We start from the raw sequence: 69,634 nt of genomic DNA, 5'->3' as shown, positions 1-69,634 counted from the left end.
AAAAGAAGAAAAAGTTTCCAAATCCTCAAACAGTCAACTGGGGATCAACCTCAACCCTAGCAACTCCCTTTCTAGCCTCAGCAACCTTGGCCACCTCCACCTCCCCCACAACCAACCCCGCCACGTCGCTGTCCTCTCCCCTCAGAATCGTCTCCTCCTCCTTCTCCTCGTTCACATAGTTCGGGTCCTTCTCGTCGATCGCCGGCGGCACCCCCAAGAGCTCGGTCTTCACCAGGTCGTCGGGACCCTCCCACGTGAACTTCCCGCCGTGTCCGGACTTCGGCGGGGGCTTGCCGATGCCCCCCAAGCCGTCGACTGGGTGGCGGTCCATGCGGTGCACGCCCTTGTCCATGAGCTTCTTCTCTTGGTACTTGAGGGTTATCTTGTGGGTGTTCCCCTCCTTCTTCTCCACCTTCTTCTTCCTGCCTTCCTTGTCGCGGCTCACCGCTCGGAACGTCACCGTTTCCTCCTTGTCGTCAATGCGCTTCATTTCTTTGAGCTCGGTCGAAAATTCTTTGCTTACAACAGCTGTTAATTGATGGAGTATTGATGGGTTTGATTGTTTTATATCACGTAGAGGGACAGAACTGGATACTAGATCCTACATACTAGAATGTTTTATAATAATTAAAAAAAAAAAAAAAACTGGATACTAGAATGTGCTAGAAAAGAAGACATGGGAGAGGTGGGGCTAGAAGGTTCTGCCACGTGCTGGTATACCCAAGTCGGCGCGCCACGTCTATTCTGATTTTTCTAGTACTAAATTAAAAAATATTTTGAATACAGATAAACAAAACACTTAAATTAAATTAAGACGACTAAATTCCTTTGTAATCAAATCAACTAAGGGGTTGTTTGGCAAAGATAGGTACAGAACAGAGTAATGGGGTTATTAATTTTAAAATTAATAAGAAATAATGATGTGATATAAAGTAAAAAGAATTTGTATAGAAAAGTAAAAAAAAATTTGTATTTTAGTGAATTTTTTATTTGAATAGTAATAAAAAAATTATTGATGTGATATAAAAAGTGAAAAAAGTGGGAATGTTTTGATGTGAATTGTTGTTGGAAAAAATGAAAAAGTGAGAAAAAGTGTAGTGAATAGTGCCAAGCACTATCCTGTACTGTAACGAGGCTTAACAAACAGGGCCTAAATCTCATCAAGGATTTTGGGTAATTACCTTTTCCCCTCATCAACTACCAGCCATTGTCAACATGCCCTCATGAACTGACACCTCGACCTTGAAAAACTTCCGTTAAGGAATTCCGTTAACTTAGACGGAATATTCCATTTTTGGGCGTTAATTTTGGTTTAAAGACCAAAATGCCCTCCAACAGTAATTAATAAAAAAAATATTAAAATTAATATGTTTAAAAAAATTGAGGGCATTTATGTCTTTTTACGAATTAAACTGACGGAAGGGGGCAAAATGTGTAAAGTTGGTAGTTGGATGCTCTCTTTTGGTCGAGGTGTCAGTTCATGAGGGCATGTTGACAATGGCTAGTAGTTGATGGGGAAAAAAGGTAATTACCCCAAAAAATTTCTATCATTATCAAAAGTGTGTTGTATAATATTTCTCACTAAACGTAGTTGTCCTCAATTTGAAGTAAAATAAATATAAGTTATTTGATTGTTAAAATTAGATTTTACAGTATTTAACGGCATAAATAATTCATCTCTATTTTGCTTGAATTTAAGAGATCGATCATGTTCCACCAAAGATATCCGCAATCGGGTTTATGATTCACCAGTTTTAATTTTGTGAAAGTTGGTAAGTCATTATAAAGGGTATAGAAAAAGTTTTGTCTCAAACTGAGTTGAATAAATTTCTTTGAACTAAATCTATTAAATTGTCATGTATTTGTATCTTTTGAAATTTGTTTAAAATTGTGTTAAAGAGATTAAAAAAATGCTTTTAACATATAAAAAGTCATGCCAAACAAAAATAGCTATGTTTAGTTAAAAAAAAACTTAAATTAAAAACACTTTTTTGGTTTAAAAAAAGTTTAAAACCGCGTTTTGCAAAAAGTTTGGAAATGAAACTTTTTTAAAAAAACTCTTTTTGACTTTTTCAATATACAAAAGTTTTATTTTTTAATAACATATGATAAGCACGTACCCTTTTAATAGTTTTTATTAAAAAAAATATATATTTTTTCACATATTCAAAGAATATGGAACAATTTTATAAACTAATTTAGAACAATTTTTTCCCACCTAATTTAAAGAAGAAACTGTGTCCGAAATGGTAAATTGGTACGGCTCATTCCAACATTTTGTTTGAAGCTAAACATTTGCTTCAATATCTATATATCTATATATCTATCTATATATATATATATATATATATATATATATATATATATATATATATATATATATTATGCATTTTGTGAATTTCGAAAAGCAAAATAGATAATAGATATCATAAATCTAGACTGTTCACTTAGCAACTTCCATTGTGACGAGGACAGGCATCGTTTTAACATGTTTTTCTTTGTTTGAACCAAATTTTCCCGAAACTACTTAATTAATTACCACATTAATTAACCACTACGCGATGGAACATTACTTCCAGGGTAGAATCACCAAACGAAGTGTAATCTCACTTCCTATATACCTAATTCCTAACCTTGAAAAACTATCCGTTTTAAAATCATTAGCAGCAGATATCTATTTTTTTTTAAAAGAAATTAAAAAAAAATAAAATTACTTTTACTTTCCTATTTAATAACATTTCACAATAACTTTACTTAATTTTTCCTTAAACCATTAAAAATATTATTTTTTTTACTTTTACTTTTTTTTTTCGTTCATTTTAAGAGAGGTGAGAGAAATGCTTAATATACCCATCTACTAAATGAGGTAAATTATAAAATTTATTAAACTTTACTCTTCTACAAAAAGCATCTTAAAGGAAGAGGTTTGCTCAAGATTTATAAAGCCCACAATTCATGCATACTTTGACAATGTGAGACTCTTAAATGTAAATGAAAAGAACATGGTTCAAACTCAAAAATAAATAAATTACGAGAAATAATCTCTATACTCATTTCTCACAACAGCCCCACAACAAGTTGATGTGGCTAGTAATATTTTATTATTTTTTTACAAAAAGAAAAGAAAACAAAACAAAAAAAAATAATAAAATATTACCAGTCACGTCAACTTGTTGTGGGGCTGTTGTGAGAGATGAGTGTAAGAATAATTTCTCATAAATTATTACTTATCTCAAAAATTTAAACCGATTAAAATAAATAAACTTAATCTTTTAATTAATGGTTTAACAACTATGCCACAGGATTCGCGGTCGTGAAAGGCCCGGTGATCATAGATTTCGCAAGCCCGATGCTGCCTATGGAAGCTTTTATGGTTCAAACTCGCCTTTACGTTAAGGTATAATTATTCTTCTGTCTTTAACTCTTTCAGTTAAACATTCATCAAAAGCTCTTCAAAAGTTGGCAACTCCTCCTCATTTTGCAATTCATAAATCATAATTTAAAGTTGGCTCTTCTTATGGTGTATATAAATTAATATTGACACGTCTTTTAAAAAATTTAGATAATATGAAATCATATATACCACTAAAGTGTCCCACATCGCTAAATTTTTTTTACCTGGACACTTTATAAACCATAGTATCTCCTCATCTTTTAACACGTCTTTAGAGTGTCAATGGACTCATAGACTTTTCACATGATATTAGAACCACAGATTTCTTGCGATAATGAACATTTTCCTCCCATTGTCGTCCACATGTTTGACCATTAGTTACCACATGTGAGCGGACGTATTAAACTATCTCATATCACTAAAATTTCTCACTTAAACATTTTATAAGTCATTGTGTCTCATTCTATCGAGACGTCTTTTAAAAATATCAATCGGTCATAAACTTTTCAAATATACCATTAGAAATGCATAACTTTAAAGGGCTATTGGGTGAGTGTTGATCAATGCCCCTCGCTTTTATTTCATCGAAAGGATCAAGTGCTTGCTATGGCTATGCGACAGGAACACCGTCGGAACTACTCCAGCACTCCCAAGATTTCGCAATCCTGATGGGTCCTATGGAAGCTTTTTTTGGTACAAATTAATTCTTCTCTACTTGTCTTTCGTTTCTTTATCTTTTCAACAATTGCAGTTTGACTATTTAATTAATTGAATAATTGTACCATTGGTCTCTAAGATTGGCTTAAATTATAAATCACTCCCTGTGGTATAAAAAGTTCATGGAAGGTCTCTATGGTAAATTATAATTACGAATCACTCTCTGAACTCATTTTCGTCCACTAAGTTAACAGATTCTATTAGCTTGCCACGTCATACATACCCAATAAAAAATCGACACGGGTTCATTACAATAAAAATATATATATATATAAATAAATAAACTGAAAAATTATTTTATTTTTTTTAAAAAAGTAGAAAATAGAAAATTAGTGGTTGCCGGGGGTGACCCGGCCACGTGTGGGGGGGTGACGCACAGCCTTCCTTAGGCCTTGGGTAGCCACGTGTCGATTTCCTATTAGGTATGACATGACAAACTAATGGAATCTGTTAACTTGGTTGACAGAAAACGGGTTCAGGGAGTGATTCGTAATTATAGTTTACTACGAGAACCCTCCATGAACTTTTTGTACCACATGGAGTGATTTGTATTTTAAGCCAACCCCAAGGACCAGTGATACAATTATCCTTTAATTCATATCCAAGCCTTTGAACTAGAAAGAAACTTCCCTTTTTTTTTTTTGCCTCGGAGGCTTGCTATGCCACAGGGCACACCGTTAGTGATGGCTCCAGCTAAGGCTGTAATCAAGTCGAGCTTTAAGATTGGCTCATTTATAGGGATAAAAAGGCGATTGCGATTATTAGCCAAAACCACTAATTGCAACCGCCTAGACGGTTATCGAAAACCGCCAACCACCTCTGACAACCGCCGATTGGCGGTTATAAATTGGCAACCGGCCATGGACATGTACATGGAAATTAAGCTTTCAATCATTAAAGACGAAGATGAAGATTTCGTCTCTACATATCAGGTTTCGCTACCGGACATGCTGTTGACAATCTACCAAAAATTAACATCATTCAACAATGGGTATATTTCTGTTCTGTAGCAAGAAAAAGAGTGGGAAAAAAAAATCAAAACAAAATCTAAAAGAGAGAGGGAGAGTAACAAAAAAGAGAGTATATGAAGCACATAAACAAAATCTGTAGAGGGAGAGATTAACAAAATCTGTAGCATGAACAATGACTCAAAGGAAAAATAACAGGGGTCACCGGCCATGGACTAGAATCGATGACAGTCAAAGGAAAAAGCAATATACCTTCAGATAAATCAAGAGCGAGAGAGTACGAGGCTTCGATGACAGTCCTATAGAGAGAGATTGGCGAGCGGCGTGTTGAGAGAATGCAGATGAGATGAGTCGAGAAGTTTTTATTTTTTTGTTCTTTAGGTTTAGGGTGAAACAAATGAAAACAACAAAACAAGTAAACAACGCAGTTTCATATATAAAAATATATATAATAATAAAGACGGTTAGCAGTTATAACCGTTAACTACCTTTGTAAAAACAGTTAACTGCCCCAATATGACGGTTTGTGATTGGCGATTTTTAAAGCGTTTTTTACGGTTTTACGGTTAGCGGTTAGCAAACGGTTATTAAAGGGCAATTATTTCACCCCTACTCATATATGAGTCGAGCTCGAACTCTAGCCGATCTATGAAATGTGTGTTCAAGCTTAGCTCGTTTAAAACTCGAGCGGGCTCGAGCTCAAGCTCGTTGAGAATGTCATTCTAACCGAGCTGAATTACTTGGCAAGCTCGGCTCAACTAGAGCTCGAGTTAGGTTATTAAATTTTTCAATGTGTAATCAAAGCGGACTTCAAGTCCGAATTTGTAAACAATCTCTATACATTTATTATTTATTAACACACAAGAGATATGAACGAGTTAACGAATCGGACTAATGAGCTGAGCGAGCAATCTAGTTGAATTTTAAACAAGCTGAGCTCGCGAACCCCTAGCTATCGAGCTTTGTCAAGCAAGTCGGGTATGTATCACTTACTAATCGAGCGGGTTTCTACAATAACGAATGATTTTTTACAGTATCGAATTCGGGTTTAAATTGGGCTAAACCGAATGGATATCGAGCAAATTGTTGAATGGACGGATTTATTTAGATCCCTAAGCCTCCAGCACTCCAGGATTTCGATCGCAATCCTGATGGGTCCTATGGAAGCTTTTTAGGTTCAAATTCTTATCTAGTTGTCTTTCGTTCCTTTATCTTTTCAACAATTGCAATGCGATTCTTTAATTCATATCCAAGCACCAAGCAACAAGCAACGCCGACAGATAAGAAAACGGATGCAACATTCTGAAAGATTTGGAAAGAAGCTCTGATTTTGGTTGCATACCAAGAGCAGAGTTCTTTGTTCTATTTATAACCGGTTAGGATTTACAAAGTATGCTCGGTGAGCGTAAGGACAAAACTATTGCAGAAACCTACGTGGAAACATAAGACAAACTATAACAGAGTTCTACGAGGGAAACATTTGACTATGTGCTGAGTTTGAGGAGAAGGCAGCAGGAAACATTGGTAGCAGGAATCGAGGAAACGGGGCTGCTTGTAGCTGCTGTTGGTCAGTGCTAGAGGCTGCTGCAGTGTGGTTGTAACGCTGCTTGCTTGTCTGTGCTATAGGCTGCTGCAGTGTAGCTATGACACGGGGAAGGTGCATCCGGAAAACATGGAGCACAAGATTCAGCAGGAATCCAGGAGAGATTGTGAGCTTAGCCTGCAGTGTAGCTGGTGCTGTAAGGGGACTGGTCAGCAGGAAATGTGGAAGTCTCTTGCTTGCTGAGTTTCATGCTGGAGGAGAGGTGAGCTACTGATTTATCCTCTAACACCCCCCCGCAAACTGATGGGAGGAACTTCCATCAGTTTGACTTTTATTCTCATCATCATTTTTTTTTTTTTTTTTTTTTTCTTGGGATTGGCTTGGGTCTTTAAACTGTGCCTCAAAAGCCAAACGTAGGGCCAACTATAGGCCAAGAAAAGAGCCACTAAAGGGCTAAAAGGAAAGAAAAGCCTGGGTATTTTAACTGTACTACAAGCTAAGGTTGAGCCAACTATGGGCCAAAAGAAATTAAAAATGGGCTTGGTTTTTTTTTTTATTTATTTTTTTATTTATTTTTTTATTTATTTTTTTTTTTTAACAGTACCTCAAGCAAGAAATTTGGGCCAAAGAGAAAAATAGCCAATAAAGGGCTTAAATGAGCTTAGACCTTTGAACATTTGCCTTAAGCTTGAAATTTGACCAACAATGGGCCAAAGAGACAATAAAGAGCTTAAAAGAGCTTAGGCCTTTGAATATTTGCCTTAAGCTTGAAATTGGGCCAACAATGGGCCAAGGAGAAGAGGGCCAACTATGGGCAAGAGAATTTTTTTTTTTTTTTTTTTTTTTTTTTGTAAATAAAAGGCTTGGGTTTTGGAACAATACCTTAAAGCCAAAATATAGAAAAGAAAGGCCTGGGCATTTTAACGGTACCACAAGGCCAAGATTGGGCCAACTATGGGCCAAAATAAAAATAAGCTTGGGTTTTTGAACATTACTTCAAGCAAGAAATTTGGGCCAACAATGGGCCAACTAGATACCTCTTTGATTTTTTTTTTTTATTTATTATTTTTTTTTTTTCAATAAAAGAGAAAATGAGAAGAAATTAAAAGAAAACAGCAAAATCAGCCAAATGGCTTTTAAAAATAAGCTTGGGTATTAGAACATGACCACAAAGTCAAAAATTGGGCCAAAAGAAAATAGGGCTTAAAAAGGGCTTGGGTTTTTCAACATTACCTCAAGCAAGAAATTTGGGCCAACAATGGGCAACTAGATACCTCTTTGATTTTTTTTTTTTTTTTTTTTTTTTTTTTTTTTTTCAATAAAAAATAAAAGGCAGCAGACAGATACGCTACAGGACACCAAAGCAGACAGTATCACGTAGGACACATGATGGTAGACAGTATACGCTAAAAATGACGGTAGACAGGAAACAAAACAAAAGAAGAAAGGAAACTGCAATTTTGACAAAGGCAGTGGGAGACGAGGTAGTTGTCCTCCTTAAAGGAAGGAGAGTGAAGCGTGGCGGCCTCCATCAGCGTGGTCACGAAGCTTTTCTTGTACGGCTTCGGCGACGCCTCTGGGAGGTCTTGCAGTGAGCTCTTCTGGATGGAGATGGGCGATGAGGTTTCCACTAATGGGTATTTCGAGTGAGAGCAAGAAGTGGTGCTCTGATTGCAGGTGTACGTGGTTCCCAGAGCAAAAGGGCAAGGACCAAGTTGAAGCAAACGGAGGTGGACCAAGCTGGACGTGTGGGTCTTAGGGGCTGTGGGTAAGGTGTTTGACAAAAGGACGTTGAGAAGCTTCAGGAAGAAAAGAGAAGATTTGTTGATAGAGTTAGCTGTTGAGGACATGGTGGGAGAAGCAAGGCTGTGGTTAATGGAAAGGGTCGGCTGAACAGAAAATATGGGAGCCTCCTTGGTTGAAGAGGAGAGAAATCTGTCTATGTGGTGTTGGGTATAAAAGGTTGGGCAGAGGATTATGTTATGGTTTCTGTGTGGGTGGAGAAACAGAGGGGAAGGTGATGGATTGTTTCTGGCTGAGCTAAAAAAAGACGTTGCAGACATAATGGATGTGGTAGAGAAACGATGTTTGCACGGTTGCTAAGTCTAAAAGAGAGTAGAGAGTAAGAAAAGCTCTTGTAGAGCTTCCTCAAGGCACTGCCCGTGTGAGCTGTGTGAGCATAGCTCACACGGGCTGTGCTGCAGCCAAAGGAAGAACAACAACAAGATCGTAGGGCGTTAGCCAAAGTGCTCTGATACCATGAAAGATTTGGAAAGAAGCTCTGATTTTGGTTGCATACCAAGAGCAGAGTTCTTTGTTCTATTTATAACCGGTTAGGATTTACAAAGTATGCTCGGTGAGCGTAAGGACAAAACTATTGCAGAAACCTACGTTGAAACATAAGACAAACTATAACAGAGTTCTACGAGGGAAACATTTGACTATGTGCTGAGTTTGAGGAGAAGGCAGCAGGAAACATTGGTAGCAGGAATCGAGGAAACGGGGCTGCTTGTAGCTGCTGTTGGTCAGTGCTAGAGGCTGCTGCAGTGTGGTTGTAACGCTGCTTGCTTGTCTGTGCTATAGGCTGCTGCAGTGTAGCTATGACACGGGGAAGGTGCATCCGGAAAACATGGAGCACAAGATTCAGCAGGAATCCAGGAGAGATTGTGAGCTTAGCCTGCAGTGTAGCTGGTGCTGTAAGGGGACTGGTCAGCAGGAAATGTGGAAGTCTCTTGCTTGCTGAGTTTCATGCTGGAGGAGAGGTGAGCTACTGATTTATCCTCTAACACATTCCAGTCATGTGGGCAAAGCTAGAATAATTAGGCTCTTAGCATTCATAATTTGCTCATCAATGTGTACTCTCTATTTTCTATTTTAATTATTCAATTTTTTAAAGCACCTATATTCAGCTTTCTATTTTCCACATCAACTTTTATTATTCAATTTAAATATTATTTCTCCAATCCGTTGAGTTGGATGCAGCCTATTATTTTGGTCTCATTTTAACCTTTCTACTAACTCAAATACTTTGTTTATTTTCGCTAGTGGGATGAGAATGCTTAAACCTATTTAGCAATTGGCTAGTAAAGTACTGTGATGAGGTAAACAAAACCAAATTATTGTTAAAAAAATAAAAATAAAGAGAGAGAGAGAGAGAGAGAGAGAGAAAACGAGAGTAATATCCTATAGGTATATTAATTGGTCTGTAACTCTTTTAATGAAAAAAAATTTATTAACATCTTCCAGTACTCTTACGTTGAAACATGTAGCAAATTGTAAAAGAAATATATATACCAATTAATAATGTAGGGCTAATATTTTTTAAACATCGGCTAAACAGAATTAAGAGCTAAGAAGCATAATGGACAAAGGCTAGGGGTTAACGGTAAAATAACCATAAAAACTGAAGTGCCAATCAAGTGACATTCCTTTACCACTAACCCATGCCCCATGGGCAGCATTTTGGAGAGTATATGTTGTGATGGAAGTTTCACTTTCCTTAGCTGCCGTGATTTCCAACCTTAACACACGCGATTCCTGGTATGTAATATGGGCTGTCCAAATTCTCCTTTTTCCTGCGTTTTATTTTGAAATCATCTTAATTAATTCTAGATCTTCTTCATAGATCGCACTAGATTTTAATACACCCTAATTCGGATTTTGTGTTTTCCATCTGCAAAACGCCATTTCTATTCTCGTTTTAGCAAAGATGTCATGGTATGACTACAGCGATGATGAATGTCATTACTACGACTCTAGCGATGATGAATGGTATCAGTACTCTAGCGATGATGAAAAAGAGTGTGGGCTTTCAGTAGAGAAGTTGAACCTTGGTCCTAGAAAGAAACTTCTTGTTCTGAACCTAGGAGGCTTGCTCTGCCACAGGATTCGCCGTCGTGAAAGGCCCAGCGATCATAGATTTCGCAAGCCTGATGGTGGCTATGGAGGCTTTTATGGTGCAATTAAACTCTTGTCTTTATGTTAATTAGGTATAATTATTCTTCTGTGTTAACTCTTTCAGCTAATCATTCATCAAAACTTCTTCGTCCATCAGTTTACAAGAGGCCCCATTATGAAGATTTCCTGAAATTTTGCTTAGAAAATTTTGAAGTGGGAATATGGTCTTCTTCAAAGGAGTGAGTAGATATATATAAGCCACAGACTCTTGCTTTGTTTTTCATTCAAGTTTCTTATATTTAGCATTTTTGCTGATGTGCTTGTTTTAAGTATTCTGTATTGGTATGTAGATATCATCTGACCAACACCTTGGACTGCATAATGGAACGGTCGTTGAAAAGCAAGCTTTTATTTGTTTGGGTAATTATAGATAATTTAGCATGTGTTTTAATGAATTAAACAGCTGGGTGCTTCTCTCTCTGTTTTTAACATCTTGATATTACTTTGTTAAATTTGATTTTCTAGGGCCAAGAAAAATGCACTGATTCTGGTTTTATGGCCTTGGAGAACAAGGAAAAGCCAATCTTTTTGAAAGAGTTGAAGAAGCTAGAGAATCCCAGAATTCAATATTCTGAATCAAAGACGTTGCTGATAGATGCTAATCCATATAAGGCCTTGCTAAACCCTGTAATATATAATTAACCACTTTCTTCGAAAGGTTTTAATTAGAGTTTTCTATAACTTGATCAGTATCTTATTTGATTTTTTATTTTTGATTGCAGCCCCATACAGCAATATTTCCCAACGAGTACAAGGCTGAACAAGCTGGTGATGCGGCTTTGGGTGAGAGAACATAAAACGACCATTCTTTTATTGATATTCTAAGAATTTTATTTTAAATATCAGTATAATTAATGTTATATCATTCATTAGGTCCTGGAGGCGACTTGCGGCTGTACTTGGAAGGACTGGTTGATGCAGATGATGTTCCATCTTATGTGAAAGATCATCCATTTGGGCAGCCTACAATAACCCCTACACATTCTGATTGGGAGTTTTATTCGAATATTATTAGCCGTTTTCAGAAGGAGTGAGCTACCGAAAAGATCATAAGCAAATAAATTGCAGACTTTTTACCTTATGCTATCTTGTCTTCATGAAGAAATCCTTCTTTTTTTAATCTGCTTTTGTTTTAAAATCACTATGAATTTTATGTGTGGAATTTAATGTATTGCAAAAAGTCTGTTTGGAACTTTTTTTAAGTAAAAAAAAAATATTTTTTACCGAATAAACCAGCTTTTTGTTTGACTACCTACCACATAGATCATCGGCCTCATCATATGACTGATTTTAATATCGTCTGCATAGTTCTTAAGAGATAGGTCAATCAGCTGTGAACTACGTCTTATGAAGCGGAGGTCACTAATTCAAATCTCATCTTCCCTCTTCTGTGGACATGTAAAAAAAAAAAGAGTTAAAAATTAATAAATAAATAAATCGGTTTAAAGAAAAAAGAAAAAAAAAAAAAAAAAAAAAAAAAAAAAAAAGAAGCTAAATTGCCCACCTCTAAGCCTTTGTTGGCCATTTGTTTGGTCATGTTTGTCAAATTATTGACCGAGACCCATATTTTAGCTTTGTGGTATTGTTGAAAACTTAGGCTCATTTCAGTTTACAGTTGACTCTTATTTTGTCTCATAATTTGCCCATTATTTGTTTGACCTTCGTGGTATTGTTTAGCCATTTGTTGGCCCGTATTTTGGCTCATAGTTGGTTATGTTTTGAAGATTCCTGACTTATTGTTGTTAAAGGCCCAAACTCCATCTGCCGCAATCGTTGTCAACTTATTTCAAATTCAAGCTTCCAAAATCTTTCACATTGAATTTGATGAGGATATTAGAGAATACATTTTCTATATTGATATGATATTGTATGTTACTTATATTTTATATGATTGATTGTAGGTTTGATGATAATCAAATGTGATTGATTGAATTTTATTTTTTATTTTTATTTTTTTAAAAAAAAGTTGTGATTGATTGCACATGCTCTACTTTAATTTTTTTTTTTTAGAAACATGAATAGTGAATAGGCACATCTGCCTGTGAACAGGTGCCTATTCACTATTCACATATCTACTTTTTTTTCTTTTTTTTTTTTTTTTTTTCCTCTCTCCCCTCTTTCTCTCACTCCTCTCTCTCACCCATCGTAGAAGACGAGACCAAGATCTGCCTCCTATCTCGGCGGCGAGAACCCCTCCTATCTCGGCGGTCTCCTCTCTCTGAGCCGACGCCGAGGTCCGACCAAGCCTCCCAAAGTTCCGGCGCCGAAATGAGGCCGTCCTTGACAACCCAGATGTCGATGTCGTCTACGTGCCACTGCCCACTAGCCTCCACGTACGCTGGGTCATTCTCGCCGCCTAAAAGAAGCAGCACCTGCTGCTCGAGAAGCCACCATCGATCGTACCGGTTCTGGATATTGGGTGTGGGTGGGCAAGGCTGGTTTGGTTGGGGATGGGGATGGGGATGGAAGAAAAAAAAAAAAAGAAAAAAAAAAGATTAAAAAAAGATTAAAAAATAATATTTAAAGAAAATAAATAGTAGAATAGAGAATATTGTCGAAGGGTTTTTAAAAAAATGAGTAACTAAGGTAGATATTAATACTTTTTCACTAACTATTTTAACCACAACTGCTAGAGATGTTCTTATTTGTATCGATTCTCCTATAAATAGGATTTTTTTGTATTATAAAATGGTTGAGGAATAAGAACAAAACATAGCCTTTTGGACTTTATTCTGTAAACGTAAATTATAGATCGAACCACGTCAAATTCTTTGAGCCTATTTTATTATTTCGCTTTATTTTATTTTAGTTTTATGCTTTCTTTCAAAATCCTATCACAATACCCATTTTGAGCCAAACAGAAAACCAACAACCGAAAATCACAAGAAAAACCTACAACAATTAGAACCCAAAATCAACATATTCACAACACACTGAAAATTTTCAAACAAAAACACCCCATCCTACCATTCGGTCAAAGCCAAAAAAACCAACCTAGAACAGGGGGAGGGGAGGTTTCTGTTTTTTGGGGGAGGAATTGGAACCCCCAAGCTGCCAGCCTCTCCGATCCACTTCTGAGTTCTCTCTCTCTCTTTGCGTGAACCCAGAACAGGGGAGGGGAGGGGAGATTTCTGTTTTTTAGCTTTGTTCGTAGGGTCTTTCTCCTTAAACGGCATCAGAAAGAAAACTAACGAAACATCTGCTTCCATAATATTTGGTAAAAAAAAGACAACGTTTGAGTTTGTTTAACTTTAGTTAAATCTAGGCCCTTAAATTGTTTAAGGGCAGATGTACTGTAATTTTAACTACATCACATAAGCGGGATCCGTGATTTTTCTAGTAAGTGTGAGAAAGAATTTTACTTCAAATTTAGTAGTGATTAATTTTTTTTAACCCAATCTATTAAATTGTCATATATATTTTAGTATGTAATAAATACGTGTTTTTTTAATAGCATAAGATAAATATACACTATTTTAATAGCTTTTTAGTAAAAAAATAAAAAAGGTGCTTTTACACACACAAAGAACATATAACAATTTTATAATTTAATTTAGAAGAATCTTCTCCGATTCAATTTCTGACTGTTCGCTTAAGATATCATTAATTTTGAAGCAAAGTTATTCGAGGTACACAACTTCGATTGTGGCGAGGACATGCATGTATGTATCGATCATTTTAACATGTTTTTCTTTGTTTAAATTAAAGTTCGCAATTTTTTATACAAACACGACACGAAGTTATAGTGTTTGTGTTTAGACTATAATTCATTTATGACCCGTCAACCAATTTATGACACATTTATGATCATATTAGTTAAACGGGTTAATCGGCCGACCTTAGTTTGAACCAAATTTTCCCGAAACTACTTAATTAATTAATTACCACATTAACCAAATACGCGTTGGAACTACTACTTCCAAGGGAGAATCACCAAACGAATTAACGAAGTGTAAAAGCTGCCAAAAGGCGCCTCACTTTCAATGTACGTGAACCTTGGAAAACCATGCGTTGTAGTTAATGTCAGAAGCCCAAAAGTTGTTAAACTTCAGCTATATAACCCATCTGCGAAACTGCTATTTCTTATTCCATTCAAACCTTTTCTGTTCTCGTATCAGCAAATATGGCAGAAAAGATTTCAGACTTGAAAAACGTAAGTGTATGCAAAGACTCTAGCGATGATGAACAAAACGACGACGCAGGAGATGATTGTGGGCTATCACTAGAGAAGTTGAACCTTGGTCCTCGAAAGAAACTTCTTATTCTGGGCCTAGGAGGCTTGCTCTGCCACAGGGTACACCGTCGTGACTGGTCAAGGGCAAGATATGGCAATCATGATTCTTCCTACGGAAGCATTTTTGGTAGAAATTCTTCTCTTTATCTTAATGTATAATTATTCCTCTACTGTATCTGCTAATCATTTTTCAAAGCTTCTTCCTCCTTCAGTTTACAAAAGGCCCCATTGTGAAGAATTCATTAAATTTTGCCTTGCAAAGTTTGAAGTGGGAATATGGTCTTCTGCAACGGAGTGAGTGGAAATAAACCACATGCTCTGCCTTTTTTATTATTATTTATATATTCAAGTTTCATATATTTAGCTTAGTTTAAGTAATCTGTATTGGTAAGTAGATGGTATCTGGACAGCGCCTTGGACTGCATAATGAAGGGATTGAAAAGCAAACTTTTATTTGCTTGGGTAAGTATAAATAATATAAGAACGTGTTTTTATGAATTAAACAGCAACGTACTTCTCTCTTTTCTTTTAATATCTTATTTTGTTAAATTGGATTTTCTAGGACCAAAAACAATGCACTGATTCTGGGTTTATGGCCTTGGAGAACAAGAAAAAGCCCATATTTTTGAAAGAGTTTAAGAAGCTTGAGAGTCGCAGGATTGAATATTCTGCATCAAAAACGTTGCTGATAGATGATAATCCATACAAGGCCTTGCTGAATCCTGTAATATAATAACCAATATCTTCGAAAGGTTTTAGATTTTACTAGTACTTAGTATATCTTATTTAATTTTATTTTTTTTCTGCAGCCTCATACAGCAATATTTCCCAATGAGTATAAGACTGACCAAGTTGCTGATTCGGCTTTAGGTGAGAGTATATAAAAACGACCATTCTTAATTGAAATCATATGAAATTAATTTGTATATAATTTAATTTTCATATATTAATGCACATTAGGTCCTAGAGGTGAGCTGCGGCTGTACTTGGAGGAACTGGCGGATGCAGATGATGTTCCTTCTTATGTGAAAGATCATCCATTTGGGCAGCCTGCAATCACCCCTACACATTCTGATTGGGAGTTCTATTCGAAGGTTATTCGCCGTTTTCAGAAGGAATGAGCAACGGAAAGACTATAAGCAAATAAATTTCAGAGACTTTTCACCTTATGCTATCTGGTTTTCATGAGAGAATCTGTTTTTTTTTTTTTTTTTTTTAATATTGAAAGTAAGCGAGCAGTTTCTGCTACTTTATGTTAAAACCTTCATATTCAATGCTTTGCATTTTGTTCCACATGTGGATTTTAATGTTAGGCACGTTTCAGATGTGCTAATTACCAGTATTAATTTTAATATTGCTCATTTCTGTGGTTGGTTCAATAGAGGTTCCAATCTGAAACTTTCTGCGGTTGACATTTTCATTAATTCAAACTAAATTTATGAATACAAAATTATGTTATCGGTGCCTTTCTTTGAAAGCATTCAAGCATGTCTTATAAATAACTCGAAGTACAGTGCTCAAACAGTCAAAAGACACAATATTAAGAATATACACAAGGGGGTGTTTCTTCAAGAACATGTTCTTCATTTGCAAATGTACTTCAAAACATATTTGTTTTAATACTTAACAATATCAGACTCTAATTTACTTGTAGGCTATTTCAATTGCACCCAATCCCGTGTGTATATCCTCATCTTCCTTTTCCCTTTTAATCGGAAGCGTTTTTGGTATGACAAGACGATCCCTTCTCCCCTTTCTCCTGCTCAGGGAAGAAGTAGTTGTGAAGCCAAAGGAGTTTAAAATAGCCAATGGTTTAAAGGGAATTTAATTAAATTTATTCACTAATTGGGTTATTTAATTTAGTAAGCCATTATATGGTTATTCAAACGGACTTATTCTAGGCTTGTTATAGCAAAGTCTTGAATTCGAACTTGTTCAATCATTTATTTCTTATTTTAATTAAATATTTTATATATTGAACCTTATTTATTATAAAAATGTTCGTTTGAATTTACACATGTAGAGCCGTAGAGGAATATTAAACTATTAATTAAATAATTAAATTCATTATTTTCTAATTAATGATTTTGTTATTTGATTTAGTAAGCCATTATATTAATTGGAACAAACTTATTCTAAGTTTGTTATTAAGCTTACCTGTGTACAGAAATATTAAACTATTAATTAAATATTCTCTCATCTCTCTCCCTCATTCCTCACCAACTTAAATATACTAAATCAATCAAAAACTAAATTATACCAAATCAATCAAAAACTAAATTTTTGTTAAATAAAATAATATTTAAAGGGTTTGATTATTGGTGCTCTTGAAAAGTGCATAGTTAAAATGGTAAAAATATAATTTTTAGATAAAATTTAGCTAAACTATGAAGAGCTCAATGCTCTTAAGGCAAGCCTTCTTGGAAATCCAAGCAAGTGAATCCTCAATGACGGATGGAGAACCACATTTAAATGCCCAAAAGTGATTTTTAGCTAAATTTTGGAGAACCTCTCTTTATTAAGATCGGCAGTTCTCTCCCCAATTTAGCTTCTGTCAGTAGCTTTTTTGTGAAAAAGTTTAATTTTTTTTTTTTTTTTTTGCCATTGATGTAAGAAATTCCATATGAATGATTCATGTGAATCTATTAAGATATTATTGTGATTGTAATCTTTGATTGAAGGAATAAAAATAAAAAATCAAAAATCAAAAATCAACAATCAATTTAACTAATATTGATTGAGGGTCCCTAACCTACCTATATATAAGAGTCATGTACAACCATCTATTGGCATTGGTAAGCGTAAGTCAAAAGAAAATCTCTAAATTTCTGTTTTTCAAATTCTCTATTGTTATAGAAAAGTTTTTCTTTATTTCGCTTGAGCAAAGAAACAGCCGGAAGTATTTATATAATTAATTATTCAGCTGCTTATTTACATTGTTAATTAGCATTTAATTATATATCACTAACAATTGATTGATGGGCATAGGTTTGAGACTGTGTTTGGATGCTGGGAAAATGCAGGTCAAAGAAAATGCAAGTGAATTGTGATTGGCTTTGATCATCCTCTCTTTATTTTGAAGTCAGAAATATTTAGAGAGTGATTAGTTTTCATCGGGAGGACAAATTAAGCGAACAATTTCCTGGGATATTCTCGAAGATAAAGAGGGAAAGGCCTGACATTAATCTCAAAAATAGAATTGATGGGCAAGAGAATTCGTTTTAGTACTCTTTCTGATACAAGGGTCTGCAGTTGAGAAAATTAAATGTAATAAAGAAACCATTAAACGCAAACAAAACAAAAACTCAGATAATAAGACACAGCAACATCAAAAACCAAATTAATGTAACATTTTTTTGGTAGCAGATCCACAGAAATGCAAAATCACAGCAAGTCTACAAGCATTTAAGTTTCCAAAAGAAGGTATTTACATAGAGCTGGATAACATGACTATAAAAATCATCCAAACAAAAATTGAGGGTTAATTTTGAATGTCAATTTATAACAGTTGTATGATATCTTCACCGGCGATATTCAAAACACAACAAAACAAAAACAAGAACAAATCAAACATGTTGTGGCAAGATTTAATCAATGTACGTCTCATGGCAATTCCGAAGTGGTAAAGGCAGCGACGCTGCTCCACAAGGCAATGGAATATGAGACCACCCGTCAACGGAGGAAATCCCAAAACAATTGGGAGGACCGTCAACGTTGACAGGAATTTCTTTGTGACATTAACTTAGGAATTTGCAACACAACACAGTTTGCTCCTTATCAAGTAAGGGATTGGATCAATAATCCCCTGTCGCGTATATTCGCACAAATCCAAAACAACATGAGACAAGAATTTCAAAAGACAGTTCTAAGATACAAATATCTAAGACAAAGAACAGAGGAAGACCTAGAAGACGGCCAGGAGAAGGGAGAAACCTAAGCCCCAAATTGTATTCGTTTGGGGTTCATGAGGGTTATTTATATGGTTAATAATAATGGGTTTGATCCACGTCGTTGGACGTGATCGGACGGACAGGTGAGAATGACGAATTGTTTTAGATGGGCTACTTACGTGGTCGCCGCCGAGGTAAATTAGGGTTTTATTTTTAAGGTTACACGTCATCAACTTGGCTAATGGGCGCCAGCCCATAAAGTGTCCATCTTCGAAGGAGGCCCAAAGTCTTGGAGCCATGTATGGACCTCAACGGGACCAAAACCTTATCATAATATCTTTTCCATTTAAGAAAATAAAAATAAAAATAATGGTTAATATCAGACGGCAGTCAAATCTATTTTAAATGACACGACAATAGCTACTGTGTTAGATATAAAAAACCTTGATTATAAAATGATTCTTTTCTTTTCCGTTCAAGCAAAGATAAACGCAACAAAAAATACCTATTCTCTTATCTATTTTTGTCCTTCCTATCTTCCTTTCTTTGATGAGAAGTAATTTCATCAAAGTTGGCAACCTTCAGGCTTCAGCTATATAAATTATAATCCAACTACTGAACGGCTTTTTTCTTATTCCGATCAAACCTTTTCCATTCTCATATTGGAAGAGATGGCAGAAAAGATCACGGACTTGAAAAACAAATGTGTATGTTCTGACTACTGCGATGATAAACAAGACGCAGGAGATGATTGCAGCCTTTCAATAGAGAAACTTAACCTTCTTCCTAGAAAGAAACTTCTTGTTCTTGACGTAGGAGGCTTGCTGTGCCAGAGGGTACACAACAAGTCCAGAATTCGACCATTTCGCAATCCTGATGCTTCCCATGGAAGCATTTTAGGTACAAATTCTTGTCTTTATTTGAAGGTATAATTATGCCTCTATATATGTTCTGTTGCAGTCATTCATCAAAATCTCTTTTTGTTCAGTTTACAAGAGGCCTTATTATGAAGAATTCATTAATTTTTGCTTCGAAAAATTTGAAGTGGGAATATGGTCTTCTGCAACGGGGTGAGTAGAGAACTAAGCCACAACCCTGCATTTTTTTTTTTTTCTAATCAAGTTTCTTATATTTTTCATTTTAGTGATGTACTTATATTAAGTCTGCATCTGTATTGGTAAGCAGATTGAATCTGAACAGCGCCTTGGATTGTATAATGGAAGGATTGAAAAGCAAGCTTTTATTTATTTGGGTATGTATTAAATAATTTAAGCATGTGTTTTTTCTTTTATTTTTTTTAATGTAAATATCTTCGTAATTAATTAATTTGGACATTTTAGGACCAAGGTCAATGCACTGATTCTGGGTTCAAGACCCTGGAGAAGAAGGACAAGCCCATCTTTTTTAAAGAGTTAAAGAAAATTTGGGATTTCTATGAACACTATTCAGAATCAAACACATTGCTGATAGATGATACTCCATATAAGACCTTGCTGAACCCTGTAATATAATCCCACTTTCTTCCAAATTAAGCTTTTTGAGTTTACTGTAATTAATTTGTGCTTCTTATTTTCAGTTTCTTCTTTTGAATTTTTCTGCAGCCTCATACAGCAATATTTCCGGAAGAATACAAGGCCGACCAAGATGGGGATACTGCTTTGGGTAAGAACATAAAACCGCTATATATATATACCTCCATGGATTCTTAAAGGAAACTTATATCTAATCTCTGCTCCACTAGGTCCTAGCGGTGATCTGCGTCTGTACTTGGAAGGACTAGTTGATGCAGATGATGTTCCTTCTTATGTGAAAGAACATCCATTTGGGAAGCCTGCAATATCGTCCTCTACTCATTCTGATTGGGAGTTCTATTCCAAGATTATCAGCCATTTTCGGAATGAATGAGCTAATTACTACTGAAACGATCACAGGGATTTGAAACTTCTAAGATATTTTGTTTCTTGTGCTTTCTGGGCTACAAATGAATTCTGCTTATTTGATGAAAGTGAGCGAGTCGCCTCTGCTAGTCTAAATTAACTATATCATAGCTTGTTCTTGTGATTGCTTTGTTTCATCAAACACTTTCGCTATGTTTTCAATGTTAGCCATTTTGTTTCAATATAGTGGTATTTTTAAAATACACAAATATTAAAGGGCCCGTTTAAATGTGCAATTTTTTTGAAAAATATTTAAAATTGCAAATACTGAGAGTTTGTTTATTGAAATCATGTTTGGATGATTTAGAAAACCTGATCACACAAAATTAGAAAAAATTGAATGATATCTCAGTAAAATTTAAATTCTAAAATACATTATTTGAAAAACATAAATCACTCAAACATGCCCTAATTTTCCCACGTTCAAAAACACCACTATTTCTTTAAGTTTAGCAACATGTTTGTGAAAAATTCAAAATCAAACTGCGTGATTAAACTAATTTGCAAAAAAAAAAAAGAAAAAAAAAAAAGGTTTTTAGAGCTCATTGTTATGCAAAAATAACATAAAGGTTCCGTCTAATTTCTTTTAAAAATACTATCAAATTTAATGTAAGAACCAATGTCATTATTACACGTTTTACCCATAATTTAAAACTATTAAAAATATTCTTTAAAAAAAAACTAGAACAGGGAGTATAGCGGGGTCATTAAGGCACCACCTATGACCACATAACCACCCCTATAGTCGCATGTATTTAGGTGTGGTTGATCAACCACCCCTTTGGCCATTTGCTATTTTTGCATGTGACAATGATTTTTGAAAATATTTTTTTAAGAAAAAAATATAATTTAACTTCATAAAGTATCATCATTTCTTCATATGACCAAAACTTGCATTCTAGCCTCTCAAATTACCAAAACTTTTTTAAAAAAAAACTCATTTTGACGAAATATTTTCAAATTATTCCTACCACATGTCATTTTTCAATTAAAAATAAAATTGAATTTTTTTTATTTTTTGTTTATAAAATAAAAAACTAAAAAAAAATATTGCAATCGACCGGAGGACATACTGCTTCTTTCCAGCATCGTCGTTGGGCACGATGCACGCCTGCAGCTCAGCGAACTCATCCCCACCTCTCCAAACGTGGACAAAGCTAATTTTCTATCCTTCTATGTCTATAATATTGATCTTTCGAAGGTTATGAATGATTCCAATCTGAATTTTGTTTTGTTACAAACGACGAGCAAGTCTATCATAGTTGTGGAAGACCTCGATCAGTTTCTAACGGAGAAATGGACAGTGACCGGAGGGGTATCGGGAAGATCGGGTCGCAGTTAGGATATAATGCCACCCAAAACACTCATCTTATTTAAAAAATAAGAAATAAAATTTTAGTTTAATTTTTTTGAATTTTTTTGATTGTTTTTTTTTTATTATTTTTTTAATTGAAAAATGACACGTGACAGGGGTATTATGGAGATATTTCGTCAAAAGAGGTATTTTCAAAGGTTTTGATAGTTTTGAGGTCAAAGTGCAAGCCTTGGTAGTTTTGGAGGCTATCCGAAGAAAATGTGATAGTTTGGAGAGCTAAATTATATTTTTTTCTTTTTTTAATTTAATGAGTTTTTTGCAAATCGATCTAATCATAGAAACTGATTTTACGTACAATTTTTTTTCAATTCATTTTTTTAACGATCCATGCCACCTTTATTGTTGTAAACTTTAGCGGTGTATATATATGAGTAATGCTACATGTCATACCCATGTCCCTTTTGTGTCCCTCTAAAAATGAGGTGGCTTTTAAAATCACCATTGAACTTGTGATTGATCAAAATTGAATTTTGATCATATGGTGATTTTAAAAGTCACCTCATTTTTAGAGGGACACAAGATGGACATGAGTATGACGTTTAGAATTACTCGTGTATATATATATATATATATATATATATATATATATATATATATATATATATATGTTGCTAATTAACTCAAAACATTAGAGGTTGTGGCTAAAAACAGTAAAAATCAGTTATGTTCCACATCATTGGCACCTGTACTCGGTTTTGAATGAAAGGAATGAAGTGAAAAACGACGTGGACTTACGGGGGTTAAAATGTGATTTTAAAAAGCCAAGCAATAAATTAAAATGGATTCCTTCCCAACTCTTCTCCTTCTCCCTTGATCAGCTGATGAAACTTTTGTATCAAAATTTTTTAAAAAATTAAAAATTAAAAAAATCCTTGGCGAATAATCAGGCATTAATTGTAACCGGATATTTTTGTTGTAGAGATAGTGTCATAAGGTGATCCCTTCCACATCAGCAAGTAGCAGGTATATATATATATATGATTGTTAAATTTATTCTTTATTTGTTGACCTTTTTATCTCCCCATATAGCTTTCAAGTGACCAATATTTAATTTGTACATATAATTTGAAGCAAAAGCATCACATGCATGTCAAAAAAAAAAAAAAAAAGAAAAGAAGTATCACTTATTTTTCTTCCCAGTTTTTTCGCGATAGAATCATTGTATTTTCTAAGTGTACGTAGGTGTTAATCCTCAAATGGTTATTTTGATCAAAGACTTTAAGGTTTGATTGTACCAAATTTTGATCTCAATGTTTGCCCTGAAGCCACGTACTCATGACCACATTAACCAATACGCGAAGGAACTACGTACTACTTCCAAGGTAGAATAATCACCAAACGAAGTGTAAAAGCCAATACCTGAACCTTGGAAAACTATCCGTCGTTGTACGTAGTTAATGACAGAAGCCCAAACGTTGGCAACCTTCAGCTATACATATAACTCATCTACTAATTAAACGCCTATTTCTTATTCCAATCAAACCTTTTCTATTCTCGTATTAGCAAAGATGCCAGAAAGTTGGTATGGCTCTAGCGACGAGTTCGATGATGATTGTATTGCATGGTATGACTGTAGCGACAATGAACAAGACGCGGGGGATGTTTTTGGTTCATGGTTTGGCTATTGCTTTGATGAAACTATCGCAGGAGATGACTGTTGTTCATGGTATGATTATTTCGTTGATGATCGAGACTTGGAAGATGATTGTTTTGATCATGAACTAGACTTTGGAGATGATTTTGGTCTATGGGATGACTTTTTCAACTTTGGTCTTTGAGATGATTAGCAAGGCGCATTTTGCATTTTTTTTTTTTCTATCGCAAGTTTCTTATGGTCCGCATTTTTGCTGATATACATGTACTTGTTTTAAGTTAATAAAGGAGAGAGATCTGTACGTATTATTGGTAATTTGATAGAATCGATCTGAAAAGTGCCTTGGACTGTTTAATGAAAGGATTGAATAGATGATCATTTAAGCATGCAATTAAACTGACATGGCTTGTTTTGTTCTTTCTCGTTCTTTTTTCGACCAAGATGAATGTAGTGTAGTTTTTATATATGTATTCTATTGATCATCAGAATCGAACGTGTTGCTGATAGATTATCAAAAGCCATATAAGGCCTTGATGAACTATGTAATAGAACCCCCACTTTCTTCAAAAGCTTTGAAAGTTTACTGTAGTTTGAGCTTCTTGTTTAGGACCAAAAGGTTGGCGATACGGCTTAATTTAGTCATGAACATATATTAAAAGGTTCAGTTGAATTTCTAAAATAAAATTTCTTTTTAATCTCCTCCGCTAGGTTTTTTATATGTTGAGCATTTTGTTTCACATGCATTTCAGATAAAGTCATAAAGGAATTTGTGCCACCGAACAAAAAAGGCCATTTACTTGTCAAACAACTAGAGAAAAAAATCAAAAAGAATCAAGAACTATGTAGAAAGTTTGAGACTAAATTATTTATAAATTATAATAGTCATTACTCACTCCTAGATGAATATCTAGAAACTAGAAATTTATGAATGGAGACAAATAAAATATTTTTCTTTTATATTTTCTCTATAGCTAAGGTTGCAATTAATGGCATTAATATTGTTCTTATTCCATCAAACCATTTCTATTCTCGTATTAGCAAATTAAGGTTGCAAAAAAGATTACGTACTAATTTGAAAAACAAATGTGTATGTAATGACTCTAGCGATGATGAACAAAACGACGACGCAGGCTAGGAGATGATTGTGGATTTATGGGCTATCACTAGAGATGTTGAACCTTGGCGATCCTAGAAAGAAACTTCCTTAAATATTATTCTTGGCGTAGGAGGCTTGCTCTGCCACAGGGCACAGGGTACACCGGCGAGTAACTGCTCCAGCACTACAAGATTTCGGAATCCCTGTTGGCTGGGTCCTGTATATCGAAGCTTTTTAGGTACAAATTCTTATCTAGTTGTCTTTCGTTCCTTTATCTTTTCAACAATTGCATGCAGTACGATTCTTTAATTCATATCCAAGCTAGCAACAAGCAACGCCGACAGTCGACAGATAAGAAAACGGATGCAACATTCCTGCCCTTAGAATAATTAGGCTCTTAGCATTCATAATATCCTTCCTGGGTATAATTGGTCGATCTGTAACTCTTTTAATGAAAAAAAAAATTATTAACATCTTCCTGTACTCTTACGTCGAAACATGTAGCAAATTGTGAAAGAAATATATATACCAATTGATAATGTCGGGCTAATATTTTTTAAACATCGATTAAACAGAATTAAGAGCTAATTAAGAAGCATAATGGACAAAGGCTAGGGGTACTCAACGGTAAAATAACCATAAAAACTGAAGTGCGCGCGTGCCAATCAAGTAACATTCCTTTACCCCTAAGTTTGAGTTCTCTTTAACCCACGGGCAGCTTTTTGGAGAGTATATATATATATATATATATATATATATGTTGTGATGGAAGTTTCACTTTCCTAAGCTAGCGCTGCCGTGATTTCCAGCCTTAACACACGCGATTCATGGTATGTAATATATATGGGCTGTCCAAATTCTCCTTTTTCCTGCGTTTTATTTTGATATTTTAATTCTAGATCTTGATTGATCGCACTAGCTAGATTTTGATATTTCAGATTGTGTTTTACACTTCCATATATAAATCAATCAATCAATCAATCAATCCCATGGACATGTCTGAAATTGACCTTATCTTTTAGATTAGTGCCTAAACCATACAGAAGTAACATTCCTTTTTTTTTTTCTAAAAAAAAAATTAAATTAAATTAAGCGATCGATTAAGGTGAAAACATTAAAATGAAAATCCTAACCTCATATCTTTGTAAATTCTAATGCTATCGACTTCTAGCAAAAAAAAATATATATTTATTTGAGATAAACTATTTATTTAAAATTGTTTCTGCCGTGAATTGTTTGACATAAACTGTTAGATACACACGTAAATTTACGTTACAATCAATCGTCGATTGACACGTGGCAAAGATGGCGAAAAGGATCACCGACTTGAAAAACAAAGGGGTATGTTCCGACCAGAGTGATGTTGAAGAAGTGGCAGGAAACAATATGCACATGGCACTAGAGAAGTTGAACCTTGTTGGTCCTAGAAAGAAACTGCTTGTACTTGGCCTAGGAGGGCTGCTTTGCCATAGGGTTTGCAAACGCAACGTGTCCGACATTCCAAGATCACGCTACCCTGACGCATTCTATGGAAGCATTTTAGGTGAGATTAATCATTAATCCTTGTCTTTATATGTGTTAAGGCATTAATCATGCCGTTATGTTGAACTGTCGTTGCATTTGCACGAGCTAATCACTTTCTCTCGCAGTTTACAAGAGGCCTTATTGTGAAGAATTCATGAAATTTTGCCTTGAAAATTTTGAAGTGGGAATATGGTCTTCAGCAAAGGAGTGAGTAGAATCAAGTCCAGCCACAAATGCTTCTGTTTTTTTTTTTTTTTTTTCAAATAAAACTTCAACCTAGTCTATTAAACTAACATGTGTCAAAAATATCACTTGCATTTTTAATAGAACATGTTAGAATTACATGTATCTTGGACGTACGTATGTCAGTGTAATAAAATGGGTTGAAAATTTTTTGAAGGAAATTTTTTTTTTTTTTTTGAAAACTTCACCTAATTAAGGATACCAAACTTTCACCCATTTTGAAAGAAGTTACCTAAACTTCAAAACGTCTCCATTTAGGGTATTTATTTTTCAAAAAGTTTTAATCAGGGATCTCCCGTTAGGATTTTTCATTAAATCCTATCAAAATTCACAAAATACCCTTGTGCTTATTTAAAAAAATATTTCAAAAATATTTCAAAAATTTAGGCTTAGGTATTTTTGTAAATTCCGTTAAATTCTAACCAACACCTAAATCCTAACAATTTTTTTCTTTTTTTTTTACAAAAAAAATATGGGTATTTTGAGAATTTTGACAGGATTTAACAAAAAATTCTAACAGAAGACTCCTAATTAAAACTTTCTGAAAAATGAATACCCTAAATTGAGACGTTTTGAAGTTCAGGTATCTTTTTTCAAAAATTGTGAAAATTTGGTACCCTTAAATGAAGTTCTCTCTTCTTTTTTTTATTCTTTTTTATTTCTAGCCGTCCAAGTTTCTTATATTTTGCATTTTTGATAAATGTACGTAGATGGTATCTGGACAGCGCCTTGGACTGCATAATGAAAGGATTGAAAAGCAAGGTTTTGTTTGCTTGGGTAAGTCTAAATAATTAATTAAACAGCTTGCTAATGCTACTTATCTCTCTGTTTGTGTGTAAAATCTTTTCATATTTTGTTAAATTGGATTTCGTAGGACCAAGTTGAATGCACTGATTCTGGGTTCAAATCCTTGGAGAACAAGAAGAAGCCTATCTTTTTCAAGGAGTTTAAAAAGCTGCAGAAGTTCAGCATTCAATATTCTGCATCAAACACGCTGCTTATAGATGACAATCCATACAAGGCCTTGCTCAACCCTGTAAATATATTACCACTGTCTTCCAAATTCCAATAGTTTTAGAGTTTACTATAACTTTGTTTCTTATTTTCATATTTTTTCTGCAGCCCTATTCAGCAATATTTCCCAATGAGTACAAGACTGACCAAGTTCGTGATGCGGCTTTAGGTGAGAGAACATAAAATAAATTTTTATACGACCCGCAAACTTAACATGAAATTAGCAGGTTGAAGTTTGAAAATTCGACTCGTTTAACTAAATGGATCACATTAAGATCTGCCTATATAATTTTATACTCATACTTCGACACTAAATTAAAAAAGACCGTGCTTTATTGGTATCTCAACTGAATTTCTGAATTAAAAATTCATTATAATATTGTCCATTAGGTCCTGGAGGTGACCTGCGACTGTACTTGGAAGGACTGGCGGATGCAGATGATGTTCCTTCTTACGTGAAAGAACATCCATTTGGGCAGCCTGCAATAACCCCATTACATTCTGATTGGGTGTTCTATTCGGGGGTTATTCGCCATTTTCAGAAGGAATGAGCCAAATGAAAGATCATAAGCAAATAAATTTTAGAGACTTTTCACCTTGTGCTATCTTTATGTTTGTTAACGTGTTTTGGAAGCTTTTTTCTTTGAAAATTTGTTGTGATATTATATAGATGTGAAAACTAATGTGTTTTTAAGAGTGTTTTCTATTTTAAGTTTGGCTAATTACCAATAAAAATTTTAATAAGCACATTGCTGTGATTAGTCCAACAGAGAAAACTAAATAGAGATGACAACAATTTTACTGTTTCAGATCGTTAACAATTTGAACAATAAATACAAGTCTCTATTGAGCCTATCTCTTCAAGCATATTTCCGACCTACTCATTCGGGCAAATGAGCTCTATAAAGACTTATATTTATTGTCGGTTGTTGGGAATCCAAATCCGAGAAAATTATACCTGACCCTTGAGGTACTATTGAATGGATTACGACACTCTCAATCAAACTAAATTTATGAAAAGAAAATTACGTCAAGAGGGCCTAATGTTTGTACCAAGCAAAAGGACGTCAACACAAATTTGTTTCAATCTTCAGCAATATCAAGCCCTAATTCACTTGGCAGACTATTTTCAATTGCATACAAACCCATCAACGAACATAACAAGAGCAAATGATAACATATCTAAGGAACAAGTAAATGATCTTACAAACTATTAGTATTTTCCTAATCAAATGCTTCAATAGCATTTCAGATAAATTTCTGCCGCTGCAATGGTTACTGATTCTTGATCTTTATGATGAAATTGTCGAACATGTTGAATTAATTTGTAACAACAGTAATTACTCAAATTAATTAGTCTTATCACTTCAGCCTCCAAGTCTCTTAGATACATCTGAAATGAAAATAATCCACTAATTTGCAAAAATTACATTTGGAAGACAACAAATAGCATCAGTAGTAAGCCTACCTATGATTCTATTCACCACATGCGGAGACATTGATGTCAGGATATGGTCTCTGCTCTGGAGTTGGCTCTGAGACATTCCAACCAGCACCGTTCGAGGTGGCGATTGTGTTCAGTTTATCGCTCGTGCCGTTATCCGGTTCTGCATGGTTTCCACCTTGTAATGGTGTAGGGTTAGAAAAGGTCTCACCATCAGGTTTTGATTGTGAGATGGGTCTTGCAGCTGTTAGCATGTCAGGAGCACCTGAGATTGGGGACATCACGGTATGTTCTCGATGGTGCTTCCTTTTATGTGTCTTGTAACCATTTGGCATGAAGCTTCCAACGACAATCTGGCAAATCAAGCAAAACAAATATAGTTGTCAGTATAAGTGATCACTTCAATAGCAATTAAACTAGTAGAATATTTATTGTCTTTATAAATATTACAATAAACTGCATATCTCATTTTGGACTTGGGCGTCAGAAGTACATCATTGTTCGCATCTGTTTTTCTTAAACGAATCAAATAGTCTCATACAGCATATTTCCAACCACAGACATGACGGAAACATAGTTGAGGTTTAATATCTTGTTCATACACCCTAGGAGACAGTTTCGAGTACAACCCATAGCAGATCGAGTGCAGTAATTTATGCTTCATATTGCCAAGATCTGGGATCTAGATACTTAGAATGTTCTTGTAAATAGTTTTCTATCAGTTTGTTCTCAAAAATAGTTTTTGACAATCCCGCTCTCTAATTGCAACCATATTTGGAGGCAACACTTCCTTCATAAAATACGATAACCTCACAGCTACTAAACATATGTTGATTCACTATTAAGTTATATATCATATGATGAAATCATACTAAGAAACATGGTCAATGCGTAAGAATCTTACACTCATGAATTGTTTTAACAATTAAAATGAAATTTAAAGAAACGCCTTACTTGGATAGGGCCAGCAGCCATTAGTAAACCAGCAATGCCACCACCTATTACACGACCATCAGGCCCAGCCAATGAGACACTTAATCCGCCAGTCCTACTTCTTACACCACCAGTAACAGTGACTGAAAATGACCCAGATAAAGACAATATTTCAAACCGGCCCTGCAAGAAGCTTTTGGAATTAAATATTTGAAGGATGTTGGAAAACCAAGTCCATGATGATATATACATCAATAAGCCGTATAAAATCATCAATGGGCAAACATTTTCATAGAGCAGAAACCAAAAATTATGTTGTTTTCAGACAGAACAAAATAGGCCTATATCACAACATGGTATTCCACTAGAGATTGGTGCCATCACGCTTTTCTTCAGGCTCCATAAAATCAACTCCAGAAGAAAAACATGCAACAAACCCCAGTATTTTGCACTGCAACAGCAATATAAACAGGCTCCTTTCAAACTGATAAAAAGACGAGAAAAACAACACCCACCACAATCTGGGCAGTTTTTCAAATATAGACAGTTTACTTTTTTCTTTTTTCTTTTTTTTTTTTTAAAAAAAAAGAAAGAAAAGAAAAGAAAAAGAAAAAAGAAGAGAAGAAGAAGAAGAAGTTATTCAACCAGAAAATTCTTCCTTACAGTCAAAGTCTACTGTTTATCCACCATAGAATAGACTATATTCAGCTTGTAAGATGAAGCATCCAGCTAAAACATGAGTTCTGTATAACAATTATCATCAGTGCAATCATATAAAATGAGTCCTAGGGCTGTAAATGAATTGAGTTGTTCATGAACAGCTCGAGCTCGGCTCGTTTAATAAAAGAGTCTAGCTTGAAAACAAATTTTGGCTCGGATATTAAACGAGTCAAACTCGGGTAAGCTTGGCTTGGTTCGGTTGAGGCTCGTGAACTAAGCTCGCATAATCTCAACTCGAATTATTTGAGCTCGTGTATGTGTGTGTGTGTGTGTGTGTGTGTGTGTGTGTGTGTGTGTGTGTGTGTATATAACATAATATTGTTCTGATTTATTTCCTAAAATAATGTCATTTATACCATGTAATGTCACATTAGTAGAACAATTGCTATTTATTTTTAAAATAAAAAATTATACCAAAAAAAAAAAAAAAATCAAGAGGTGAGATATCTAAGATAATTTTTCAAATGTTTCATTTAAAAAAAATTCTCCATTTACAATAATAATAATCCCTCCAATTTTTAATTTTATAGGCCCAAGAAAATATTGAATGATGTTGTCTTTGTTCTAGATCTGTTTCTTAATTAAATGATGAAATGATGTTGTTAGCTTTTAGCCCTACTTCTAACTCTCTTTTTTTCAACAGGAGCTCAAACTTGCTCGAGCTTGAACTCAACTCGTTTGGTTTACTGGAATCAGGCTTGAGCCAAGTTCAAACTTGGCTGATCTTAGCCAAGCTGAGCTCGAACAGTCTTCTAAAGCTCAACTCGAGCACAAGCCTATTTATATTTTTATCAAGCCAAGTCCAAATAGGCAACACTCTGTTCGATTACAGCACTACAGACGACCAGCTTTCTTACTAATAATAAGTTTATTCTTATCCTCTCTCATTTTTGGTTGTTTGGAAATGGAGTTAGACATTATAATTTATAAACATGGGTCTCAAAATTGTACGTTCAGTCAATTAAGCCCAAAATATTTGAAAACTAGAACACACACAGATCTGGAAGTGTTTTGACTGAAATAATACATGCCTTGAGTGTGTTTACTTGCAAGTTTGGGGAAGAATAGCTTCTCTAGCTCTGAACTAACGGGTTATTTCTACTTATCAAAAAAAAAAAAAAACTAACGGGTTATTTCTGGTAATGCATTCTTAAGAAACAATTTTCTCAAGCACTAAGAAAGTAGATGGTAGAGTAGTGGGAAAAGATGCATAGTTTTGACCCCAGCTATTCCTCCTCCTCACAGGACGGAGCAGAAAACCTTGCTCAGAAATACAATATGGAATAGGTGGTCATGAATGCATGCAAAGAAGAAACTCTAGAACCAACATCGCTCTTGATATGGCTGTGCACAAAGGGATACTAAGACCATAAATCAAAATCTGGTTTATTCTTATAACAGAGAAGCACACGTTCCAATTTACGAGCAACAATTCAACAAAAATGCAAGAGAAAATGACATAAAAAAGCACAAATCAGAGAACATGCCTCGTATGTCAAGATTCCACCAGAAGAGCCCGGTTGGCGAATTGTAACATTTGAAACAGCTCCATTGGCAGAGAGAACACATATTCCTCGAGGACCCTTCTGAGCAAAGGAAAGAATTTTTCCTGCAACATCCTGCAAGCCGCAAAGCAGAGACTCTATTAGGTAAACAAAAGACAATCAGGATTGGCACAAAGATCCTCAAGTAGTATTATTATCACCATTTTATCTAATACATTACCTCCCCAGTGTTGACAGTAACCACATGCGGTGTGAAGTCCCCTCCTGCTGTGTTCGCAAACAATTCACCTTCACAGATCAAAAGTCCACATGTAAGATAAATTAAGCTAAAACAAAATGTAATAGTGATCATGTATGCCTATATTGAAAAATTAAGCGCCATCCAATCTATTAGACAAAAAATCACGTTTACAATGTCAGGCCATAAGATTCACGAATTTTTCATGTTTCCTTCGTTCCTAATGTTATAAACGTATATTAGACAACAAAATACTTCATACAAACCAGAACCCTAATTTTCATGTCCAGAAATAAAGCCCCATCTATTTCCCCTCAAACAAACCAAAACCAGCCTCGTTAAGTAGGTAAGTTGCTAGTCTAGTTTTATGTCAAATTAAAATTCAGATCCCAAACAGACCACTAAATAAACCAATTTTCCAATTCCCTTAATGAAACTTAGTTAAAGAGAATTAAATAACATGAAAGCCTTAAAATTAGTCTTTATGTTTCATTGTGCTAAGTTTCCATAAACCAAAAACAGAAAAAATAAAACATTTAAAGAGATAAAAGATAAATCTTTTTTGGGTGGGTATGTCGATCTTTGTTGACCAACAAAAGGAAGGTGCAAAATAAATGCCATCAACCACAAAATCTTAGTAAATCTCTCTTTATTTTCCTACATTTTCTCAGCAACCAAACAGTACACACCACTGACCCCATCACCACAAACCCAGCTGTACGTTCCTCAAACTCACCTAAAGAAGCAAGAAGCTGCCAGTTTCCAGAGCCAGGAGGCCTGCCTCGTCCCCTTTTGGAAGAGTATTCAGAAGAATGAGGAGAAGAAGGCGACAAAGCAAACCCTGGCGGCGGTGGCACCGTATACGACAGCCTCAGGTTCCCATCTGCGTCGTACTTCCTTGGCCTCCCTCTCTTCTTCTTCCCAAACAACTCACCACTCCCTGTTGTCGTATTTGTTGCCATATTCATAGTTGTTGTTGTGGTTGTCGTTGTTGTTACACCAAGGCTCGTGTCCACCGCCATGTTCACCACCACCTGGGGTGGCGCCACGTGGCTCAACGGGGCTGGGGGTGAGTCCGTGTCCGAGTTTCCGGTTGACCCAGAAAACGTGCTCTCCTTCTCTTCCATTAAACTATGTTTGAACAGGAGAAATGGGTGTTGTTTTCTCTTGTTTTGTCTTTGTTTTCTAGAAGAAGTTAAGGAAAGACGAAGAGAAGTTTGAACAAAGTGGGTGTTCTGCAAATGGCGCCACAAGTGGGTGCATGGAAGGGCTTGCTGTAGCTTTTTTTAACTTTGGTGGGAGATTTCATAAAAACTTCCCTCCATTCATGGTTGGAAGAGAAGAAAATGACTGAGAAACAGGTGCCATTTTCTTGTCTGGACTTTACAGTAGTCTGTCTATAAGCACAATTACCACAACACCTATCTTTTTTTGAGATGCCCAAACTACCCCTCTAAATGGGGAAAAAAAAAATGACAGTTTTTTATTTGCTGTCAAAATATTAATAACTTTTTCATAATATTGTGAAAGCATAACATTTAAGTATTTAATTAAATATACGGATCTTTTGTTAAAAAAAAATTATATATATATATATAATGATTGGGTTATACTTTCACAATAATATTGACTTTAAAGCAATGTTTGTTTATATGGCAATGATAAAGAAAAGATATCTACATATTTATTTTAAGAGATTCAAATTTCTGAATATTTTTGAAGGATCAATTTAAATATAAATAATGATATTTTCAATTTTTCATTTTTTCTAAAAGAGTTAAATAGATTGACTCGTTTTTTTTTTTTTTTTTTTATAAAATTGCAATAAGAACAAATATTAAACTATCAAAAATTAATTAAAAAGACCAATCATAAGTGAAATAAATATAAAATTTTCAAGTTTTATTTTTCTCTCTTCTTTTTTTTTTTTTTTGTTCCATTTTGATTACAATATCAATTAAAATATATTATACATATTGCCAAGAAATGAGAAAATAAGAACTATTTCACGAATGGATGAAAGGAAAGAGATAATTTATGAGATGTATTTGGTGTCTTTAATTTATACCGTTAAAGTCTAAATAAGTAAAAATGATTTTCTCTCAGGTTTTTATAAAAATAAAAAATAAAAAATAAAAAATAAAATGATGGGCAATCTTTGATAGCATAAAAATGTTTGGACTGGTACAAGTGTCAATTACGTTAATACGACGAAATCTAATTACTCTGTTCCAAATGCAGCTAATATAGATTTAGTCCAATTAAGATAAGATTACAATATAAAATTAATTTAAAAAGTCAAAACCGACGGTTCAATTCATAATCAATTGTTAGGAGAAAAAAAAATAAAAAATTGGATATATTCAATCAATTAATTATTCATCGTAAGTGACAACAAAAAATTATTGTAATTCTTTTGACCCAAACAAAAAAATTTAACAAACAAGTAGTGAAAATATTAAAATTAAACACGAAAATTAAACAATTGATTTATTAAACTTGATGTGTTCTTAGAATATGAAAAGTCCCCTTCAAAAAAAAAAGGAATATGAAAAGTCCATTAATTGGCATTTGGCAATTTGAGTTGCTTATTAGTTGATTATTTGTGAAGCCCGTCAGTTATTAAATCTCATTTTATATTGGTAATTTTGAAAAAAGTAATGTTACTTTTTATATTTATTTTATATTGACTGATGTGACATGTTTTAAGTGATAAACATAAAAAATTACTTAAAACACATCATATTAACGAGCGTGAACTTAGTGTAATAAATGGATGTGAAACGTTACCCTTTTAAAAAATAACAATTTTACTCTGCACACTTAGTTTTACATAAATTGACGTAACGTTTTAAGCGACTTCTTATATAAGTCACTTAAAACAAGCCACGTAAGCTAATGTAAAGAATAGCATTACTCATACAATAAACTATAATTTTATCTCATTCTAATAACGTTTAACATGAGAGTGTCATCCACTCCTATATATTATAATGCAGTTTACCCATACATAATCATGCATTCCTGCTAAATACACTACTTCTACATTGCAAAGTAAACACTCTCATTTCTCCCCTCTCTTCCATTATTGTTGCGCCCGTCGGTGATGTCAACCTCTTAAAAAATAATCTTTTCCGTATCTAATAAAATATCATAATTTAAAATTAATGTATTTAATAATGTATATAAAATTAATATTGACACGACATTTTTTTAAAAATTAAATAATATAAAATTATGTACACTATTAGATTTGTTAATTTTAAATTATGATTATAAAATAAATAGTATTAATTTCATTTGAAATTGATATAATTTTATTTAAAAAAAAAAAAAAAAAAAAGGGAGGGGGGCAACGAGGACCTCGATGCAATTGAAGGGCAATTGTGTAATAGCCGATAGAAGTCGTATCTTGGGCTGTGTGTATAAAAAAGAAGAGAGTAATTATATAAGGTGGCTTTATGGAAGTCTCCAAAACAGGATTAAATATGCAGTCAAACTGAACTGGTGCTGTGCTGTAAAAGCTATAAACCCGCCATAAAATAATGCTTTTTTTTATTATATTAACCTATATACAAAATAAAGTTCAAATCCTCAACTCTAATTTGTTTTATTTCAGAATAATATTAATTATTATTTGTTTCCACTGAATTTTTATTTCCAAACAGCTATATGATACGGGGCACCTTTTGATTTTCATAAATGAAGCAGCCCTCTTTTATATAATAAAATGTTTCTTCCAAAATTATTAGACAAAGTTTTTTCAATTTAAATTAACATATATTTTTAAAATACGTGAAAATACATATAAAAATCACGGCTCTAAAATTAGATGTTAATTTATATTAAAAATACATTTAAGAATCATATGTTTTAAAAACAAATATCATATTAATAAAGGAGTTGAAAGCAATTTGGTTTGAAGAGAATTTTGTTTAAAAAAATGGCCCTTTTAATTAACAAAAGAAAAAGATCTCTTTTTTTGGCAAGTAGATAAACGAAGCAAGGCACCAAGGAAAAAAGGGCATCTAGCTCATTCTTTCCTTCTCTCCTTTCTCTTTTTTTTTTTTTCTTATTATTTATGCTCTCATGTCACATCTCATTTTAAATTGAGATGATCTAGGATGAGATTTTAGTGAGTATTGGTAAACATAAGTACTTATATTTATAAATAGAGAAATGCTAAATATTATAAAAATCTTATAAGTAAATGCTTTTTTAATTATCAATATTAAGCTCAAAGATTAAATCATTCATGGATATGGATAAATTTTACAAGAACATCAATAAATAAAAATATCAACAAATTATCAATAATTTGAACAATCGAATTGTCATTCTAACTCGGATTATCATTTTGGAGACTTCAGTTATAATCAGGCATATGAGTGCTTTACGATCGACTTCTTTAATGGGAGAAACAAAAATTAAGGTGAGGAGGTAAAACTTAAAAATAAAAAATTAAATTACAAAAAATTAATTTTGAACAGTTTGTCATAAAAAAAAGTATAAAACTTATAGATAAATTTAAAGAATTTGGAGGCAACGGCCCTCTCAAGTGTGTGAGTAATATCGCTTCTATGAGAGTCAAAACCTAACTCATGTTTTTGGATTTGGCTTAGATGTTATAAAAAAAAATAAAAAATAAATAAATTTATAGCACACCTTCTATAGTTTTTTTTTTTTTTTCACTTGTCTATATTTAATTCTAACTTTTTTATGAAAAAAATAGGAAAAAAATATTAAATCTAGACCATTTGAAAAAAAAAAAAAAAAAAAAACTATAGAAAATGTGTTACAATTTTTTTTTTTTTTTACTGCACCTAAACCAAATCTCATGTTTCTTACCGGATGAACAATCACTTAATGAATTTTGTTTCATAGTGATACGAAGATTCAATATTAAAAGATCAAAAAACGACATGAATGTGAACACTTGCCAACCACATATCAATTATCCTTGAAATAACTTTTATAACACCTCTAATTTTAAATTATTAGTTCGTATTTGTACAGAAAATTAAAAGAAACGAATTTCTAACATTTTATTTCACACGGGATTTATGTTCTTGTTGAGCTCGATATTGGAAACTACGATATCCTTTGAATGGATCAGTTGCCCCTAGAAAGATTGTGTATATATATTTACATATATTGAGTGCTTTTAGGCTACAATTCTTACCATATAAGTTTTTGGGTTAAATGTTATTTTGGTATATGTGCTTTGGACCTACTTTAAGGGTAAGATCCCACCCGCATGAAGGATCTCTCTCCCATGGGTTGCAGGTCGGTTGCAAGGGAGATTTACCCCACGACCCACTGAGGGGGATATCCCATATTCGAGGTTCTCTAACACCCATTGAGAGTGGAATCTCCCCTTGCCGATGGTAGGCAAAAGTGAATTTTCATGAGTGTTTTTTTTTTTTTTTTTTAATAAAAAAATATTGGATGAAACATGAATGGAAAGATTAACTCTTTTAATTAGACAACCCCAGGTACAATGTGATGATTTTTGACACCGATGTAGTTAATTGATAATGGTCAAAAGTATAAGTACCCTTAAGTTTTCTTATAAACTTGGCATGATAATTTATAATTAGTGAAATAATTAAGCAAAAAATTTGATTCGTTAATTTGCTAACTAGTAATTGACTTTTCAACCATATGCCGTTATTTATTTAGTTGATTATGAATTATCACGTTAATTTGTAAAAATTACAGTACATCGAATATTTTCCTTTTTTTTTTCTTTCTATCTTATAATTTTAAAAGTATTTTTTCCTTTACTAAACAAAGTCGGAAAACCAAAGAATAAAAAACTGGGCGCCCCTATAATTTCTCCCTTTTATTTTTTGGTTTGCTTTAAAAAATGACAAGAAAATTAAATAAAGGGGAAAGAAAACAAAGGCAGGCAGAAAAATCCAATTCTAACACTGCAAAAAGCAAAGCTGTCGGCAAGACCGTTGACGAACCGAACTAAACACGCAATCCTTTATAACGTAAACAAAAGAGTTACTATACCCTGCGCCTTCCCTATTGCTCCAATCTATGAGTTAATCGTTGGCATCCGTCCGATTGGAACTTCAGCGCTCATTTGCGGTAGATATTTAAGGAAGTGTGTTTGTATCCAGCGTCTTGTATGTGGTCCACGTGGACCTTGAAAATGACAAAATGTAATTGCCAATTTATTTTATTTTTATCATTTCAAATAAATTAACGTTAAAAATTATATTTTTATTCGACAATTATGTTATAAACTTAACAAGATAATTTTATTTTTCAATTTTTACAAATGTCCTTAGGGCATATAATTTTCGCGCATACATTTTTAATTCAAATGGACTTATGTCACCTTTAAAATGTATGATAAAATCACTTACTAAAAGGACATATATCAATTTAATATATTGAATTAAATAAATTTATATCAACCAAATTTATAAAAAAAACTTTATCTAATGTACAACATTTTAATATAAGTAATGTTATATATTATATTTTAATCTCACAAATATCTTACAATACTAAGGTATGAGGTATAGTCTTAACTAGTCATTGGATTTTTTATTTTATTTTTTAATAAAAACTTGGGTTGAAAATGCTATATTAATACTGTAAGATAAAATTATAATTTCTAATATTACTAGTAAAATATAACTTTAAAGTTTAAAGTCCTACAGAGACCCCATACAAGTCAAGATTTGCTAAACCATCAAAATCTTCTTCAAAGTCCAAATTGAATGATTATGAGGCACACTCAAAATACACCATGTAGACTAATTCCTAACGCACGAAATAGTTGAAGGTTTCCTATCTAGATGGTGCCAATAAATTATCAATTTCCTATTTTTAAAGTTGTTAAATTAGAGACGTATTTGATGAGCCCTAAATCCATTATTTTTATTGAGACGTTTTTTATTATCCCGGGTTGAATCTAGTCATCTTTCTTTTTTGGCTAGATGGACGTCATCATTAATATAAAAGGATCAACGATATAATTAATCAAAATTATATGATAATATTGTATAGAACAAGAGAGATGTTGATGCAAAAACCCACTACATCCATGTGTATTAATCAAAATAAATAATGATATGGAGACAAATAGTCAAGAGCCTTACTCCAAATAGAGAGCTGAGCTTAAGGCTATACACGAACAATTATTGCACGACTACATGCCCCCCAGGTGGCAAACAAATACGCAACACCCATCAAGGACCAGACAAGGATCTTCAATACTCAATACATGTGAGAGAGCCCACATAAGATTTACCTGTCTGAGTAAGTGGTCTAATAGCTCAAAATTTATTTGGACATGTACATATGGGTTTTCTCATTAATGTACCGCCCAAAACTCACTAACAAATTTCAATTCTTAACAACCATATATAAGGAGCCTTACATTAAAAGAATCATCATTTCATAAAACAGGTAATGCTTTTAGGGTTGGAAATTTTTGACACGACCCGCGAATCCGATACGAACCAACACAAAGTTATAGAGTTTAAGTTTAGACTAAATGAGTTCGGGTCAGACGGGTCATTCCACAAGTTGACTTGTTAACCTATCAACTCGTTTATAACATGTTTATGACCCTTATAAATGTATTGTATTCAAGTTTCGTGTCTCAACCCGTTTAGTTAATTTGTCGGGTTCGGTTTGGCCAAAACGGGTTGGGCCAAATCCGACACAATAACCCATTTTACCATCCCTAAATGCTCTTTTCACCATAAACTCTCTCTATCCTATTTTTTATGTGAATGCTCTACTTACTTAAACATCAAAAGCTTTTCAATTTCCATGGCCGGCGTTTTCCGGTGACCTTGGTCCTGTTTTATAGGAACCCATCGCCGTTCCAGCCGTGCAGAAATTGACATCATAAAATAATAAATCACGAACGACAAAAGTTAAAGCACATGTGTTATATTTATCAAAAGATCAACTTTGTCAATGAGTGGGCACCATTCAAGCCTGTTTTTACTTCCAAAAACTAACATGGATAAAGAAAGCTCTCCTTCCAACTTGACTATAGTAGCCGTAACTTTATTGGACTAATAAATGAGAAACTGCTAATTTGCTTGAGATGAAAGTTAGACATATATATATGTATCTTGCTTAAAAGAGAAGAAACAGTTCCTTTTTTATGGTTTGTGGTTGCTCAGCCAATTTGAAATGGTATTTATTATACCACTTTGGTAACCAATTCCACCTAACACAGAATGCTTAAACCATGTATTACCTAAAACATAATAAATAAATAAATAAATAAATAAAGTAATGGAAAAAGAAAGAGAAAAAGAAAATAAAATAAAATAAAATAAAAAAGAAAGAAGTGAGGGGGAGGCATTTTGGTCAACAATATTGGTGAAGCTAACAACTAAAAAGAAAACTGTTTTGCAGCACATGTTATGCTTATGGAGTATAATAAAACTCAGTGAAAAAGGAATCTCATGTGTTCTTGCCAAAAGCATATATAAATATGTTTTTGGCACTAATCTAATTAATTAAGCGATGATACTTCCCAAAAATAACTCTCGCCCTAAGAATTCCTAAAGGTGGAGACTTTAAAAAAAGCCAGTTTAAACAAGGACAAAATCAGAATTTCTCATTGAGAGATCAAACCTAATTTTGATAAAACATAACCTAATGTTTAGTCCAAACTATATATAAATATTTAAAAAAAAAAAAATTTCAAAACCATCATCCACTTGGTTCTCACAAATTCAAAGTTTTATCACAGTCATGTTCATATTCAGTTTTCTTTCTCTTATAGTTTTCTTTCTACTTTTCCACTTAGCGGGCGCACATTAAATGATTAAATGCATATTTTATGGCTTAAATGTAAGAAGAAAAGCACTAAATAAAAAAGGAGAGATTCCCCAGTGATGACCGATGAGCATGTGGGGTTAAGGAGTTTCAAGGCTACACACATTAATTTATCACAAATTCATTTTCCAAGCTGTGACAATTCAAAGATATATAGGAATTTTTAGCAATTTGTTGTCCAATGTTAATAATTTAAGCAGTATATATCACAAGTTGCAATGAATTTAGACAACAAATTGCCTAAAATCCCAATGCAATGATTCAAGTGGGCTACATTTTATTATTATGTAAAGTAATATAATATAAAGATTTTTTTTTTTTTTTAATATAGCATTTTTCTAAAAAGAAATGCAACTAAATTAAACAATTGGGGGCTTTCCAATAAGTGCGTTGGTAAAAGCAGTGCCTCAAATATATACTTATGACCCTTTTGAAGAGTCCCAACAAAAAGAATAACAAAAGAAAATAAAAAATAAAAAAAAAATAAAATCTCTTGAGGAAGATAAGTTTAAAAAAGAAATTATGCTATTTAGACTTGACTGTTTGTTGTGACTTGAGAATTGGGGGAAGGAGGGGAGGGTCGGGTCGTGTCGGGGACCACTGTGCACATTTTTAATTCCTCTTTTTTAATGAATAAGCATGAAAAAATAAAGCTGCAGTGTTATAATTAAAGCGATATACACAGAATCCAAATCCTTTTCGGCTTCTCCTGCATGTGCGTTGATCATGCTAATAATCTCTCGTAGGCATGCGTCGTTAATAAAACTCCATATTTTTTCCTCAATTCCCCCACCCTTTCTCCTTAATTTATTGTATGAATTAAAGGTGGACCGTGGAGATAATTAAGTGTCCGTTTGGTTTGACAGTTTCAAAACGTGCGAACGATAATAATTTCAAATGTTTAATGAAAACACAACTTGAAAATATATCATTTTACTGTTGCATTAAAAGTGCTCACAAACGAAACACTTTCTACAAATTTGTTTAAAAACGAGCATTTGACTTGTAAAATCACGAGACCAAATGCAATTTAAGACCTATTAAATCAACATTCATACTGAGGTCCTCCCAAACTCAAGAAAATACTGACTTTTATTAGTGAGTTTGGATGAGAGATGGGGCAAGACGTAAGGGCTACTGGTGTACCCAGTCCTCCCTGGGCAATGTGGGCTAGCTGTTGAGATTTATAGGATAGGACTCGTTTATGAGATTTAGGCTGGTTTGGCCGGCCCATTTCAGTCAAAAGATATTTTCACAAAACTAATCTATATGAGATTGAATTAAAGTTTAATTAATACTTTTTGATATTAAAATAATTGAAGAAAAGGCAACAAAGATCCATAGTTTGAACTAATAACTATAAAACTAATCATAATCACCAACTCATCACTTGATGTTACCTGTACTCTGTCTCTGATGAGAACCGGCCAGGGAGTAAAACAAAACACATGTCGTTTGGCTCCATTTGAAGACGGAGGTCTTCATGTTTTCCCAGTAGTTGTCCCATGCACCTATCTTGTTTCAACAACCAAATCCCATTCATATGCATATATAGTTTAGTTTTTGGCATAAAAATTTATTTAACATAATAAAGACCCATGACTTTGATTTTTTTTTTTTTTTTTTTTTTTCATTTCATTTACCTCTCTTTTCAATTAAACGATGAGTGGAGTGTTAGAATATTAATTACAGAGTAAGAGGCACGCTACTTAATACATCATGACTTGGGTTCTTCTTCCATCCTCTAATTTTGAAAATTAATTATTAGATCTGTAGGATTCACACAAAATCAAAATCATATGTGGATCATACAAATCCAATTATTGATTTTTAAATGGGAGGATATGAAAATACAAAAAGCATTTCTCAAAGAGTAATGCTAGAAATCACGTGTTTATCTTGCATCTATTCAATTATGCTGATCTAGCACTACCAATCTATTATTGATTTTTTTATTTTATTTTATTTTTTTTTAACAATAATGGTGGATTAGCGGTATCACGTTAATATGGTAAGATAGTTGTGGATAAAAATATAATTTTTAACATTACTCGTAATTAAATTATTAAATTCACTAATTTCTATATGTTAAACTTTTAAAATAAATAACAATTTAACGACCAAAATATGAATCCTACTGAAACTAGTTGAGCTGAGGACAGTTGTAAGTAAGCATATCCTCCTTGTTTGCCCATTCGCCCTAGCTTCCATGTTCCAAAGGCCCAAACTCTGAAACTCCCAATGCTGGACAAGAAATCCTCTTACAAACGAACAAAAAATAAATAGTTAATTAATCAAATACACGAATAATTCCGCACACAGGCCACAGCACATCCATCCCACCAAGACAAAAACACTTTAGTAAACAAAATAAATTAGATAGCTTTGCATAAATGATGAATAAAAATAGATACATAAAGAAAGGAAAATGGGTAGGGGGTAATACAACTTTATTATAATTTTCTTATAAATAGACATGATAATTCACGTGACATTTATCATAACAATTACAATTAAATTTATTTTTATTTATTGTTGATATAATAAGTTACAAATAAACTTATAAACTAATGTCATAATTTACTCGACACTATTATATTAACTACAATTAAAATTAATTATTTAACGACTAATATGATAATGAGAACTTTTACGTCAATCTATAAAAAATTATAATACGTTTAACCGTATTCAAAAGAAAATTCAAGCCACCAAAACAAAAGTACTAAACACTGGATAAGAGCATTCACATCCGGTTAGCCAAATATTATTTTGGCTAATCATAATGTAAATCTGGGTGAAAATTTGTGAGTTGCTACGATACTTACCAAACGTTAAAAGATTTGAAGAAGAAATAACTCCTGATGGATATGCAAGTGACTTTGAAATATAAGTACTTTAAAAAAGAAAAAAAATATTTAAATAAAATAGTGAAAATTAATAGCTAAAATAAATAATGAGATGTATGTGTTATGAAAAAGTGAGTAATCAAATTAGAGGGGGCAAAAAAAAGGAAAAACAAAAATAAAAGAAGAAATTTGCGATCGACCCGAAACGACAAAGCCAAACGACCCGGATAAACAAAGGTTGCAACTTTTACAACACAAGACTACAAAGCCGATCGACCCGGATAAGCAAAGGCTGCAACTTTTACAACACAAAACTACAAAGCCGATCGACCCGAAACGACAATTCTGCGCTAGTATTATAATCACCGTAATATGCGAAAGCATAAACCCGAAATAATCCGATCTCCTTACCTCGGTTTGACAGATTTTCTACACTCCATGACTTGTCCTTTTGCTATCCTTTATCCGTATAACAAATCTGCGCTCCCACCTGCCCCCACCCTCTTCTTCTTTTTTTTCTTCTTGATGTCAATGTCGCTTCAGATAGTTGTTTGTACGCACATCTCAGTGTTCTTTCATCTCAACGGTAAGTTACTCTTTGTCTCACTCACACATGGTGCTTTGACTTCACTTGTATTTTGTTATTCTTCGTGGGTTTTAAAAATAGGTGATTTTGACTGAGATTTGGCGTGGTGATTCGTTTGTTAGCTGAGAATATGTATCAAGATTACCAAGAAAATAAATGAAATTTGGGTATTTGAAATGTATGGGACCTAAGCATCTAAGTGAGCTTAACTCAACTGGGTTAGATAATTTCGTCTTCTTTTTCATCTGTTTTCTGGGAAACCAAACGAGGGTTATGTTTAGCATAATGGGTTTTTTCTCGGCGCTCATTTTTAGTTTTTGTATTAAATTATGCTGCTGAGTATTGGGTCAGTTTAGCATAAATTTTCTCACTTTACATTCTCCTTTCTGATCCTAGATGCAATTGACTTTCTCACTTTAGCATAAATTCCTAAATCCTAACATTTTGACTTTCTAATTTTTTTTTTTATGTGCTTGATTTACAGGAATTGAGGTATCTTTTTGAACTTTTGGATTGGTTAGGTTTGAGGTGTATGCATTCTGATGGGGGGTGAGAGTGGGGCTGAGTCGTGGTTTGGTAGTATGAAGTGGATTCCATGGAAGGGTGTGTCAGACGCTGACAAGGGGGTGGTTGAAATTTTGGCGTTTGAAGTTGCTAGCTTGATGTTGAAGGTGGTTAATTTATGGCAATGCTTGAGTGATAAGGAGTTTCCTAGGTTGAGGAAAGAGATTGTGAATTCGATCGGGCTTAAGAAGCTTGTATCCGAGGATGATGATTATCTGATGGAACTTGCCTTGAATGAAATAGTTGAGAATTTCGTATTTCTGGCGAGGTCTGTGGCCAGGCTTGGGAAGCGGTGCAAAGACCCTTTGTATCACCGTTTTGAACAATTTGTTAATGACCCTATTCAGAATGGCTTTCAATGGGCTGGGTGGGAATATAGATGGAAGAAGATGGAGCGGAAGATGAAGAAAATGGAGAGATTTGTTGCCTCTATGACACAATTTTCACAAGAGCTGGAAGTGCTGGCTGAGCTTGAACAAACTCTTAGGAGAATGCAAAATACTGAGTTAAACCGGGTAAAAGTGCTTGAGTTTCAGAAGAAGGTAATCTGGCAGCGTCAGGAAGTGAGAAATCTGAGAGAGATGTCCCCATGGAATAGAACTTATGATTATGTTGTCCGGCTTCTGGTGCGATCACTTTTTACAATACTAGAGAGGATGAAGCATGTCTTTGGAACTTATCAATTGCCTTCTGTAGAGCGAATGATTGATTCTCAGCTTATGAATATTGAATGTTTTCCTCGTAGCCATTCCTTTTCTGCTCTTCTGCATTCTTCTGTTTATCCATCTGAGAATAATCTACCTGGGTTCTATTCAGGACCTATCGAGAAGTCGGTTTCAATGCGAGGAAATGGTGACATGAGTCGGCGAAAGGAGAAGCAGCGACATGAACGTCATATGTCATCGACCATACATGGAAACCACCTAAAAGTGGAAGCAAATCAATCAGCTCATGTCGGATCTTTCAAAGGGTGGTGCATGAATGCTGCAAGCGAATCTCCTGTTATGCTGAGCTGTAAGCCAACAGGCAGTAGTTCTATGAGGTTGACTGGTGTTCGTATGAAAAGTATTGACAAAACCAATAACACAAATATTGAATCTTTATCTTGCAGTGACAGGATCTATTCTAAATTGTTGTTCTTCAATAAGTTTAGGTTGTTGACTGCACCCCCATTCACTCTTGGTGATGCTGCTTTAGCTCTCCATTACGCAAATGTGATTTTATTGATTGAGGATCTGGCTTCATCACCTCACTTAATTGGCCTTGACAAGAGAGATGTCCTGTACAATATGTTACCCACAACTATAAGAACTGCTCTGAGGGCGCGGCTAAAGTCATATGCCAGAAACATGGCTTCATCTGTCTACAATGCTGCCCTAGTAGCAGAGTGGCATCAGGCGCTTGGGCAGATATTGGAATGGCTGTGTCCACTTGCTCTAAACATGGTAAGGTGGCATTCTGACCGGAATTTTGAGAAGCAGGATGCAGTTTCTGGAACAAATGTGCTGCTGGTCCAGACCCTTTACTTTGCAAATCAACCAAAAACTGAAGCGGCAATTACCGAGCTTCTCGTAGGTCTGAACTATATCTGCAGAACCGGTGGACATCGTCTTGAGAAAGATTTTCAGGAGCCTGATGGCAGCAGAGTTTGTAATGATTATATGTTCAATAGGGATGGCATTGCTGAATGCTGATGATGTTTTATAAATTACGAGAGATTTCTCCTAGGTGTCGTAAAATGTACATTATCAATATAGAGAAATGTTCCTATCAAATGGGATTGGGTTCAGAACATGGAAGGCATTCCTTCAATTATTAAGGTATTGTTCTGAGCTTCCAGCCTTCCAGTTAACTTTTTGCAGGGATTTGGTCCATTTGGAGATTCTTTTATTTGTTTCTGCAGTGGAAGAATTTGCCATTTCATGTATAGCATATTTCATATTGTAACATGAAGCTCCCTGTGCTCTCATGGAAGGCATATTTAAATCACTGTTTTAACATATGAGTAATTTCAACACATCATCTTCTCTTTTCCTTATCTCTCTCTTGTGTTGCTAGCCCTCATTTTGGATTTGATGTGGCTGCACAGCCTTACGTTGCCTGACGTGCTGTTTTCCAAAACCTTGTGATTTGTGAAGCCATAGATCAACTCAACCTGCGGCCCTGATTGGTGTTCCCCAGATCTGATTGACGAAAGGCAATGGTTCGTCCCTAGAATTCAGGTCCTTTCCAAATGATTATGTGTTCCTGAACTGGTGTGTTTCTGGTCTGGGGATTCGCTTCCCCGTGGAGTTGTTGTCGTTTAAAGATTGGGATTCCCCGGAATTTTTTGCCTAAATTTCAGGGAATGAGAGGGTCCAAGGTGCTGAGCAGGTGGGCCTCACACCTCGGGCTGCCTGAGACCTGTCCAGGCAGCTCATTCCCGGGATTCTCTCTTTCATTTTTTGCCCAAATTTCAGGGAGGGAATTCCAGGAATTGGGATCCGGCTTATATTGCGATTTGTGGAAGCAGCGATAGAAAAGCAGGATATAACCGTGTGGCTGGCAGCTTCTCCTCTCATAATTACTGTCTGATCAAGCTCTTCTCTAACCTTTCTCACTGACTCTGTACTGAGGTCCAGCTATGCCGTGGACCATATACATTGCTGCTTGTAGCTTGTCTTTGAATGAAGAATTGACATATTCACTCTGATTCCGAATGCATCACAAATCAAAATACTCCTACTTTGCTGGACGGCAATATTTGCTCATCATGATAACGACAAACTGAGCGAGTGGCATAAAATTGTTGTCACGATTTCCATGTTATCAATTATGGGTTCTTCTGGGGGCAAAAAGGAAGAGGAAAAGAATGGCTCTTCTAATTCAAAAAATTGGAATACTTGAATTCCCAGATAGCCTGTGACTTCACCTAGCAATGGCCCATGACTTCACCTAGCTGGGCAGAGCGAATCTGGATTAGTAGGCTGGGCCGAGTGGGCTATTTGTGTCGGATCGGGTCATCGGATCCGATAAACCCGTGTGAAGTGCGTGTGTGTGTGTGTGAAGCATAAGCAATGGCACGTGTGGCGCATGAAAGCATGTGGACAAAAATACACGGTGGCGTGTGGGGAGAGATGGAGCATGTGAGGAAGCCTTCTAGCACGGGACGAGATCACAAAGACACATGGCAGTGCGTGAGGACGTGTGGGGAGGCCATTCTAGTTAAAATTTTCATAGGTTAATCGATCAGCTAATTGTGAACCCTTTTTTTGGTATTGGTTTTTCAAAGATACATTCGGTGAAGGCTTGGGAAGGACTGACAACGGTAGGAGAAGGCGCGTGCGTTTGTAAAGGAACTCCGTTCGCCTAGTACAAGCAAGGTAGGTATCAAGGAGATTGTTAGAGTACTGTATGAGCTAAGGAAACACCGACCAACGCAATGATTTGATTCTCTTGCAAGGAAGCGTGAGGAGTAGCTAAAGGCCGTAAGAAGTGGATTTGATATCATGTTAAATCATCATTTATTTGAAAAGCTTAAAACGATTGAAAATAGTAAATTTAATCATTTAGTTACTATTTTAACATGTTCCTCTCCATGTAAGCTCAATAAGTGAAGCCCAACATTAAGAGTATTTAATTGAAATAAAAGGTGAATTATAAAGATAATATTCGAACTCATTATCTTTGTCATGATATCATATTAAATAATAAAATAAAATAAGATATGGAAGAAAAGCAAAAGCAAAGACAAAAAAGAAAAAAAAAGGAGCACAGGAATATAGGCAATTCATTCTTAAGGCCCAAGTCAACAACTAGGAAGAGCCCGATAAAACTACGTTATATAATTTTATTAACAATTTATTTAGAGAAATGTGCAATTCTCTTGTATGCGAGAATAAAACTAAATATTTCTCATGTATTTATAAGAAAAATATGGTGGGTGAGACATGATAGAAAAGGTAATCAGATCAAATCTTGATTACAGACAAACAACTTTGTTTAGAAACAAAGTGGTTCTCATTCTTCCGAGTCTAATACAATACATTTTTTAGGCACTGCCAGCAATGGTTCTGACTTCCGCACTGTTACACCCAAGTTGTCCTTCATGTCCATCGTCTCCCGAGTCACACTACCATCGAGTTCCCAATCAAATTTGTGAAGCAAAGAGCCCAAAATAAGGTGAAGAACTCTATGAGCCAAAGGCACGCCTGCACACATTCTTCTCCCAGCCCCAAATGGGATCAGCTCATAATGTTGCCCCTTATACTCAACGTTTGTGTCTATAAACCTGTCGGGCTTAAAAGACAAAGGGTCTTCCCAGACATCTGGGTCTCTTCCAATTGCCCAAGCATTCACAAGAACCTGTGTGTTTTTGGGTATGTGAAATCCCATGAAATTGGTGTCTTCCATTGCCCTTCGTGGGACTAGGAATGGAATTGGAGGATGTAATCGCAGTGTTTCCTTGATTACTGCCTGCAAGTATGGGAGGCTGTCAATGTCGCTCTCTTCAACCTTTTGCTTTTGTCCGACTACTCGCGCGAGCTCGGTTTTGACCTTCACCATCGACTCGGGATTGCATAGGAGCTCTGTCAATGCCCACTCAATAGTGCTGCTTGTTGTTTCTGAACCAGCCAAGAACATTTCCTGCATCAGACATACAACTATTGTTGCTTACTGAACATTCATTCCAACTCTTAAAAATGCCCGTGAGAATTAAAAATGCACGTATGAATCACGTGTATTTTGAATACATGTCAGTTTAATAGATTAGATCGAAAGGAATTCTTCCCAAGTAGTTTAGAAGAAAATTTTGTCATTAGCATTTGCCTTCTTCATCTAAACAATGATTTTAATTTTTTTTGAACAAGGAAGAACCTTCAGTAATTTCAATTAAACTAAAACTTAATCCCAGTTAAATTGAGATCGACTCCAAAATAGTTCCCTTAAGTCATGAAAAATGAACTGTTATGAATTTTTATAATTTGTCCCAATCTAGCAGCAATAACATAGTCGACCAGGATCCTCTCTAGCTATCTATTACAAGAGAAATGGAGAAATCATAAATCTAATTGTATATATATATATATATGTTGTCAAGTTAGTGTTTGTCTAGAGTCCTTTTATGCTAACATGACACCCTGTTTTTAATAAAGAAAAACTACTGCTTAATTTATCTCTCATGTTTTTATTAAAATATACATAGGGTCATGTTAGCATAGAAGAACTCTAAAAAGACTCTAAAATGAGCTCTAACATTCCTCATGTTGCCAAAAGAAAAAAAAAAAAAATATATATATATATATATATATATATATATATATATATATATATATATATATATATATATATATATATATATATGTTGCTAATTTTACAGCGTAGTAATATATACCATATTTTTATTCTATAATTATTTCACAATGCTAATATATCGATCGGTCCAAATCAATCAGGAGCGAAACTATATATGTATTGCTTTGGGGGTTTCTATCCCCCCAAAATTTTAAAATTGTCCCTAAATTTTATGTTTTTTTTTTTAAAAGAAAAATATTTATTTATTTTATGAAATATGTTAAAGAATAGAAATTTTTTGAGATAAATATTGATTTGTATCTCATAAATTAAGGGATTTAAATGATTTGATTATCATAGATTAAGGGATTCGTTAACCCCTAATCCAAGATATATGTTTATATTTGAAATTATTCAAATCACATATAAAGGCTCTATAAATAAAACATTGTACTCAAATCAAATATCAAGAAAAGATGTAGCATATAAGACTTTAACGTGTGAATGTAGACTATAAGTCGAATCACCTTAATCTCAATATCTTTCTATATTTCCTTTTTTTTTTTTTTTTTTTTTTCATGTTCTTCATTTTCTCTTCTCATCGTTTTGTCTTTTATTATTTTTTTTAAATTTTCCCCACTCTCAAATGGCTGGTTCCGCCCCCTAGCCTGAAATCAACCCATTATGTTAAAATAAAATAAAAATTTCTATTCAAAAAAATAAAAAATAAAAAATAAAAAATTGATTTCTGGCATTTGTCTTACTCAATTAGTCAATTTCACAGGAAAATTAATTGGAAACGCTGTGGCCATCTAGTGGAGAGTTTGTTTTACTTACCAATATAAAAATATTTACGTCTCTGTCAGAAATTTTGGTCGGCTCATCTTTTCCATTGCCTTCAAACTCAAGCAACACATCCAAGAAGTCCTTCCTCTTCTCTCCTCCGGCCTGCCTATCCTTAATCCGTTCCTTCACAAACTTGGATGCAATCTCCATAGCTTTCCCAAGATCCCTCTCCATGTTCCTCCTCAGCCCCTGCGGGTCCAGCCACCGCAGCCATGGAAAAAAGTCCGCCATGTTCGCATGCCCAGACCACTCCATCAGCCCCATCATCGCCGTAAAAAACTCCGACCCCTCCTTCGACTGTGGATCCCCCAAGTCACGTGAAAGCATGAGGTTCCCGAGCAGATTGAACGTCATGAGGAATACGAACCTTGCCACGTGAACTCCACGCGAGGGCGCGTCAAGTTTCCTCGCCTCTTCCTCGATCCACAACAACATGTTGTCCACGCATCTCCTACGTATGTCCGCCGAGTCGTTCACTCGCTTGGCGACTAACATGTCGACCGTTACAAGGCGCCTGAGCACGCGCCAATAGGAACCGTAAGGTGCGAGCGCTAAGGAGCCCTGGTGGTAGTCGTGGGCGCGCATGGTCTCGGTGACGGTGCGCTCGGCGAAAGAGAGGTCGTGGTGCTTGAAGAACTCGGTGGCTGCTTTCACCGAGAGGATTGCCATGGAGTTTCTGGCCCCAAATCTTAGCCATATAACGCCGCCGTACTTGTGCCTTAGGCCCGCCAGGGTGCGGTGTGGCATTGCTCCAAGATCGAACATGTTGCCGAATATTGGCCATCCCGGTGGCCCTGGAGGAAGCCGGCGGTTAAGGCTGGACTTTCTTCGGCGGAGGAAGACGAGTAGAGCTGGTAAGAAGAAGATGATAAAGCAAACAAGGGGCCACTCCATGACTTCAAAACCTTTGTTTGGTATCTTCTAAGCTAATAGCCTACTAGGCTACTCCTACCATTTATAGGCTGTTTTTATAATTAATTAAAGAAAATAAATCATCTCAAGCTCCCACTATATATATATATATATATATTTTAATTAAAGAAAATAAATCATCTCAAGCTCCTACTATATATGGCCAGGTGTTTGACCAGGTCGGATTGAAACTGAGAATCATCGGTTTATTGGTGTCTTATTGAAAAATTAAAAATGGAGATGAGAAATAGGGGTGAATATTTTTAAATAATAAAAATCAAAATTCATCCTAAACTAAAATTTAAGGAAAGAATATTGAGCCGAATGCTGTATGCTTGATCGAGGATACTCACAAATTATTTTAAATATACACGTATACATATTCGATCGTATTATGTTTGGCTGGCGAGAGAATCTAAAGAAAAAAGGGAATCTGGACTAAAGGAAAGTAGCGGAAGGAACTGACAATAGGTAAAATTTATTGCTATCCTAGCTACCAACGTACTAAACCAGAGATAACTTTATATATATGACATTTCTTGACGTCTTTCTCTCTGGGCGAGAGTGAGAGAGTTTCTGTAATTGGAGAGCTTCTTGTTGCTGTCCCTCTCTCCTCCGGCTCTTGTCTTATCTCTTCATCCAAGAGGGAAAATGTTAGAAGAGATGAGTCTTTCATCCCTTCTCACCCTCTTTTTCTTAAAAAAATTAATTTTTATTAAAAAGTTGTCTCTGATATTTTTTATTATAAAGAGGTGACAAGGGGATGAGGGGTGCATGTGTAGAAGGACTCATCCAAAAGAACTAAGGTGTTTTGTTTTTTCTTTGAATTTTTATCGGTAGATTTTAGATTTCTTTCAACCATTAAAGCTATGAAACTTTTGTTCCCCTCGGTAGATATGGTGGTGACTGTCTTTCTCCTAGCCTTGTTAGGCTATGATGGCTTGTATTTGTGTTTTTTCTTTCTCTTTCTTTTGTATTTTTGTAGGAAGGCTCAAATTTAGGTGTTCCAGCTTGGAGGTGTGGCAGTGATTATGTCGTTTAACTGTGGTTGTTTGGCCATTTTTTTTTTTTCAAATTTTCGTCTTAAACTTTGGATCCAGATCTACACAACTCCGTTGCTTTTTTCAAGACACGCCCCTCAGCCGCGTTCCCCGTCGTCGTCTGGTCCAGGCGCTGGAAGCACAGGCCACGTCGGTCGTCGGTGTTCGAAGCGTGGCCTGCATGCACCAGAGAGCCTTTCGCTCTTTAGCGCTCGTGACGGCCACGCTTCCCCTTTTCTGGCCGTACACGATGTTGGATGGGGTCTACGGTGACCGATTTATGGCTGGGTGGTACCGGTGACGTTGCGTGTCCTCCACGCGCCGCCATCTCCAATGAAATCCATTGCTGATAGCTTGTTTTTTGGGTTTTTTCTGTTTTGTGTTTGTGTACTCCCATTGTTTCTCCTGTACAGTCTACCTGTATATTGCTCAAATTTTATTGAAATTTTTTTTTGCTAGATGCTAAATCAGCCCTCTTTTATTTGAAAGTGAGCATAGATGAAAGAGAGACTCGAATGTAATTATGGTAAGGTTTGTTGTTTCTGCTCAGACAGCTGTTTTTTAAGTCAGATTCATCTGGCTTAGAGTGTAGGGGGTCTTGTCCCTCTATCCCTCTATTTCTCAAGATGTAAGCCTTAGTGCTTTTCAACATTTATAATAGCACTTACTATTTGTTCAAAAAAACAAAAAAAAAAAACTGAGAGATAACTTCGAATACCAAACACCTTTTTTTGGCAACAAAGTCAACTCTCCCTTTGTTTCATTTTTCCAAAAGAAAAGGTCAACTTCTTTTTTTCTTATTACCATACAACTGCTTTCACTTTTCTCTTGCAAAAAAAATTCAAATATCATTTTATCTTTATTTCACATCAATCACTTCTTAGTTCTTATTATTGTTCAAACAAAAAACTTACAACAAAACTCTTTATCAAACATGCTCATTAAATGAAGCATGAGTTTTTAACAAGATTTTTCTTGAACCTAACTGGATTTGGATCTCCAACAATTTGCTGTTTAGATAATTAGAGTGGGATTCACATGCCCAAAAATGTCAGCCAACTACTCGAGACTTACTCGAGCATGTGAATCTCATAAAACATATCTCATATTTGTTGTCTAGATTACTAGTAATTCGGAAAGAAAAATTATTAAAAATCTCTATCCGGCCCAGCTAAAAATGTTGACTTCTTTTTTGTTTCTTAACTAAAATTAGAAAAATGTATTATAGTTTTCAACTTTTTAGCACAATATCCTTACAAGCTTATATCTTAATAATAAAAAAGTTAAGCAATAAAATTTGATAGGTAAATATCATTATTTAGTGACAAATGTTACAAGTGTCACACGTACTATATTGCATCAGTTTATAAGAGATTTATAGTAAAAGATGTAGTACTCTTAGCAATACTCTTACAATTTTATCATAATTAGGAAATAGTAGTGCTATGTACTATACCCCACATCTCACCCCATTTCATTGAGCTGTAATGGTAGTACTTATCAACCATTAGATTAGCCCTTATTAAAAAATAAAATAAAAAAATCAATAGTTGATAGACACTACCACATCAATTCAGTAGGATAATGTGAGATGTATGTGTAGTATGTAGCATTATTCTTAAGGAAAATGCTTGAGTGACCCTTGAAGTTTTACCTTTTATCAAACGGCTCTCTAAAGTTTAAAAAATCACTCCTTAAAGTTTAAAAAATTACCAATTAACCCCCTTCATTCTTAATTAAATTTTTAGAGGTACTAAGTCATGACATGTGACCATCATATATATCCAATAAAAAAAAGGACACGTATCCAAATCATTCAATAAGCTAACTTACATCATATACACGCTACTCTAGACTACCCCTTGGTCTAAATTTTAGAAACACTACACATAAAAAAAGAAAAAGAAAAGACTTTGTTATAATTAAGAGGAGGTAGGGGTTCTAAGGGGTGAGCACCAACCCTAGAACCTAACCACCAAGCAGAAGGAAAGACAGTCACGATGAAAACTAATTACAAAGCAACCAATAATTAAAGCCTAATTACATTCTCCGATATAATTAAATTCTAGTCCTAGCTAACTGATCAGAAGAGAATATCAAAGACATTAATAATAATAATTATGAATCTATTCCTACAGATTATAGAGTTTCTCAAGTCAAATAACATAGACAACATGCAGCTACCCAATTTTTAAGTCTTAATTTTGATAGATTTAATTATTTAGTGAAAAATGTAATAAGTCTCACATGTATTACCATATTAATTTGTAATAATAAAAGTTGTAATATTCTTATCCGAATTAGGAAGAAATGTTTAAGTGGGCACTGAAATTTCACATTTTATCAAATTCTTCCTTAAAATTTAAAAATTTCAAATGACTTCTTAAAGATGGAAAGGTATATATCATCAGTTAAATTTTGAAAGATAATATAAGTAAGTAACATCCAATATAAAGAAGACACTCAGCTACCTTATATCATACGTTTGTCAACGGTTAATTCTTTAAAAAATGTACGTGCAGCCGTCCTGTACAGTAAAACGTGATAGTTACTTCTTTTAATATAATAAGATATTTAAATATAAGTTAATTGTACGACCATCTTAATTATGAAAATATAATAAGGTATTTTATTTGGATAAACACATTCACAAAGAAAAAAAAAATTAAAGAAAAATGAATTATTCGAACAAGCAGGTTGATACAAAAATATAAATACTTAATGACCTGACTCCATGTCCTAAGTGCATGTTACCCGAATCCAAATTCGGTGACTGATAACGACCCAAACTTGTAGTGAAACATGCCGATTTATTTGATTGTCAATATTTTATGTTAATTTATTTATTTATTGTAAGATGTTTTTCGTTAGTAGATATTTTTAACAAATTTTTTTTTTTTTTAAATTTCTAACAGTGATTAACTTGTACGTAAAACAACAAAAACAGGGCCTAATTTTTCTTCTTTCTTTATGATTTTGGGTTTTTTTTTTTTTTTCTTCAACGGCCACATGCTAAAAGGTTGGGGAGAGAAGTAAGCCTAACTTCCGATCGACCCAGACGCATTAAAAATCCTCGATCTAGAGAGATTTGACACTCAGTGAGTGCTTTCTAAGAAGGACCTGGCTAGGAAGAAGAAAATGACATACGATCAATTGTGCTGGTCGTTATAGATTGACTTTCGTGCTAGTTCTTGACGACTCCCAGCAACTTTCGTTAGTGGTCTGATCGAAGTTCGGGTGAAGTCTATGATCAATGGCCAGGCAAATTCCGGTGATTTGAAAGTGAGAAGTTTAAACTCGAAAATTGGTTTACGATTTTAAGAAAGAAAAAATCATTTTACGGAAGTTAAAAAACCTTTTGACTATTATTTTTTGTGGTACTAAATACTGAAAAATTACAAAAATATATATTTTTAAAATTATTTTACGCCAAAATTAAACAAAGCGGAGCCCCAGAGCAAGTAATTTCACTAATATTATAAATTTGAGGGATGCAAATAAAACAATTTAATACTAGAATTGAGAGTTGCATCACAAATTAAACAATGGTAGTAGATTTGCATGCATTGCTTTAATTAACCAATGAAACTATAACACGTCAAAATAAGTCTGGCATCCGATACCATTTTTGGAAGCTTTGAAGTATGCAGTAGCCGGCCAGTAGGTTTAGATGCTGCCTTAATTGCGAGCATGTTAATTTGGACTCATTTTATTTGCAAATCCTATTTAATCTGGACAAGCATGGCCGCATGGGATTGGTACCGTACGTTCATGTTGACCAACATACATTAAGGAAAAACAAAAATGATTTATTTTATGGTTTAAAAATGATTTTGTTGTATTTTACTGCCTATATTGTGTTATTTTGTTTAAAATTATAAATGTAAAATCAAATTTGTATAATAAAATATAATTTTAATTAAATGATGAAATTTACTATTTCCTATCAGTTTAAACTTTTAAGATAAGTTGATTTAAAATTATATCAAAATAAAGGTCTCATTTTTGGATTTAAAACAAGTTAATTAAGTTTCAATAAAATAGTATGAAATATAAATAGGGATCGATCAGCCCATTAAAAAAGAAAAAAGAAAAAAGAAAAAGGCAAAATATTGGTGGTTGGTGGGCATGAACATGCATGCTTTATTGCTTTCCAGGGATTCCCAGATCCATTTGGCAATTGGATTCAGGTATTTTAGGCAGCGCAATTTGCGGGACAAATGAAAATGATTTATTAGTAATTAATGCGAGACATAAAAAACTGGTTTCAAGAAACAGTTGGGCCGATGTAGATTTAATTTAGAGCGAATTTCTACCATCGGCCTATTAATAATTAGGAACTCGATCCCTTGTCGGTTGTCACCCCTTTAAATGATACTTCAAGGGATTCTCTTAAACTCTTTTCACCGTGTGAGCAGCAGCAGCAGCAGCAATAAATTCTATTTCAAGATATTGATTTTCTTTATTTTTTTTACAAGCCCGTGTTAATGTAAAGATTAATTTTTACTGTCACAATGTCATAACTATATGACGATCGTATGAGAGTTTACTTAATAACATTATTCATGAAAAAATTATTCTAAGTGAGAAAAAAAAAATGTCTGATTTTCACTACTACATTATCATAATTGTATAGAAATCATATGAGAATCTATTAAATAACATTTTATTTTATTTTATTTTTTATTTTATTTTTTTTATATTTTTGCAAATATCTCCTCATAATTGTAATGGTTCGTTTGTTTAATTTGTTATTTTATTATAGGTGCGAGAATTTAACAAATCACTTCTATTTGTAACTTTCACTATTTATAATCGATATCTTTGTATAAATGAAATATTATGATGATGATTTACACTCTATGCACTCCAGTATTACGTACTTATCATTTCTTTTAAGCCACTAATTGTTTCAAAATATTGTTTAAATGGTGATTTTAATCTAATATATATGCATGTTGTGAATATTGGATAATACATCTTCTTTTATTTTATTTTAATTTCCCTGAGCTTGGGGGATGATAAATACCTCTTCGCATGTTCTTTTATGTAAGTTTTCTAATATATATAGTTAACTTTCACCAAGAATCACATATTGTTTGCATAAAAATCTATTGGAAAACCTTTAAGCTCTTAGCCAAAGACATTAATTGAACTAATATATAGTTATTTTACTAGATTATTCATATATATATATATATATATATATATATATATATATATATATATATATATATATATATATATATATATATATATATATATATATATATATATATATATATATTTCCAAAAGCTACAATTCTTATAAACTCTTTTTGAATAAGTTTATATTTCAAGGGTCTCAAGCGCGCTATTTAATTTTGATAACGATTCGATTTGACGTCAAATAAGAGAATTTTTAGAGCGGGAGAAATATGATGACTAGGAAATGTATGATAAAATTTTAGCCGGTAATGATTGAGTTGATTATTCTCATAATACTCGAAGTCTATGCTAAAGACCTTATCCCTCTTTCTCATACTACTCCCACTCTGCTATACCAACCAGCCTTCAACCTTTCCAACTTGATCACGAGGAAATGACTTATATCTATCGTTGTCTTGAATTCACACTTAAAATGCGTGGCACACCACGACTTATGGAGTTTTGTATTTCTACTAATCTTCTTAAATGTCTTTTTAATGACTCAATGCATCCAAAAGATTATGCCACCAAACTTTCCATTGTTACGATAAAGTGCGCTTATCTTTGTTCCCGGAAATTGAAACTTGTTGGCATCGCTCGTGCAACATGTATAGTCGACTGCTATGAAAAGTTAATGAAAAAGCATTAAATATCAGCATCTAGAATATATCATGAGCTCCAAGTTTGGTAAAGTGTTCCCAAATACTCTCTCTCTTCATGGATCATCTCATGAGTTGCTAGTCTAATCAATCGGTTAATTGGCTATGGCCAAAATGTCTACATTGATCCTATCTGTACGTTGAGCCTCGCCATGATCCTATTGTTGATCCACTAACATAATCAGGATGCTCCACCACCTGTTTAGAGAGCTGTTGTTGTTGGCCGTAGATCCTGATGAGGCTGGCACATCGTCTATCTGCACCATATATCTTCGTCTTGCTCTAAGCCTTCCTTGATCGACTGTATTTTATGGCTAGGATCGATGGACCTGACTTTAGCATGGCCAGCTAGCGCGCACTGGAGTGTATGGTAGGAGAGCGGTTTACGCACCTTGAGTACGAGATCAAGGCTCTTTGATAGCATGATGACTGAGTTTCTTATGTTAGTATGTTACCTAACTGTTTTTGTGTTTATTGGATGTATTTTCCTTTGTACGTAATTTGGTAAAAAAACAGGGAGAGTAGTTTTGGGGACAAAATATAGTCATCAGGAGTAGTGGAGCAGTGATATATATATATATATATATATATATATAGATAGTTTTTCCCAAGCTTGGATGATCAATAATGCATCTTCACATGTTCTATCTTTTATTTAAGTTTTCTAATATAGTTGGCTTTCACAAAGAGTCACATAGTAATCGCGTAAAAAGAGGTCTTGGAAAACCTTATTTCAAGGACATCACTTGAAACAAGAATTATTTTATTATAATATTTTTCATATTTCTAAAAGCTAGCTACAATTCTTAAAAAAACTCTTTTTGATCGAATAAATTTATATTTCAAGGGTTTCAAGCTATTTAATTGTACTAACGATTGATCAATGATTTTATTTGATGTCCAAATAAGATAATTTATAGTGTGAGAACTATATATATGATGGCTAAGAAATGTTTGATAAAATTTCAAGTTGGTGACAATGGAATTGATTATTCTTAAGTATATATACTCGAAGTACATGGAAGTGACCCTACCCCTTTTTCTTTCGCTCCCACTCCACTATCAACCAACCTTCAACCCTTTCAACTTGATCGACACAACGAAATGACTTATATCCATCGTTGCCTTGAAATCACATGCACTTGAAGAGTGTGGGTTAATTAGTACGAAATATAGAGTTTTGTATTTCAAACACTTTTCTTAGATGCCTTTTTAATGACCGATCGAGATCATCCTATAAATTATCCCAACAAAATTAATTGCCATTGTTAGGATAAAGTGCGCTAATCTTTTAATTTGTTATGGGAAATTGAAACTTTTTGGCATCAAATATGCACCATGTGTAGTAGACTGCTATGAAGGGATAATGAAGAAGCCTTAAATATCTATATCTATAATATAGATGAGCTCTGAGTTTGGTAAAATTTTTCACAATATATGCGATCTCATATAATATTGTAGAAGAATATTAGTAAATAGCAACAAATGGTAGTTTTGAATGGGCCTAATGGCAGAAATTAAAGTTTGAAGGTGTTTTTGCAAAGGAGATGTCAGTTTAGGGGGGTCAAGCATAGTTTTTCTGTTTTATTATTATTCTCCATCACATTATCAATTGTTCTCCATTCCCTGTATATACATAGCTTGTCTCACTTCTTGAATTTGTATTGGCGGGTTCAAGGTGACTAAGATGGCATTGTCGGAGCAGGGATCTTGAATAGTAGATTGTATGGATAACAATTATTAGTTTATTGTTTGTTTATTTATGTCTCTCTTGAGTTAAAAAAATATTGATGTATTTGTAAATATTGATGTACAAATACTTTTACTTGATTTTGTTTGTAAATATTGATGTACAAATACTTTTACCATGCAGAAGGAAAGACAGTCACGGTGAAAACTAATTACAAAGCAACCAATAATTAAAGCCTAATTACATTCTCCGATATAATTAAATTCTAGTCCTAACTGATCAGATCGAGGAGAATATCAAATAATGCATTAATAATAATATTTATGAATCTATCCCTACAGATTCTAGAGTTTCTCAAGTCAAATAACATACATACACAACAGCTACCCAATTTTTAAGTTTTAGTTTCGGGAGATTTAACTGTTTAGTTGAAAATGTATTAAGCCTTGATCACATGTGTTGGTACAGTTTTCAATTTGTGATTTGTCAACTTTCAATTGGCTTCTTTCAAGATCTGCTGATAACAAAGACTTGTCGGGTGTGCCGACGGAGTCTTACTCCAATACCTAAGTTAGTAGACAATTTCAGAGAATATTGAACATAAATCAGATAAATTCAGCATAGTGTGATACCTAGTTGCAGTCTATTTATAGGCACATAGGTGCGGTTGTAACTTTTAGAGGGTCCCGAACTTCCCGGGATCCACGATCTCTTCAGGAAGGTAGTGACCCATGATCTCCTCAGAGAGAAAACGCTTTTTTGGGATCACTATCTCTTAAGAAGAGAGTGCTTCATGTACCTCGGATCTTCCGGAGTCCACGATCCCCTCAAGGTGGTTAAGTGTCCCGAATATTTATCAGTCCGAGACCAACCAGATAGGGGCACTCTGCATGTTCTTCTCGAATTCCCGGGTGCATACCTTTCCAAGATAGAATACATCCCTAGATTGGGCATGTATACAAGATTCTTCAATAATCTTATGAGATTCTTATGATCGATTGGACTTCTTTGAGACGGTCAAATTGACTGGACCCAGAATTCTATCATGGGCTCACTTGGGCTTTAGAAAATATAATTAACATGTATTACCATATTAATGTGTAAAAAATTTGTAATAATAAAAGTTGTAATATTCCTAACAATTCTCTTTCAAATTTATCATAATTAAGAAAAAAAATGTTTAAGTGGGCATTGAAATTTCACATTTTATCAAACTCTTCCTTAAAATTTAAAAATTTGAAATGACTTCTTAAAGTTAGAAAGGTATAATTTACACACAAAAAAAAAAAGTTAGAAAGGTATCGGTTGAATTTTTAAAGATAATATAAGTAACATCCAAGAGCACTAGCAGCAGATACCCAACCATTTTTCCTAATTTAGGGAAAATTTAGGGAACCAAACTACTTTTTGATTCCCTATAAAAAAACACCCCACAATAGATTCCCTTAATTTTCCCTATATCAATTAAATACTATTTTTTACTCTTATTTTATTCTTCCTTTTTTTTATTTATTTATTTATTTATTTTTTATTTTATTCTCTGTCTTGCTCTCTCCTTCTCCGTCCTCTCTCTCTCAAAACCCACCAACTTCGATGACAATGCCATTTCGCCAGCCATAATCTTCGCGAATCGGAGTTGTATCTCCCCAGTCAACCAGTGGGTCTCCGACTGGACACGTTCACTACGCAATTTCGGGTCGGGTCGATGACGATCTAGGTCAGGGTCAAGTTCTCCTCGAGGGTCTTGAGCCACGCTTCACCCTCTCCGACATGTCGTATTGGCATTCAAACAGACTCTTTCTCGTCAAGTAGCTCAACCCAAAAAGGCGAGAAGAGGAACCAGGCAGTGTCGATTTTGGACTCTTGGACTTTGGAGAAGATAAGCCGCACCCAATATCCCATTTTCCAGTTCCACCCCCAACCCATCAGGATTGTCGTCTCCTCCGTCCTCCTCGGGATCGCCGTCTTCATCTGCTTCCAGCGTCGGAGAGGTAGTGAGTCCACCGACTACAAGATGCGTACTAATTTTTCGCCAACCCATCTCCCTGCTTCATCTGCTTCAGGACGCGTGAGAGCCATAGAGGAGAAAGGAGAGAGGATTTTATTTTTTATTTTTTTATATTAAAATAAGGTATTGGGTAGCACTGTAGCTACCCATTGATGGAGACCTATAATAGGGTAATTGCTGTGGTTTGTTTTTTTGTAACTTTTTACAAATTTTTCCTATTTTAGAGAAAGGAACCACTTATAGGGCATCTGCTACTAGTGCTCTAAGAAGACACTCAGCTACCTTATCTCATACGATTGTCGACGGTGCTTTGAAAAATGTGTAGCCACCTTGTACAGCAAAACGTAATAGTGACTTCTTTTATATAATAACATATCTATATATATTTTATAGATACATATTTAAATATAAGTTAATTGTACGATCATATCAAGGAAACATAATCGACTGAAAATATGGCCCAATTTTTCTTCTTTCTTTTTTATTTTGGGTTTTATTTTTTCAAGGGCCACATGCTAAAAGGAACCTCTGATCGACCTAGCTAGACACATAAAAAATCTGAGGGGTGATTTATGCACAATAAAAGTGTGCACAATTGCACAACAAGACACATGGGTAGAATTCATGCATGTGAGACTTACATACATGAGTCCCACCTATATATCTTATTGTGCACAAGTTGTGCACACTTTTATTGTGCAAGAATGTTTACCCTAAAAATCCTCGATGTCGAGAGAGATTTGATATTTCATAAATAACTCGGTGAGTGTTTTCTAAGAAGGGCTTGGCTTGGAAGAAGAAAATGAAATATGATCAATTGCGCTGGTAGTAATTAATAGATCGACTTTCATTCTAGTTCTTGATGACTTCCAGCAACTTTCGGTGATAGTTCGATCAAAGTTCAGGCAAAGTCCAGCGATGGCCGGGCAAATTTCGACGATTTAAAAATGAGAAGTTCAAACTTGAAAAATGATTTATCGTTTTAAGAAATGAAAACCATTTTACGAAAGTTAAAGAAGCTTTTCTTGATTTGACTATTATTTTTCATTGCACCAAACAATAAAAAAAAAATACAAAAATATATTTTCTAAACATTATTTTACGTCGAAACAAAACATAGCCTCATAGTAAGTAATTTCACTAATCTTATAAATTTGAGGGATGCAAATGCAGCAATTTAATACTATAATTGAGAGTTGCATCACAAAACAGTGATAGTAAATTTGCATTGCTTTAACTAATGAAACCATAACGCGTCAAAATAAGTCCGCCAACCGGCCGGTAGGTTTAGATGCTACCTTGCAAGCATGTTTGGACTCATTTTATTTGCAAATCCTATTTAACTGTAGCATAAAACTTTAACCTATATCCATCTGGACAAGCATGGCCGCATGGGATTGGTTCGTGCTGACCAACATACGTGAGAAAAAATGGAAATGATTTATTTTAGGGGTAATTACCTTTTCCCCCCATCAACTACCAGTCATTGTCAACATGCCCCCATGAACTGACACTTCGACCAAAAGAGAGCATCCAACTACCAACTTTACACACTTTGCCCCCTTCCATCAATGAATTCCGTTAACTTGGACGGAATATTCCATTTTTGGGCGTTAATTTTGGTTTAAAGACCAAAATGCCCTCCAACAGTAATTAATAAAAAAAAATATTAAAATTAATATGTTTAAAAAAGTTGAGGGTATTTATGTCTTTTTACGAATTAAACTGACGGAAGGGGGCAAAGTGTGTAAAGTTGGTAGTTTGATACTCTCTTTTGGTCGAGGTGTCAGATCATGGGGGCATGTTGACAATGGCTGGTAGTTGATGGGGGAAAAAGGTAATTACCCCTTTATTTTATGGTTTAAATTTGGTTTTGTTGTATTTTACGGTGTATATTGTGTCATTTTGTTTAAAATTACAAATGTAAAATTTAATTTGGATAATAAAATGTAATTTTAATAAAATTTTTAAATTTATTATTTCTTATAAGTTTAAGCTTTTGGGATAAGTTGATTTCAAATGGTATCAAATATAAAAAAATTATAACAAGGCGGAGAGGAGAGTCGACCTTAGAGAGAAAAAGAAGAAAGAAGAAGAAATATGTTTGAGGAGGAGGGAGGCTCCATGCCTCCCTTTCCCCATGGTGCTTCTCTCTTAGTCATTTTAATGCTATGAAGGTTTTTGGTTTTCCCCCTGACTTAGATCCAATGGAACTTTCGTTTTCCTAGTCATTTTAAGGTTATGGAGTTTTTGTTCTCTTAGTCCTTCTAAGGATATGGAGCTTTGGGTCTCATTATATGGCTATGGAGCTTTATGTTTTTTCTTGTTTTTGGTTTATTCAGGCAGGAAGGCTAACACAAGATGTCTTATAGGGAAGCGGCCTCTTCGTCCGTGTCGCTTGCGAAAGTTTGGCTGAGCTTTCTTCTTCTACATCTACTATTGAAGCCAGATCTATGTTTTTCCGTCGGTTCTTGCAAGACACGCGCAGTTTCTTTTTCGACGTTGGCTTGTGTTGGGTGCTTTCTGTAGTTGGTTGGTTTTTTTTTTTAAGTAGTTTTTGAAAGTCTATCTGTTAAATTTACAGATTTTACTGGACTTTTTATGGCTTGTTAGCTAGATCAGTCATCTTTTTTTTTTTTTCTTTCTTTGTTAGGGGTGCTTTATTGTTAAAGAGTGACTCAAACTTTTGTCCTTGTAATATTTGTTTATTTGTAGACAGCATCCAAGTCAGATTTTTTTGACTTAATGTGTAGGGTGTTGATGTGCCTCTATTCACTGTATTTACCTTCGCGCCTCTTTAGATTAATGCATGGTAAATCCGATTATTTTGTTAAAAGAAAAAAAAAAAAGAAGATAAAGGTCCCAAATTTAAATTTAAACCTTATTTTTGTTATTTATCTCATATTTAACACGTTAATTTAGTTTCAATAAAATAGTATGAAATATGAATAGGGATCAGCCTATTTTTTTTTTCTTGAAAAAAAAAATGGAGGTCGGTGGGCATGAGCATGATGCTTTATTGCTTTCTAGGGATTCGCAATTGGATTTAGGTTTTAAACGAATTAGGATCCCCTCAAATTTTTTTGTCCAAATTTAAAAGAAATGAAAATAATTCAGTAATGCGACACATAAAAAATTGATTTCAAGAAACACCTGGGCCGATGTAGATTTAATTTAGAGCGAATTTCTACCGGCCATCGGCCTATTAATAATTAGGAACTCCCTGATTGTCAGTTGTCACCCCCCTTAAATGATACTTTAAGGAATTCTTTTCTCGAGTTGTGATTGGTGCACAACAAGATTGTACAACACAAGATATATGGGATGAAACTCATATGGTGGGTCTCATTCACATGGATCTCACCCATATATCTTGTGTTGTACAACTATATTATGCAAAAATCTTTTCTCTTTCTCTTAAACTCTTGTCACCGTGTGATCAGCAGCAGAATCAATAAATTCTCTTTCAAGATACATCAAGATATATCACTCCATTAATTCCTCCCTTGTTTTATTCGTGGCATTAATCCATAAATAATTGTTAAAATTACTTATAATTCTTGGAGAATTTCAGCGCTCTTAATTTTTGCAGCATTAGCTAGCCAAATACGTTAAAAATATGTGTCGTTAGGAATATTATAAATTTTTATTTTTATAAATTGGCAATATTATAACAATGAGCATTTCTAGCAAACACTTAATTTATATATGGTTCATGATAGCTAAATATAGTTATTATGAGCAAGTTGAGCAACTTCATCATTCCATTAGATGTTTCAAAAATATATGAAAGTTTATTCTAGCACATTTTAGTCTCTTTTTTTTTTAATTATTTCTCTTTCCCTCTCCCTTCACTTTCACAAGAAAAAGTACATAGAGAAACAATTATGTATGTCTAAATAAAGTAGAAAGAGAGATAGATAATCTGCTGGAGTTTGTATTAAAAACTGGTAGCTAAAACAGAAAAATGTGTATTTTAAGTAGCAACTACTGTTGGAGACGCTCTCTAAGAGTTTGTTAGAATGGACACATTATTACTGTACAATAAAAATATGATTTATAACTTTATATATCATTTCTCTTTGTAAAATGGTTGAGAATGTATATGTTTGATACGTGAAATGACTACCTATTACATCTTTAATTATCCTATGCAGAATTCCTCCAGCCATAGAAATACTGGAGTGGATAATTTATTCACAAACATGTCTCTTTAAATATAGTATTCCATTAGATCTGAGAGAAGGAGGGAGCATATCTGCTCCCTTTCTCTTTCTATTCCCCGCTTCTACTCTCCCCTTCTCATTCTGGTTTTTTATTTTGTTTGTAGGTATCCTCAGACTAGATCAGCAATTTTGGCATCTCTGTTATACATTTATCTATCTACCTATGTGTTGTGCCGTTCATTTCCTCCCTGGTCGCTGCTGCTGTTTACTGGTTGTGTTTTTGCTTTGAATATATAAGAGTTTTATTCTCTTTAGATCTGCCCGCATGGGTGATCTATGTGATGAAGATTAGTCAGATGTGAGGGGTTATCTCTCACGGCCGGTTTAAAAAAAATAAAAAAAAATTATAGGATATTTGGCTACCCTTGTCTTAGATTTAGTCTCCTCGGAGCAGATATGCTCTTTAACTATTTTTGTACATGGGTTAGCGGAAGATGAAAGTCATATATAGTACTTTATTGCAAGAATTTTGTTTGTATCTATGACTATGTAATTTTATAGCATGTGTCTATGATTTTGTAGACCTTTATGCTTTATGATGTAAGAGCTTTATGTTCGTGATCTTTGATCGATGAAATACTCAAATCTTTTTGTTAAAAAAAAAAAATAGTATTCCATTATTACCTCAGAAATAAATGGTAACGCCAACATCATTATTATTTTTAATCGATTGCGGCTCTCATCATGCATGAATTAGTGAATCAATGAAATAAAATATAGCATAAGTATTATGTACAGGTTGACTACTACTTTAGTGATGGGTAAGGATGGGCAAATTATTTGCCTACCGACTACTTACTGAATCGCATTTTAAGCGGTAACCGAATCGAACCGCCTTTTAATCGGTAATTTTATTCCGACTGATTAACCGAACCGACATAAAACGAAACGACGTCATTTTAGTAAGAACGAAGCGTTTGATCGTTTTTTTTTTCTTTTTTTTTTTTTTTAAAAAAAAAAATAAAACGACGTTGATTCCTCACCCATGTTAACTGAATGTTAACTGATTTAACCGATTTAACTAACCGCCTATTAACCGCTTTACCGACTTAACCGATTGTCTATTAACCGCTTTACCAACTTAACCGAAATTTGATTCCTCACCCATGTTAACCGAATGTTAACTGATTTAACCGATTTAACTAACCGCCTATTAACCGCTTTACCGACTTAACCCTCTACTGAACCAATGCTCACCCCTAGATTTTACTAGCTATATAGGCATATCCTTATATAAAGAGAACGTTATTATTTGAAATATATATATATATATATATATATATATATATATATATATATATCCATCTCCTTTTTCTTTTTTTTTTTCTTTTTTTGAAGGGAAAGTTTGTCTTTCCATTAAGAATTATCAGTACAAACAATATCCAAAACAACTGAGGGGCAAACATCAATCCACACCTGTTGACAGTACTGGGAAACAGCTAACTTAGCCAAGCAGTGAGCAGCCTTGTTCCCATCGCGCCCCACATGAGCAATTTTCCAGCAAGGAAAAGAACAAAGCAACCACCGAGTCTCCGTAACTATATTCCAGTAAGAAACACAGCATTCCCATGAGTTCCCCAAAGCCAGAACCACTTCACGAGAGTCCCCTTCAATCTCAATTGAGGAGAAGCCCATTTCTCTAGCAAATTCCACAGCCCTCCTAGCCCCAATGGCTTCAGCCACAGTAGGGTTCTGAATATAGGGTAACACTGTGCACATCGCTTCCTTCACAACACCCATAGCATTTCTGGCAATGATTCCCACACCCATGAGTTTCTTCCGGACGTCCAACGCAGCGTCCCAATTAATCTTGATGGAGCCGGCAGCTGGTTTACTCCACCGAGAAAGAGCACGAGAACTCCTATTCACCCGATTTGCAGCTTCCACAAAAGATTTTCGATAATCTCCCAGCAACTCTCTGGCACCTTTCAACAAACAGGAGGGGGATGGAATTGGGCCCCCAAACACCATCGAATTCCTCCTCAGCCATATCTTGTTGGCTATGATCGCAAATAGCTCCAGCTCCCCCGTGTCCAATCTATCACAAAGATAACAGAAAATACTGAAAAAGTCGTCCTTCATCACCACACTTTTGTTGATTGATCCCCCACAAATACCCCAAACGGCTTGAGCAGTGGCACACCACCACAGTGCATGACCAGTCGTCTCAGCTTCAATTCCACACATAGGGCAATCAGGTACCGAAACTACCTTTCTTTTATATAAATTGTTCTTAGTTGGAAGTACTTCATTACAAGCTCGCCATAGGAATAGAGTTACTGACCGAGGGATCTTAATCTTCTAGAGACGTTGCCAGTAAAGGCTGGAAGGAGAGGCCGTAGACGAGCACCCCACAACCCGCGATCGGCGCTCCATCTCCAAGTGATATGCACTGCGAACCGAAAAGGTTCCCAATTTTGTTCCTGCCCAAACAAGTCTGTCCTCTTGGGACCTGGGACATATCGGTAAACTACAGATCTTCTCAACAGTCTCCTATGGGAAGATTTGCTCAATGAGAGGTATATTCCACCAGTTTATATTCCCATTGATAATTTCTGCTACCTTAGCTTCTCTGGACAGTAATCGAGCAGGGTCTTGAATTTTGTGAGTAGAAGATGTAGGAATCCACTTATCTTCCCAG

General features: G+C 34.5%; 8 protein-coding genes across 11 annotated transcripts in view; 5 read left to right on the top strand and 3 right to left on the bottom strand.

Moving 5' to 3' along the window:
• Positions 1-559, bottom strand: part of LOC133872378 (uncharacterized) — a 645-nt gene extending 86 nt beyond the window's left edge. The window contains exon 1 of the mRNA XM_062309877.1: positions 1-559. This exon is cut by the window's left edge and continues 86 nt beyond it. Coding sequence (XP_062165861.1) covers positions 26-490 — 465 coding nt within the window. The 5' untranslated portion in view covers positions 491-559 and the 3' untranslated portion in view covers positions 1-25.
• A 9,534-nt stretch (positions 560-10,093) lies between these two features.
• LOC133872262 (uncharacterized) lies at positions 10,094-11,712 on the top strand. The gene is made up of 7 exons (XM_062309738.1): positions 10,094-10,162; positions 10,327-10,578; positions 10,677-10,758; positions 10,870-10,939; positions 11,045-11,206; positions 11,302-11,362; positions 11,453-11,712. Exons 2-7 carry the CDS (start codon positions 10,332-10,334, stop codon positions 11,611-11,613), a joined length of 783 nt encoding a protein of 260 aa, XP_062165722.1. The 5' UTR covers positions 10,094-10,162; positions 10,327-10,331; the 3' UTR covers positions 11,614-11,712.
• A 2,990-nt stretch (positions 11,713-14,702) lies between these two features.
• LOC133872609 (uncharacterized) lies at positions 14,703-15,934 on the top strand. Its single transcript, XM_062310178.1, has 6 exons — positions 14,703-14,940; positions 15,026-15,107; positions 15,209-15,275; positions 15,376-15,537; positions 15,623-15,683; positions 15,774-15,934. The coding sequence occupies exons 1-6, from the start codon at positions 14,703-14,705 to the stop codon at positions 15,932-15,934; spliced, it is 771 nt and encodes a 256-aa protein (XP_062166162.1).
• A 3,269-nt stretch (positions 15,935-19,203) lies between these two features.
• Positions 19,204-20,822, top strand: LOC133873901 (uncharacterized). The gene is made up of 6 exons (XM_062311704.1): positions 19,204-19,603; positions 19,692-19,773; positions 19,889-19,955; positions 20,044-20,205; positions 20,305-20,365; positions 20,445-20,822. The coding sequence occupies exons 1-6, from the start codon at positions 19,375-19,377 to the stop codon at positions 20,606-20,608; spliced, it is 765 nt and encodes a 254-aa protein (XP_062167688.1). The 5' UTR covers positions 19,204-19,374; the 3' UTR covers positions 20,609-20,822.
• Positions 20,823-25,476: 4,654 nt separating this feature from the next.
• LOC133874176 (uncharacterized) lies at positions 25,477-28,200 on the top strand. 2 transcript variants are annotated; one of them, XM_062312028.1, is made up of 7 exons: positions 25,477-25,535; positions 25,959-26,248; positions 26,355-26,436; positions 27,183-27,249; positions 27,347-27,508; positions 27,595-27,655; positions 27,877-28,200. In XM_062312028.1, exons 2-7 carry the CDS (start codon positions 26,011-26,013, stop codon positions 28,035-28,037), a joined length of 771 nt encoding a protein of 256 aa, XP_062168012.1. In that variant the 5' UTR covers positions 25,477-25,535; positions 25,959-26,010; the 3' UTR covers positions 28,038-28,200. The 2 variants fall into 2 exon arrangements, with proteins under 2 accessions (XP_062168012.1, XP_062168011.1); XM_062312027.1 differs by having other exon boundaries at positions 25,503-25,535; positions 26,011-26,248.
• A 626-nt stretch (positions 28,201-28,826) lies between these two features.
• Positions 28,827-33,702, bottom strand: LOC133874071 (AT-hook motif nuclear-localized protein 1-like). Its single transcript, XM_062311905.1, has 5 exons — positions 33,063-33,702; positions 32,309-32,376; positions 32,071-32,202; positions 29,885-30,046; positions 28,827-29,283 (listed from the first exon to the last, which is right to left on the bottom strand). Exons 1-5 carry the CDS (start codon positions 33,451-33,453, stop codon positions 28,963-28,965), a joined length of 1,074 nt encoding a protein of 357 aa, XP_062167889.1. The 5' UTR covers positions 33,454-33,702; the 3' UTR covers positions 28,827-28,962.
• A 10,673-nt stretch (positions 33,703-44,375) lies between these two features.
• Positions 44,376-48,717, top strand: LOC133874346 (protein PSK SIMULATOR 1-like). Of its 3 annotated transcripts, none has more exons than XR_009901249.1 (3): positions 44,376-44,587; positions 45,072-46,971; positions 47,241-48,717. XR_009901249.1 is itself a non-coding variant. In XM_062312243.1 (2 exons), exon 2 carries the CDS (start codon positions 45,130-45,132, stop codon positions 46,843-46,845), a length of 1,716 nt encoding a protein of 571 aa, XP_062168227.1. In that variant the 5' UTR covers positions 44,376-44,587; positions 45,072-45,129; the 3' UTR covers positions 46,846-47,168. The 3 variants fall into 3 exon arrangements, 1 of the variants encoding a protein (XP_062168227.1); XR_009901250.1 differs by having other exon boundaries at positions 47,210-48,717; XM_062312243.1 differs by lacking the exon at positions 47,241-48,717 and having other exon boundaries at positions 45,072-47,168.
• A 312-nt stretch (positions 48,718-49,029) lies between these two features.
• LOC133874027 (cytochrome P450 76A2-like) lies at positions 49,030-52,197 on the bottom strand. The gene is made up of 2 exons (XM_062311855.1): positions 51,263-52,197; positions 49,030-49,777 (listed from the first exon to the last, which is right to left on the bottom strand). The coding sequence occupies exons 1-2, from the start codon at positions 52,163-52,165 to the stop codon at positions 49,151-49,153; spliced, it is 1,530 nt and encodes a 509-aa protein (XP_062167839.1). The 5' UTR covers positions 52,166-52,197; the 3' UTR covers positions 49,030-49,150.
• Between the last annotated feature and the right edge of the window lie 17,437 nt (positions 52,198-69,634).

Source organism: Alnus glutinosa, chromosome 7 (assembly GCF_958979055.1).
Source record: "Alnus glutinosa chromosome 7, dhAlnGlut1.1, whole genome shotgun sequence".
Lineage (NCBI taxonomy): Eukaryota > Viridiplantae > Streptophyta > Magnoliopsida > Fagales > Betulaceae > Alnus > Alnus glutinosa.
This window is presented reverse-complemented; position numbering and strand designations above follow the sequence as displayed.

What these genes read in the sequence shown, in the direction of transcription:
- LOC133874027 (XM_062311855.1), bottom strand. Translation starts at nt 52,165, where the DNA reads ATGGAGTGGCCCCTTGTTTGCTTTATCATCTTCTTCTTACCAGCTCTA. An exon ending in ACGTAAATATTTTTATATTG is followed by an intron (nt 49,778 to 51,262) that starts GTAAGTAAAACA and finishes TGTCTGATGCAG; the next exon opens with GAAATGTTCTTGGCTGGTTC.
- LOC133872609 (XM_062310178.1), top strand. Translation starts at nt 14,703, where the DNA reads ATGGCAGAAAAGATTTCAGACTTGAAAAACGTAAGTGTATGCAAAGAC. An exon ending in ATATGGTCTTCTGCAACGGA is followed by an intron (nt 15,108 to 15,208) that starts GTGAGTGGAAAT and finishes ATTGGTAAGTAG; the next exon opens with ATGGTATCTGGACAGCGCCT. An exon ending in AGTTGCTGATTCGGCTTTAG is followed by an intron (nt 15,684 to 15,773) that starts GTGAGAGTATAT and finishes AATGCACATTAG; the next exon opens with GTCCTAGAGGTGAGCTGCGG.
- LOC133873901 (XM_062311704.1), top strand. Translation starts at nt 19,375, where the DNA reads ATGGCAGAAAAGATCACGGACTTGAAAAACAAATGTGTATGTTCTGAC. An exon ending in ATAAGACCTTGCTGAACCCT is followed by an intron (nt 20,206 to 20,304) that starts GTAATATAATCC and finishes ATTTTTCTGCAG; the next exon opens with CCTCATACAGCAATATTTCC. An exon ending in AGATGGGGATACTGCTTTGG is followed by an intron (nt 20,366 to 20,444) that starts GTAAGAACATAA and finishes CTGCTCCACTAG; the next exon opens with GTCCTAGCGGTGATCTGCGT.
- LOC133872262 (XM_062309738.1), top strand. Translation starts at nt 10,332, where the DNA reads ATGTCATGGTATGACTACAGCGATGATGAATGTCATTACTACGACTCT. An exon ending in TGGCTATGGAGGCTTTTATG is followed by an intron (nt 10,579 to 10,676) that starts GTGCAATTAAAC and finishes TTCGTCCATCAG; the next exon opens with TTTACAAGAGGCCCCATTAT. An exon ending in GCAAGCTTTTATTTGTTTGG is followed by an intron (nt 10,940 to 11,044) that starts GTAATTATAGAT and finishes TTGATTTTCTAG; the next exon opens with GGCCAAGAAAAATGCACTGA.
- LOC133874176 (XM_062312027.1), top strand. An exon ending in ATTCTATGGAAGCATTTTAG is followed by an intron (nt 26,249 to 26,354) that starts GTGAGATTAATC and finishes TTTCTCTCGCAG; the next exon opens with TTTACAAGAGGCCTTATTGT. An exon ending in GCAAGGTTTTGTTTGCTTGG is followed by an intron (nt 27,250 to 27,346) that starts GTAAGTCTAAAT and finishes TGGATTTCGTAG; the next exon opens with GACCAAGTTGAATGCACTGA.
- LOC133874346 (XM_062312243.1), top strand. Translation starts at nt 45,130, where the DNA reads ATGGGGGGTGAGAGTGGGGCTGAGTCGTGGTTTGGTAGTATGAAGTGG.
- LOC133874071 (XM_062311905.1), bottom strand. Translation starts at nt 33,453, where the DNA reads ATGGAAGAGAAGGAGAGCACGTTTTCTGGGTCAACCGGAAACTCGGAC. An exon ending in GCAGCTTCTTGCTTCTTTAG is followed by an intron (nt 32,377 to 33,062) that starts GTGAGTTTGAGG and finishes TGATCTGTGAAG; the next exon opens with GTGAATTGTTTGCGAACACA. An exon ending in TGGCTGCTGGCCCTATCCAA is followed by an intron (nt 29,284 to 29,884) that starts GTAAGGCGTTTC and finishes TTGATTTGCCAG; the next exon opens with ATTGTCGTTGGAAGCTTCAT.